Genomic DNA, 61,331 nt, shown 5'->3' on the forward strand with positions numbered 1-61,331 from the left:
ACCGTGCCGGTTTGACACAATTTTGCGATTAAGCCAATGTAACTTTCATAACAGTCCGGATCGAAACGATAACGTACGTCGGATAGAAAGTCTTGCCAAGTAACAAAATCATTATTAGAGCAATAATGTTTTATCCATTCGGAGGCCGGCGGGTCGAATAATGGGACGACATAGTGCAACCTGTTTGTATCCGGCATCATCAGATGATCAAAATAATATTGGATTTTGAAAATCCAATTTGCTGTGTCAGTACCGTCAAAACGGGGAGGATCCAGACGAACACCTCTGTGTTGATCATGACTTCCGCGAGGCTGTCGATCTGCCGAGGGATACCAACAAGAAGTAGGCCGAGGGCCGACCATTGGTGAAGAAAACGGGCGGTCGACGATCGTCGTTGGGCCGTACTGCGAATGCACCTGATTAGTTGGTAGCGTGTGTGGATGATAAGGTCGAGCATGAGCATATGGATCAGAGCCGTACATTAGAGGAGAGTTGTATTGGAGAGGCCGTTGTGGTAGTACGAATCCAGTATGTGGAGGTTGTGAAGATGTAGTTACTTGTTGGTAGTGGGAAAGAGGAGTTGTGGACGGTTGTGGAGGAAATTGAAACCCACTAACTGCTGAATTGGGCGGTTGCTGAATCGGATGAGGGTGGAGAACCGCTGCGGAGAATGGAATAGCATATGGTGGATCAGGATCGGGCCGGGGAGGAACACGATGGTCTATTGGCCGGTGTTCAGATGCAGCCAATCGTGACTCCAATCTTGCAAACGAGGACATAATCCACTCCCACTGACCGGTGGACATGACCTCCGAGGCAGGAGCGGCCACCGTCGGCATGTTCGGATCAGGCCGAACAACATCAGTTTGCGGCAACCCGAGCTGTTCCCGGCTGGGAATAATAGGTATGTCATTGGGATTGGTAGCCATGAGAACGTCAATGAAAGCACCAGATGATACGATGTTGATCGTATCGAGACAAGGATCGACGGCGAGAGAGCTCGGCGATCAAATTCAGGCTGCACGCGGAGGTCTCCTCCGTCGGACAGTTCGTCAGTTTGTTGAGAGAAAAATAAAGAGAACGCAAATTGGGAAAATTTCTTATCATTCATTCATTAATTAAAATGTGTTGACAAGTTCCCTTTTTATATCTAGGACCTAGGGTGGTTCAACCTACCTATCTCTCGGGAAAGAACCACAAAGAAAACCCGAGATAGAGCTTATAAGTACGCTCGACACTTTGTTCATATTACATTATATTTGTACTAAATAACTAAAGAAAACCATAACTAACCATAATCATCTAATGAACAGCAAAGTCGTGAAAATGAGTTGACGGCCTCCGTGTGCTACGAGCTCTGTTGTGACTATCAATCTGGTCGACGGCTGCATGAAGATGGGTTGCTGCTATGGAACTCTTATCACGATGCTTGGACTAAAAAATCGGAAACCAGAAACAGCGCGGGCCTCAACGCGCCTCCATGTTCCTGTTCCGAGGGTGTACACATATTGAGACTCGGTGTCCGCATTTCGGTAGACCACCTTATATTGCCCACTTATTTCGCTCACATCGAATCCGAATTTCAACAAATTGCTCGGGGCGTAGGCCTCGGGGCAATAGAGCTTGGTATATTCACGAGTCATCAGATTGCATATGTGAACGTGAATACCTTTTGGAAACGGTGAGTAGAGGAGAATCAATCCGCTAGCAGTGATAGCGTCGATAAATGCTCTGTTTCCGTGACGGATCTCCAAATCCGTGAGCGGAATGTAGTGAAGATCGTGGCTCTTCTCCGCATCTTCGACTTCGTCTTCGTCTTCAATTTCAAAAATCGTGCACTGAGTGGAGTTCCTCTCCTTCGGCGTCAGGAAACCTAGGGCGGCTGGGGTTTTGATTTCGGATGTGTGGAAATTGTCGGAATCGATCAGATTGAGCCATGGTTTATAGACAGACTTGCTAATTGCGAGGCTGCGGATGGAGAGGCGTGAGAGGATGTTGGTGGTGAGTTCTGATGGTAGATAACCGAAGAAATCAAGTTCCATTGAAGGACTCGAATTTGGACTGAATCACTGTTCAATCACAATTCACACGGAAGAAGAAGAGAGATGCGATTTGAGGCTTTTGTTATTAAGAGCATCTACAACGGTGGACGGACGTCGTCCGTCCGTCCGTGCCGCTGGCAAGGACGAGCTCCACCGCCGCTGCGCTCGCGCCGCTGGCACGGCACTGCTCGATGCATCGAGCACGTCCGTGCCAGCGAGCAGCTGACGTGGCAGTACGCAATTGGGCAACGGCAAAGCCGTTGCCTTTGAATTATTTTTTTTTAAAACCGGTTTTTAATTTAAAAAACCGATTAAAAATAAAAAAATTCCACTTCCCAAAAAAATTATATCCGTTTTTACCGTTTTCCATCATTTTTTTAATTTTTTTTTATTTTTTCCCCCAAAAATACACATTTTCATCTATAAATACCCCACTTTCACACCCAAAAATTCACCCCACACTACACAATTCTCATCTACACTCTCTAATTTCCATTCCCATTCTCATTCTCATCTTCATTCTCTCATATCCATTCTCAATCTTTCTTCTACTCCTACATCATAACAATGTCCGGCCAAGGCGATGGCCCTCCGCCCTCTCACGGTTGGAACCCCGAATGGTTCGGTTCACAACCATTTCCTAGTCCGGAAACGGAATATTCGACCCCTCCTCGAACCCAAAGTTCGGGCGTTCCGGGTGGCTACCGGCCATACCCAATCGACGACCAAGGTGCCCCCGAAGGGCGATACGGGTGGACACCGGAGCCTAGACCGACCGCCCCCTCCCAAACTCCGACTCCTCCTACTCGCGGTGTCCGCACACCGTACACTCCGACGGAGATGGATAAATTGTTCACGGCGTATTTGGAAATCTCCGAAGATCCGGTGGTTGGCACGAACCAATCCGGCGATCACTTTTGGTGGCGCATCGCTCGCCGGTACAATGAAAACCGGTCGCCGGGAACAATCGAGCGCAACGAGAGTATGGTGCGCAACGCCATCTACCGAGCCAACGATGAAATTGGCAAGTTCAATCGCTATCTCCTCCAGGAAGAGCGGAATGTGGGGAGCGGCCGGAGCGAGGTCGACATCATCACTGCCACGCTGAGCACCTACCAATTCATGAACTATAAGTCATTCAAGTACCTCAACGTTTGGCAGGAGACGCAGACGCACCCGAAGTATATGGGAGGCGTAACATCCTCCTCTAGCGGCTCCTCCAAACGGTCAAGGTCAGTATCCCTATCCGACGTCGGCTCCGAAGAAGTGGCTAGCCAACTTGCCGGAGCTAACTTGGGTAGCCCCGACGCCGGCCCGAGCGGTTCCCAACGCCGACCGCAAGGAAGGAAGAAGGCGGCGGCCAACCGCCGTCGAGCCGCGACTGCAACCGCCGATGCTCTAGTTCCCGCTCCCGTTCCCGTTCCATATGCCCCACCTCCACCCCCACCAACTCGTTGTGGCAGCTTTTGGTCCAACTCAATATGGCCGATAGGTCAACTATGACCCCTCCCAACTTCGATCGCACGAGGCCATGATATTGGGCCTCCAAAGACAATTGGGGGTAGTGTCGCCGGATGAGTAGTTGTCAACGGAGGTATTTTTAGCTTTTAATTATGTAATTTTTAATTTTTAGGAGTTTAATTATGTAATTTTTAATATTTAATATTTTAATTATGTAAATTTTAATTTTTAAGATTTTAATTATGTCTTTTTTATTTTATTTGTAATTTGTAATTTGTAATTTGTAATATTTATTGTGGTTTTTTAATGAATTTTAATATTATGGAAATGTTTTTGCGTAATTGAATTTTAAATTGAATTGTGCTCGTCCTTGCGGAAGAGCACAGCTGTGGGTGTTGTGCTCTTGCCAAAGAGCAGATAGAAAAAGTGGGGTCGGACCCCAAGAGCATGGTTGTGGGTGCTCTAATGCCCAAAATTCATTTGTAAAATGGGAAATGATAGTATTTGACACTATAGCATTACCTAATTTACATTATATTTTATTTGTTATTAAATTTATATTTAGGATATGTACATTTTAAGTGCTATATAAACATGTTTATTTATTTTAGTTAAGACTTACGGGATGTACATAATTTATGATTCTGATTAACAAAGTTTGTCTTTTTATTTTGGCTAGTTATGATTTTTTAATCATTTACGTAATTTTGATCACATATATATTAGTACAATTCACATTTGGTAAGTTCTCTCTGCTTTTTTTTCAAATTTTAATTCTCTATTCAAATTACAATACTAATCTAATCAATTCACTATGTATCATATCACCTATTGCAGTTTTTAATAAGTTATTATGCTTAACTTATAGTAATATATAGATTCTTAATTCTATGCAATAAGTTATTACACCGCTTTTTAGTTCCAACTGTAGAGAACCGCATCGACGGAACAGCAGATAAAAGCGGTCCCCACCCAGCTCCGGCCTCTTATATATACATGCCAGGAAACCCTTGCAAATCAGATGACAATATATAAACAATGACGCCGGCGAAATCCTCCGGCACGACGGCGATCGGCCAGCCCCTCCTTCCCCAGCCACCTCAATACGTCATCGTCGCACCTCCCTACCCCATCCCCTACCGCAGCCACCACCGGCGCCGCCGCGACTCGTGCAGTTCGTGCCGCCTCATCTGCATCGCCTCCACGCTCTTCGTCCTCGCCGCCGCTGTCTACCTTCTCTGGCCGTCGGATCCGGAGCTCTCCGTCGTCCGCCTTAACCTCGATCGCCTCCACTTCCGCACCTCTCCAGCGCTCTCGCTCGACATAACCCTAGATCTGACGGTCAAAGTGCGGAACAGGGATTTCTACTCCCTCGATTACGACTCCCTGCGCGTTGCCATCGGATACAGAGGGGAGAGGCTAGGGTCTGTGAAATCAGCTGGGGGGCACATCAACGCACGAGGCTCGTCGTACGTCAACGCCACGCTCCGGCTTGACGCCGTGGAGGTTTTGACTAGTGCCATATTTTTACTGGAGGATTTGGTTCGAGGCTCGATTACGTTTGACACGGATACTGAGATTAGTGGAGAGCTCGGCCTTTTCTTCGTTGACCTTCCTCTCAAGGTAACTGTAATTTATTTATGTTTAACTGCAATTGCATAGAACAGCACTTTAGTTTGAATCTAGGCATTGGATTGACAGATAGTAGTATTATACAAGTATTCTGCTGATTGATGATTATGTTGCGATAGAGATTAGCGTTTCTAATAACAAATTGAATTTTATGATAGGAAGGATACTGTTTTCGAGTGGGCTAAAAGCAATGATTTATCAAATTAATTGAGTTAATCATACATTGTTGGATGAATTAATTGGCCAACTTGATTAGGTTCAACCTTTTGGAATGAATGAAACTCTCTCCCTACTCTTGGATTGTCTTTCAATTCATATTCTCGACCAAAGTAGCTCATCGCTTGAAATTATGCTCGTCTCTTTGTTGCTGGGCTGTGATTTTTGAAGGAAAAGCTCAGTTTTCTGGTGACCTAGTCTGAGATGGATAATGGAGGAGCCTCTTGTAGATGAGGAAGACCATAAGATTTATGATTTTTAAAGTTTTTTCTTTTAAGCTTTATCAGTTGAGCTTCAAGACTAGGACCTAGGAAGAATACTATTCGAACTAGAATCAGTAAGATTGCAGGATTGGAACGAAAATGATTGAAGAAGATCCTTGGACCATTCATGTATGAGTTAGGTTTCCGAATTTTATTAGGGTCATACTGTCTCATGTGAAGAATATAATTCTTTTTGAGTTACTTTGAACTATGTATGAACTTAGTAATCAGATAGAGGGCAGGACAAAGAATATGACTCTTTTACAAAATGATGATTTTACCAGTAGTATTTGGTGGTTCACATTCGTTAGAGAGGAAATAAGCAATGAGGGTGTTTCTGTTTTGTGTATTCGTGTTGTGATTGCAGATCAGGTGTTTGCATATTCATAAATGCACAAATAGGTGTTAGGGGAATTGCAGTAATGAAAATAATATTCTCTTTCTCTGAAGGCCACAGCTTTACCGTATTCGTAACAATGATCAGAAGATAATTCTCCCCTTCAACATCAGGCAAATATGTATAGCCTAACAACGAAAGCTGAATATTAAAAGATAGTAAAATGCTATTAATATTGTAACTCCAGAAGGACAACTCTTCTTCTCCCTTCTTCAATTCTTTATTTCTTCTTTCATGTCCTTTCCCATCCCACCTTTACTACTCTTTTATTATGATAGGGCAGCCTCTCCAATCAGTGCCATATTGTGATAATGTGATGTGTATCAGCAGTGCCCATAGCTGAATTTATCTAATGTTTTAACTTCATTTATTATTTAAGTGCATTACCTGTTAATGACCCTTAGATAGAAAGTATGTTTATGGTTTTATCAAGGAATGCTGATTATAATATTATCCTTCTTATTTTTATGTCTACAGACAAAAGTATCATGTGAAATCATCGTTAACACAAGCAATCATACAGTTACTCACCAAAATTGCTACCCAGAGGTAAGGTTCTAATATAGTATTTTTTTCGCATTTCACCTGCATGCTTATTGATCCTCATACATGGTGCAATTCAGAGATAATTATAAAAGGGTGCTTGGTATGAGTGTTTGAACTTTGGAACCACAATGTTTCTACCTGAACCCAACAACCTCAGCCGTTTCCTACCTTTTTTCCTTACCATTCCCTTCATATGAAATAAAGGTGAACCATATGGTGCAACTCGTGAATATAGTGAAAACTTTTTAACAAGCATTTTTTTCACTATTTTCTATGCTATGAATAATTTCTTTACTGAACAGTGATGAATGGATTGGTTCTGCACGGATGCAAGGAAACCGAGATGAAGGCAATTTCTCCAGCATCTATGATAACCAAAATAGAAAGAAATTATGTAAATATTCCAACTATATCTTCATGTAAGTATCTGATCCCATCATAATGCATAGATCAGCATTCATATCCCTGTCGATTTCCTTTGGATTAAAGAAACTAATCTGACTCATCCACGAGCTAATTTATATGTACAGAGCTACTATTGTTGCAAGATCTATTAAATCATATTGTCCCTTTCTTCTTGGACAATGTTTCATTGCTTACTTTTCGTAGAAATTGAAAAATAAATACATATGTACTGACCTGACCTTAGGGAAATTTGCATAGATATTGCTCATTACACTAACTAGGCTTAGATCCAAGCCTATTAACCCACTGATAGTCACCATGGTGTTTCCGGCACCTGAACGAACCGGGATGACTGGTGGGCGAGCACAGACACACCTTCACAACCTGACCACCTTCCCCAGCCGGTCGTCCGCCCAGCGGTGGTGGCTGCACGGCTGCCACCAATGTAACCAGGTGGCCCTGGGGGCTTGCAGACTTCACCTGATAAGGGTAGCACATCTTCTTCACCTGAGAATTTGCCTTGAGCTTGTGTGTGAAAGAGAAACAGTGGTGTGAAAGAACAAAGAATCATGGGATTATATAGGAAAGAAAGCAATGAAAAGTGAGGAGGAGAATAAAAGAGGGGAATAATGAAATGGTTTAGGTATATTGTGTGTTTGTGTAAAAAGATTGCATTGATTCCACACAGAAAGGGGTTGAGTTAGGCTTTAGCTTTTCTATGAAGTTTGGTGTTTCTTTTCCATTCAATGCTTATCCACGTAAGAAAATGAAAACTTTGGCTGAATTAATTGATTAATTTTGAGTGGGGTTCGGTTCGGTTTTGTTCTTTATTTTTTGTGGTGATAAGTCAGTTGACGGCTCGAGGCAGCTGTCAGATTGGGAGGGGGAACATGTGTTTTTTTGGGGTTTATTTGAGTCACAAGCCGCCACCGAACAATAAATAAGAATGCAATCGAACTAAATTTTTCACTCATTTCTCTCTAAGTTTCCTAAAATAAATTAAACTGAGGCTATGAACAGAAACAGAATGGATTTAAACTTCTTAAATAAGACATTTATTTGGTTAAACATAGCAAATTTTACTATATATTAGGAGTTTCTTTCGACACGTTATTTAAGGAAATGAGTTAAATGGATAGAATAAAGTATGAGATAGGAAAAAGTTGAAAAAATAAAGAGATAATAAAATATGAAATATAGAATAAGATAATAGAGATAGAAGTGTTGTTTTTTTAGCAAAAAAAAAATAAAAGAAAATTATTTATGGTGTAATAATTCAAAATTGAAAGTTGATCCTTTATAATGGGATATAGGGAGTATATAATTAATTATTTATTTCCTTTTAAAAGGGAAATGTTCATTTATATATTTGAAATTGTCTAGACATGATCAATTTTGGGCGTGATTCTGCGTAAACTAGGAAAATAGAAAATGGGTTTATAGAATTTTTAAAGAATTTTTGCTTATGTCTTTAATTTCAACATGCTTTACGTATAGTCCCATTTTTGAGAAATTGTAAAATTATGTAGTTAAGAAAAACAAGAATATAAAGTGTTGAGGCTAATTTATGATCATTTTATAACAAGACTCATTTGATTGATGAATGAGTTTTGTCGGTTATATTAATATCAAGATTTTGGTATATTACTCGATAAATTTGGTTGAGTATGAAGACGACATCTCCGAATAAAGAGGTTAGAACACCAACTTTTACACCCCCAACGAAATTCCTTCTCATTACTAAACCAAAATAGTCGAGTAATCTCTCAATATGTTTGTCTTGACGTTTCCCCAAAGCTCATGCATCAAATCAAACAAATCTTGTAAAAAATGATCGAAAATTAGCAGTAGACTTTGACAGAAAACAAATTGTAAGTAAAAATTCACTCACAACAATGCTGCTACTTTTGGTATTTGGGTGCAACAAATCTCATTATATTTTATCATTTTCAGAAACTTGGAAAGTTCAGTAAAATGTAGCAATTGCTGAGAGATAATAAATCAACCTCACTGTTTTAGAATATCAGAATCCAGAAATTGCAGCAAATCTTTAAAGAAATGCTTCAAATCTCAACAGCCAATAATACATCAAGAGCTTGCAAATCAATCCATCTGATCATAATGAAGTTCAAGCAAAACTGTTTCTAAATTGTGGAACTAATCTCTATACCAAACTAAAGCTTAAAATCTAAATCCAAGTTTATGCAACAGCCTTTTCACATTTACATTCCCCTGAATCATCCAATCCCCTTCAGTCGAAAACCCTAGTCTGTTTCTGCAATTTTCCGTGATCCTTACATTTCCAAACACTTGATATTGCTACATTACACCAGAGAAAGGCCAAGTATGACAACCACCAAGTAGAAACTGCAGTCTACGAAGATAGCATAGATCATCTGGTGCAAAACCAACCCCAATTCCAGCAGCTTCACAGCTCCGTCCAAGCTACCATCATCCTCATCCTCGTACTTACCCTCTTCCTCCTTGTTCGATCGTGCCTGACTCACCACGACTATGACAAAGTCAGTCAGTGCCACCACCAAAAGAGGGCTAAACATGACGAGGCTCTCTGGCTTAACTACCGCGTAGTGATGGATGATTTGGAACACAACCACGGCAAGGCCTAGCAGCGCGGAACAGATTGCTCGTGCATCCTCCGAGGACGAGAGGCTAGAATTCACGGCCTGTGCATTGATTAGGCGGAGAAGTTTGAGCAAGTGATTGTGAGGTATTTGTACATTTTTCGATGCCAATGCAGCTGTTAACTCCTTCTGATCGCGCTTGCGCACTTCCAAATCTCTGCTTCTCGAATCCTTTCCTGTAGATGACGCTTCCTCAACAGGATTGCCTTTTACAGTAGGAACCTCGCATCCACCTTCAAATTGAAAAGGTATTTTCAATTGAATGTGCACCTTTTTAGCATTGATAGTCGATTAATATAATAGAATCAAATTCGTCACAGAATTTTGGATGAATACACAAATCAAATCAAATCAAATCAAATCAAATCAAATCAAATCAAATCGAATCAAGGAGCTAGGGATTCATCGTTAAACATAATCCGTCCTCATTTATGAACAATTGAGTATTAGCATAGTGCGAAGTTGATGATTGAGAATTGAAATATACCGGATTGGAAGAAGGTTTGGTCGTTTGCGGAGAGAGGCTCGGATGAGGAGCGGGAATGCTGCGGCGGGGGAAGATCGGAGCGGTTGGCGGAGAAGGTAGAGCACTTTGAAATCGGATCCGGATTGAGTGCGTTGATCCGACCCGTTATCAGCGCCATGCGATCTGTGCCGCGCGCGATTATCTTCCTCCGCCGCTGCTCTTTCTCCATCTCTTTCTCCATTTCTCTCTCTCTCCTTTCGCATGCAATGCAACCCCAATTTTCTTTTTGAGTTTTATCCGAAAAATAAGGTTTTTCCCTCTGTTATTGAAACCTTAGCCCTCTTCGTGTAGATGAATTAAACAAGAAATAAAAATTATTTTGTGCATGCATTGATCAAAAGAAATACTGGTAATTTGATCAATGAAATACTGGTAATTTGGGACTATATATGTAAATATATTAAATATAGAGGTCTACAATATACAATTATCAATATTTTTTGGTTTAAAGAGATTAGAGAAAAATTCACAAAATGAAGAATATGTTCCTTATCATCGCATAATGATATCATCAGCTGTGACTAAAAGATTTAGTGACATAGTTAATATTTCATTTTTTTGAGTAACATAAATTAGTCTCAATAATATTATACTAGTATGAAAATTACAAGGAGAAAAAACACAATCAATAAAATCAATAATTAAACTCACCGACAATAATTGATATTTAAAAGACACATTGCAAAAATAAAAATAAAAAATTCATCTAGTTTAGTTAATCGCGTAACTTCTATGACAAATTATATCATTAAATTTGGTACTTCCTTTCCCCTAGCTGAATTCTATTCTTTTTTGTTATACTCGTATAACTGAGTCATTTTTATTTTTATTAGCTTGTTCTTTTTTATTGCATTGATATAATTGAATCATTTTTATTTTTAATAAAAGTAACACATTTCATTTTTTTCTTACTTTATTCGTTTTTCGTCTCTTTTACTTTATATTTTTTCTACTTTATTATCTCTTCCATTAAATCTAATCCACTTAACACAATTTGTTAAATTCTGTGACCAAAAGAAGTGTCTACTAGTAACAGAGGAAGTATATTTTTAAATTTTCTATGATGAAAATTTGTGTCTGGATTACATTTATGAGTAAGTCAATTTTGGTCCTAAATATATGACCAAAATACGAATTTGGTTCAAAACATTCACATTTTGAAAAACAGGTCCATAACAAATGAAATCTTTGTCGAAGTGGTCATTTTTTTAACGGATCCGTCAAAAAATTAACGGTCAGACCACTGTGCAATTATCGTTGACCATTAGCTTTTTTGGAACATAAAAAAAAAGAACTACTTCAGCATCATTTTCATTTGTTATAGACCTGTTTCTCAAAAAATAAATATTTTAAACTAAATTCGTATTTTGATTATACATGTAATACTAAAATTTTGACCATTACTATAAATGACAATATAATTATAAGATACCTTTGGCCGAATCGGAACGTTGAAGCCCAAAGAGTCGAGCCCACTAAGAGAAGATCTTTCTAGAAGCTACCAAAGATCCGAGACACATCTAGGACCATAGACCAGTTTCCCTTTTTCTTTATTTTCAACCAATAATATTAGTACTTTATTCCGACTGAATATTTCCCAACAAATCATTTTTTGCTCCCTTTATAAACCCCTCTCTCTCTCCACCTTCTCCACTCTAGAGGTTTCCAGCTTCCCCGACCACCCGCTGCATTTGTAGAAACTCGCCGACCTCGCTCTCGCCCTCGATCTGTTGCAGGTATTGCTTGTTTCGAACCTCTGCTGTTAACATTCGCTTTCCACCGTTTTTTAGATCTGATCGTTTTGTTGTGTGTTTTCTATGCTTTTGCATGGTTTGGACTCTTCGTTCTGTTGAATTTCTGTGCTTGATTTTATATTCCGATGCGCTTGATTGATCTCTGCGTGTTTAGATTTCATTGGATTCGGTGTTTTTTCTTCAGTACTAGATTGTGCTTGGATTGAATTGGAGGACCTCAGGCTATTATGTTGTTTATTTCGCGCTTTAGATGTAATTAGTTTAAAGTGATTAAGAGTGTAATTAGCGTGCTTGAGTTGTAATGTGATTTCATGTGGTTTTTTGGCTAGGTTTATGAGTTTGTTTAATCTGAACCACTGAACCAGTGTGTAATGTTGGTCTCTATGTAATTTGACTGTAACTGAGTGATTGGTGGCTGTGTTTGTTTGGATATTTGTGATGAATTTGAGTCATTTGTGCCTCAGGTTGTGAGCTCGTTGTTTTTGTTCGAGTGACTGTGCTGCAAATCTTAACCACCAAGCAAACATGAGTGTGGTTGGTTTTGATTTTGGAAATGAGAGTTCTGTTGTTGCCGTTGCAAGGCAGAGAGGTATTGATGTAGTGCTTAACGATGAATCAAAGAGGGAAACTCCTTCTCTTGTATGCTTTGGAGACAAGCAGCGGTTCCTCGGGACAGCAGGTGCTGCATCAAGTTTGATGAATCCAAAAAATACAATATCTCAAATAAAGAGGCTGATTGGACGCCAGTTTTCTGATCCGGAGCTGCAGCGTGATCTGAAGTCATTGCCTTTCTCGGTGACTGAAGGGCCTGATGGTTATCCCTTAATACATGCTCGGTATTTGGGAGAAAGTAAGGCGTTTACGCCTACTCAGGTATTGGGAATGCTGTTTTCCAATTTGAAGAGCATTGCAGAAAAGAACTTGAATGCAGCGGTTGTAGATTGTTGCATTGGAATACCTGTTTATTTTACTGATCTCCAGAGGAGGGCTGTGATTGATGCAGCCACCATTGCTGGTTTACACCCCCTTCGTCTTATTCATGAGACTACTGCTACTGCTTTGGCTTATGGTATTTATAAGACTGATCTACCAGAAAATGAACCAATGAATGTCGCTTTCGTTGATGCGGGGCATGCCAGTATGCAAGTTTGTATTGCAGCATTCAAGAAAGGCCAGCTTAAAATTTTGGCTCACTCATTTGATCGTTCCTTGGGTGGAAGAGATTTTGATGAAGCTCTTTTCCAGCATTTTGCTGCAAAATTCAAGGATGAATACAAGATTGATGTTTACCAGAATGCAAAGGCTTGTCTAAGGCTTCGTGCAGGTTGTGAAAAATTGAAGAAGGTTCTTAGTGCTAACCCTGAAGCACCTCTCAGCATTGAATGCTTGATGGATGATAAAGATGTAAGAGGCCATATTAAGAGAGATGAGTTTGAGCAAATTAGTATCCCAATTTTGGAGCGTGTGAAGAAGCCGCTGGAGAAGGCTCTAGCAGATGCTGGACTGACTGTTGAGAATATACATTCAGTTGAAGTTGTGGGATCAGGCTCTCGAGTCCCTGCTATGATTAAGATTTTGACCGAGTTCTTCGGGATGGAGCCGAGGCGAACAATGAATGCAAGTGAATGTGTTGCCAAAGGCTGTGCTTTACAATGTGCTATCCTTAGTCCTACATTTAAAGTTCGGGAATTCCAGGTGCATTTTCGTTCCTATCTTGGTTTTGTCTTCTAAGGTTTTCAGAGTTATATCTTATGGTTTTTATAATCAACTTCTACCCTTTTGAGCATGCAACTTCAGAAAGCACTCACATGACCAAGATAAAAGCTACTAGTTTGCATATAAATTACTTGGTTTATAACTTTTTATCTTCTATGTTAATTGTTCATGTATATCCTTGTCTACAAAAATATTATGCCTTTGAAGCAGTCCACTAGCAGTGGCTGTGGCAATAAATCTGAAATATGCTTTTTCTTTATGTGTGCAGGTCACTGAGAGCTTCCCATTCCCCATTTCTCTGTCATGGAAAGCTCCTGCCGGAGATACGCAAAATGGAGCGGGTGATAATCTGCAGAGCACCATTGTATTTCCGAAGGGAAACCCAATACCCAGCATGAAAGCCTTGACTTTCTACAGGTCTGAGACCTTCACATTAGATGTACAATATGCTGATGTTAGTGAGTTGCAAGCTCCAGCAAAGATCAGCCAGTACACGGTAACTTTGCTCTGCAAATTTGTTTTAATTCATCAGTTAATACTATCTGTAGCCTCGTCATTTACACAACATATGTTTTCCTTGTGTATTGTCATGTTGACTCAGATTGGACCATTTCAGTCCAAAAATGGTGAGAAGGCAAAATTGAAAGTCAAAGTTCGTCTTAATCTTCATGGTATTGTGTCTGTTGAATCTGCAACGGTGAGCTCTCATCTCTCATGATGAATTTACTTAGGATGCAAGTCATCAGTTGTCAAAATATTGAGATAATGCACATACGTCTGAGAATTATTTTAATGAGACCTGAACGATTTTTGGGACCTTTCTGCAATTTGAGTTGTGTCAAAATATAATGTGTATAAAAGGGTAGAGAGGATAATGGGGGGTTTATCCGAATTTTCATTTAGTGAAGACGGTTTGGTCAATAAACTTTGGGTTGTATAAGATAATGGTTTGGTCTTTATGGGGATACAACATATATCTGAACAAATATTGCTAAAATTTTATTTTTTTTGGTATTAAAACAAGTTGTCACTGGGTGCTAAAACTTAGTAGTACGAGATTGCTGAGCTCTGTTTTATCTAGCTTGCAGAGTTGTATCTTTTATGTGCTATTTACAATATATTTGGTGAAAATTGAATTTTCCCAAAAACATGACTTCACTCTTGAAACAGCTGCTTGAAGAAGAAGAAGAAGTACAAGTTCCAGTTGCTAAAGAGTCTAACAAAGAGCCCGCTAAAATGGAGACTGATGAACTTCCTGCTGACCCTTCTCCTCCATGTGCGACTGATGTAAACATGGATGATTCTAAAACTGAAGTTCCTGCTGCTGAAAATGGTGTCCCGGAGTCGGGCGTTCAGATGGAGACAGATGTCAAGGTAACTCGAATGCTTATTTTGAAATGTGCTATTTATAGTAATTTTTTGGGTAGGTTCATATAAATTATTTTTCTTGTTCTGTAGAGTATTTGCCCTACTAATGACTTTTAAAAGTCTGCTTCTGCTTCTTTCTCTTGGTGTTTCACCTATTTGTTCAATATTTTCTTATATACAGAGTAGAATTTTATATACCTTTGTCTTGTTTCTCATCATCTCATGTTCTCTGTAATGAAGCTACATGCATGTGCAGCAGTGCAGTTATTGTTATTATAATAATTATTATTGTTGTTATTGTTGTTATTATTATCATCATCATCATCATCATCATCATCATTATTATATTTATCAATACTCTCCTCTTCAGTATACAATAGCTACTTATTTCGGGCTTCCAAACTGGTAGATTTGCATTTGAGTTGAGTTAATGTATGTATCACTATAACATGGTTCTAATATTTTAGGAGGTTGTGTTTTGAAAGTTCCTTATTAATTTCCTATCTGTGCTTGTGTTCGTCTTGGACTACTAGTAATATAACTGTTTAAACGCTGCTCATCAGGTGGAGGCTCCAAAGAAGAAGGTTAACAAGAAAACTGTGCCTGTGTCAGAAGTTGTATTGGGAGCTCTTACTGCTCCGGATGTGCAAAAGGCTGTGGAGAAGGAATTTGAGATGGCTTTGCAGGATCGTGTCATGGAGGAAACCAAAGACAAGAAGAACGCAGTCGAGTCATATGTTTATGATATGAGGAATAAAGTATGTACAAGGTCCTGATTGTTATTCCAATTAACCTTAAGTTATATATATCTGAACTGTTTATTTTTGTCTCTGCAGCTTCACGACAAGTATCATGATTTTGTAACGGATTCAGAGCGAGACCAATTGATAATCAGACTCCAGGAGGTAGAAGACTGGTTATATGAGGACGGTGAAGATGAAACCAAAGGTGTATATGTTGCCAAGCTGGAGGAGCTCAAGAAGGTAAAAAACTGAAGCTCGTTACGTCTTGGTTATTGTTTTTCTTATTACTTTACCGGATTGTTTTTTAACTAGTACTCCGAAACCCTGTAGCAAGGTGATCCTATAGAGGAGCGCTTCAAGGAGCACACCGAGAGGGGATCTGTGATAGACCAACTTGCTCATTGCATCAATAGTTACAAGGAGGCAGCAATATCCACTGACCCCAAGTTCGAGCATATTGATGTGACGGAGAAGCAAAAGGTATATTCTCAGACTCATGAGACCATTACATAATTTTAACTGTCATGTTTTGAACTGTCAGGTTTTGAACCAATGCGTGGATGCTGAAGCTTGGTTGAGAGAGAAACAACAGCAACAAGATTCACTTCCAAAGCACGCAAACCCAGTTTTACTGAATTCTGAAGTGAAGAAAAAGGCTGAAGCCATCGATAGGTACTGTAAAAATTCCGTAGAACTCCCACCCTGTCCTTCCTAACAGTTCAACTTCTGTCGTTGGTGCTTTTTCAATTTCTCGTCCAATATATTTGGGCATGTCGATGGAAACATGGGGAGTACATTTTTTGCCTACAAACTGCAAGATGTTTGATTTTCCCTCGATGTGGCAGCTCCTAGTCTTACCAAAATCTCTACAATTATCTGATACGATCCTTCTTTCTCACAGGTTTTGCCGGCCAATAATGACGAAGCCGAAGCAGAAGCCAAAGCCAAAGCCAGCAAAATCAGCCACTCCGGAGCCAACCTCTCCAGCTTCATCCCAAGGCAGCGAGTCTCAGTCTCAGTCTCAAGGGGATAACAATGCTGGTTCCAGCCCCGGCCAAAACACGGAAGCAGGGGCCGGACAAGAAGCTTCCACAGAGCCCATGGAAATGGACAAACCCGAGGGTTCTCAAAACGTGTGATGGTAGTTTTATCTATATAGTTGAGCCCTTTTTGCACGACAAGCAGAATCTGGATTAGGGACTTGTGATCACTCTCGAATGTCTGACGATGTCGATGATTTCTCCATATATTTTGGCAGGTGACCAAGGGTGTTTTATAGATATAGCTGGTTCTTTATGATCCTGTTTTAGAGAAAGGGGGATTGTAAGAAGCGACTGTCGATCCTGTTTGTTTCAGCTTTGCCATTGGAAACAGTCGAGGGCGTGTTCGAGTTTTTAAACGTTCCCCAAATTTCTATTGGTCTTCGTGTGTGCAAATTTTGCCTTGTTTTTAAGAAGTGCAGATATATTCGATACGCTCAAATCAATGTGTACCTACGAACTTCCGAAGTTACATAGCTCACCCATGAATTGACATGAGATAAAGACCAACATGATTTAAAAACACATGGACTGTATATACTTTCAATTTTGAAATTCATCCTATCAAAATCAAAAGCTACTATGCTTATCAGATACTATTCAAAAGCCATTCAATTTTGAAAGAAGAGTTAATGTGGAATGGAGCGCTCAAATTTGTCGCTCATAAGAAACGCTCAGCATATCAATTCTATGTTAAATTAATACCCCTTCCGTCTCAATAAATATGAAACATTTACATATCAATTCTATGTTAAATTAATACTCCCCCGTCTCAATAAATATGAAACATTTAATTTTCAATACGAACTTTTATGCAATGTTGTTTTGTGAGTTAATGTAGAGAGAGTAAATAAGAGAGAGAGAGAAAGAGAGAGAGAGGGCGTTGTTTTCATTCTATAAAACGTTTTATTTTTAGTGAGTACTAACTAAAAATGGTTGAGATTAAATATGAGGATACAAAGACATGGAGATGATCAAAGTATAATTAATATTAAGTGTATAACCAGAAAACAAATCTCAGCCATTAGATCAAAATGATCTAGTTCACTATATGAGTGATTTAGTTCACTACAGGAAGGAGAAAACCAAAACACCATTATAGTGAAGTATTTACTTCGTGAAGGATTTAGTTCACTGTAAAGGCGTTTTGGTTCACTCCTTCCTATAGTGAACTAAATCGCTCTTTTTTTTTCTGTAAAAAAAAAAAAACTAAATCGCTCTTATAGTGGTCTAAATTCGTGTCCTCTAGTTATGCATTTAAGTAGAGGTTTCTCTAGATTACTATTCTATGAAGACATCTCCTTGTATCTTAAAAAAGGTATAATTAGTTATGCTTCTTTATCCAATAATACAAATTTAAAGATCCTTGATAAGACTCGTGAGGTAAGATTGAGGTTTGTGGCCGTTAACGTCAATCAATTTATTTATTATTTTATTTATATTTCCAACACGAGATCCATTTATGATTGGAAAAGGGGAGAGATAACGAAAAATTACATTATGAAAATATTTGATACGAAAAATATGATAAGATATTTAATTTTTAGTGGGCCGAAATGATAAGGTGGCACGACTCTCTTGGACAAGAATATATTTATTATTTAATATATTCATCAATCCTTCCTTAATGTTCTATTTAGATATGAATTGTATTCACCAACAAAGTGTTTCATCTCAAATTTATATGCTAAAATGATGTCAAACTTCCACTTTGCTTTTTATAATTAGAACATCTCTAACCATACGCCAAAAATGAATTTTGATGTAGAAATCTTCTCCTACCATACACCAACCTTAAACTCATTTTTGATATTTTTTGTGAAACAACATCAAATATGGTGTTACTGTAAAAATTTTGTGAGACAAAAACTCAAAAATGGTGTAAATTTTGAATTTGGTATACATGGTTGGAGTAAAACTATTTTTTGGTGTGACGTATACTCAAAAATGGGTTTGAGTTTGATGTAAATAGTTGGAGATGGTCTGAAACAATACCAAATATGTTGTTACTGAAAAAATTTTGTGAGCCAAAAACTCAAAAATGGTGTAATTTTGAATTTGCTGTAAATAGTTGAAGTAAAATTATTTTTTAGCGTGACGTATACTCAAAAATGGGTTTGAGTTTGGGGTAAATGGTTAAAGATAGTCTTAGTACAAATTTTCATGCTTTTGACTTTTCACACACTAGTAATTAACAAGTAGTGAGTAAAATCATTCATTTTTTATTGGTAAATTAATAAATATTTAAAAAAAAATTATTCTATAAATTTTGTCATACTTTATTTTACCAAAGACAAGTTTTACCAAAGACAAGTTTTGAGAAATGTGAAATACAAAAAGTTAATGCAATGTGAATCCTACTTTTATATATAGACTATTAATTTTATAGTATTAATAAAATATGAGTGTTAACAAGTTACTGGAATATAGGGTTTAGGACATGAAATATGAAAAATGTGAAAAAGTGAAATGTAAAAATTTTTATAGGGCGGATAAAAATGAAAAAATTCTAGGAAGAAAAAAATAATTATATTTTGATTCAAATCTGAGACTTTAGTTTCCGACATTAATAATTCTACCATTATATCAAGACATGTAAATTCGTCCATTAATTTTATATGCATGTTATGAGTGTTGAAGAGTATGGAAAATGAATTGAGTACTATTAACTTTGATAACTAATACACATGGTATGGTTAGACAATAAATTCATTTCCAATATGAACCGACAACGGTGACAATAAAATGAATTCAGTTTAAAAAATGTTAAATTTTGGAAAAGGAAGTTTTTGCACAACCACAAATCTGTTTAAAAATGAATAAATTCTAAGCATTTAATATAAATATATACAGTGGAGTACATCAAATTGATGAATATTCCAAAAGTAGATTTATCAATGTAGCTAATTCCTAAAAGTAAATCCTAATTTTGGGATAATTCCAAAACTCGACTGCCATGAGTCATAAGCCAGTGGCTCACGTCTCAGTGATCCAACTAAATCAATCCCTGTTTAGATAACTGAAAAAAACTCCCAAAATTAGAATTACGAGGTCTGTTGATGCTTGCCTATATGTTTCTATGCTAGTAGTTCATTATTTCTAATTTTCTGCCACACAAAATCACTAAAATAAAATACATTCTTACTCTCTTAGTATCACTTGATATTTCCTTTTTTAGTTTATTTCAAATAAAGTAATATATTTTTATTTTTATTAACTATCTTTTTTCAATTAATTCATCCAACTATTTTTATTCTTTAAAACTAAATATTAAACCCTTTTTCTTTTTCCATTTACTACTCACACTAATCTTTCTTTCTCCAATCAAACATGTTAACCAATAATTTTTAAAATCTCGTGCCGATCAAGATATGTCTCATCTTAGTCCATTCGTTCACCAAATGTTAACCATCAAATGTCTCATCTTATTATTACTTTCTAGAGACGAACTAAAAAGGAAATAGCTCATGCTTTTCAGAGACGAAGGAAGTATAGAAAAGTGAGATTCACTATTCACTGACTTTTTCAATTATCTTTTCTTCGTATTTTCATAAATCTGTGGCGAGTTAAATTGAATAACATTTGGTGGAGAGAGTGGGTAGAAGACAGAAAAGCCCATATCAAAAAAATAACCCGTGAGCTTCGTACTCCAAAAGGTGGTATATTCACTTCCATTTTCTGCCTTATATTGACTGCTTCAATATCACAAGTTATTCGTATATTTCTTGTATCTAAATTGAGATTCAAGAAAAAAAAAGAGTTCTTCACATCTAAGATAGCAGTTTGTGTATAGGTTTGGTAACTGGTCGGTGATAAAAAAAATTTCCTTATATGTTTATAGAATCTAGGAAATTCATGGTTTTCCTTTCGCAGATTCATTCAATTCAAGATTACAAATTGTTGATCAAAGAAGGCAGCTTTATAAGTTGAGATTGCATTAGTCTGTAGAAAAATTATATATATATATATTGAGAGAGAGAGAGAGAGAGTGTGTGTGTGGAAATTGGAATGAGAGTGAAATGGATTTCTGGCCGGAATTTCTTGCAAACAGTTGGGGGAGAGAATTTGTGGCCGGTGGATTCGGTGGCACCGCCGGAATCATCGCCGGCTATCCGCTCGATACGCTCAGAATCCGGCAGCAGAGCTCCAGCAAAGGGACGGCGGCTCAAATATTCCGGCGCCTGGTGGCTGCGGAGGGCCCCTTTTCCCTCTACCGCGGCATGGCCGCTCCTTTGGCTTCTGTAACTTTCCAGGTTCTTATTTATTGCTTCTTCTTTTTTTGGGGGAATTTTGTTTCTTGTTAAGAATTGTAATACTATTTATTTACTCCCCAAATTTAAACAGTTTAAGGGGAAGGGGGTGAGTGAACTATTTGTATTGTCTTAAAGTTTGTTGACATTGTATAGAAATGCTAAAATAAATATTTTACATGAGACAGAAGAATGATGGTGTGAACCTGGCTCTTTGTGTGTTTTGAATATTAAAAAAGAAACTAGATTTTAGTCATAGCAAAATGTTTGATACTAAATTAAAATTTTGGTATATATGTTTCCGTTTCTAACTTTGCTATGCTAATTGAATTTTGAAATCCTGTATTTATTTAATCAGCAAGTTTAAAAAGGTGTAATGAATGGCACAATATGCATGTAGAAATGTTGCAATTTAAACCAGATGGAAGAATGATAGATGCAAATTAAATGGCTGTTTTGATTGATTTTGCAGAATGCTATAGCTTTCCAAACATATGCAATCCTTTCAAGAGCAGTAGATGGGCACTGTAGTACCTCCAATGATCCACCCTCATACAGAGGAGTCGCTCTCGGCGGCTTCGGCACGGGCACCATCCAGAGCCTCGTCCTCAGCCCGGTCGAGCTGGTCAAGATCCGTCTCCAGCTGCTCCGCAGCCCCACCGGCCCACGGGACGTGGCCCGGGGCATACTCCGAGCGGAAGGCTTCCGGGGCCTGTACCGGGGCCTGACCATCACGGTACTGAGGGACGCCCCGGCCCACGGGGTCTACTTCTCGACGTACGAGTACACGAGGGAGTGGCTCCACCCGGGCTGCAGGAAGGGCGGGTGCGAGTCGTTTGGGACAATGCTGCTCGCGGGAGGGCTGGCGGGCGTGGCTAGCTGGATCTGCTGCTACCCGTTGGACGTGGTGAAGACGCGGCTGCAGGCACAGTCGAGATCGACGGAGAGATATGGTGGGATAGTGGATTGCTTCAGGCAGAGTGTGAGGGAGGAAGGGTATCATGTGTTGTGGAGAGGTTTGGGGACTGCGGTTTTGAGGGCCTTTATTGTGAATGGGGCTATCTTTACTGCTTATGAGACGGCGCTAAGGTGCTTTTTCCGGGCCAACGATAGTCCGGCCACCATTTAGGCCGGAGACGCCCGGCCCTTAGGTGCTTTTTCAGGGCAACGCCGGTGGTGCTGCTTGTGGTAGAAAGGGGAAATTCTTGGAATTGGATTTAGTTTACTCTGGTTTTTAATCTATTGCTATTATCAAATGTACTTATATATCTTGTGAAGTTAGTTTCTTTTGTGTGTTTGAATACTGATGTAACTGAAAAAATGAGTTCCCAACTGTTAAACTAGTTCACAGCAAATTGTCTATTAACAAGGCTATGTTTATACTTTTGAAATTCAGATCCCTTTTACAAATGATTAAGAAGTTCAAATCAGACAATTTACTTATTAAAAACTCATCTAGACATTTAGATTGAGATGGTTGTTTTAAAAATACTACACCCCCATTCCCATATGAGTACTCATTTTTCATTCATCCCCGTCCCTGCAAAAGTATGCTACCATCTGTCTCAATTAAGATGACAAGTTTCTTTTTCGCACTTGTTTTGAAAAAATGAGAATAAATAGTTAACGTAAAGAGAAAGTAAGTAAAGTAAGAGAGAGATTAATTTAGAAGAGACTCTCATATGAATTTTTCTCTCTCTTACTTTTCTTTCTCTCTACTTTAACTACAATTTATTAGTATCATTTTTCCAAACACATGCAAAAATGACCCAAATCCTTGCAACAGGTGTGACTCTACCATCAATATTTTCACTCAAAGTCACAATCGAAAAGTGCTGAGTGTAAATTATTTTATACAGGAATGAGATACGATATACAGCAAGACCTTGATTATCAAGTTCAGATTTTATTTTGGAAGTTGAAAACATATAAATTAGAGTAGAAACAAAAAAGTGAGACAACGATTTGAGAAAGTATATATGCTGAAAGCCTTCAAGCACAAGAATTGGCTCTCTTTTTTTTTTTTTTATATCGAGGAGACATTATCAAATTGTAAGGGAGTTGCAGAAATCTTTACAATGCAGCCTCTTAAACAAATCAATGATTGTAGAATGGATATAAACGGGGCAGATATCTGCCCCAATCGGGCACAAGGCTCAGACGAGGCTTGTAAAACATTACAAGACACTGCTTGCCGCCGCACAGGCCTTTTCAGCACCAACAGCTCTGTAGTAGGTGGTGATTTTCTGACTACAAGAGTGACGGCAGTAGTGTCTATTTCCCCAAGCAAGCAGAAGCACAACAGTCTATGTAGCATCGTAACATACCTTCGGGTCTAGTAGCCAGAAGAGACTAGGACATTGTGCTCCTTCAAGTGCTTCTGGAATTGAGCCAAGCGGTTTTGTAATCGGAGGATGCCAGCAGCCTTCTGAGATAGGATTGAGTTCAATCGTGAGATGTAATCATCTAGCTGGTTGCCAGCTTGATCAGTCTCGACCAACAGATTCATCTCCTGCAAAGTGCAAATAGACGAAATCAAGCACGTGCTAAGAGGGAGAAGAATTAGACATTAAAAGAAAATTTCAGAAACCTCTCTAACAATCTCCATAGTCTCCTCCACCTGTTTCCTGTGATCATGAACAAGATCTTCCTCTTCCTAAACACGGACAACAGAAATTAATACCATAATTACCATTATAGCAATATATATGCCTTATTCATATCTTCTAATATGGTAATTCTGCTATTCTCTTACCTTCAATAAAGAAGCTAAATCATCATCTGAATTTGAATATTTTTTTTCTGATTTAGGAGGCTCCTTCCACTTGGGTTGGATATTGTTTATCTTCATTTCGTCGTCAGGAATCAGGAGGCTATGAAATTCAACTCTTGAGTTTTTCTTCCAAGACGGCTTCTCTTGCTCATAGAAATCTGCATCATAATCTTCCCTATCAGTTTGTTCGGGCCATGAATCACCTGTATCATCTTCAAAAGTCGTAGCAGGAGGAAGGACTGACAACAAAGGTTGTGCAATTGATTCTTTCAGGTTTGCGGTCGAGGATAGCACATCTTTTTTTATGTTGCCTCTTGAAAGGCTCTTTACCCTACACAGCGACATAATGCTTAAGACTTTGTTTGCTGAAAGAATAATTACTCATTAAAATATAAGATTTACCTATCAGCATATCTTAAAGTATTCAAGGTGTGCTCACAGGATCCTGAGTTTGGTGAAATACATGATATCATAACAGTCCGAGAATTCCCAACGAAGGAATCTCGTAAAACTTCAGTTAATTTACTTCCTCTAAACGGAATGTGTCCTTGGTCATTGTCAAGTGCTCTAATACATTCCTTGAGTGCAAGCAAACTTTTGTTGATCTCAGCTCCTTCCATTCTGCATAGTCAGAAAATTGGACAAGTGCGACAATTTTTTGTAATAATTATATTTTCTTCTCTCAAACAACAGGTAAATCAAACGAGCAATAATTTGCATCGGCAAGTGCGAGCATACCTTGTGTATAATGTAGTTGTAATTAAACATTAGTAAGAAATCTATTATGTCAATTTACTAAGCCATATACCTGGTTTGCTTGTCATTGTCTGTAGTATCTGCCCCACGTTCGCTTCCAGCAAGGTCTATGAAGGAGAGCTTACCAACAAGTCGTGCAGGTTTAGATTCACTTCCATCCACAGACCTCTTAACAGAAAGCTGAAGAATCGCATGTGACCGAGATGATTCCTCATTCGCACCTGTGGTTCCAGTACTTCTTGTCGCATTTCCTCTCTCAATGAGCTCCTTAACTATCTCCACATCCACTACTCGATACTCTTGCAAGCCCACAATACAAACTTGCTGCTTCCCATCCTCTCTCATACAAAGTTTCCTGCAAGTATACAGGTTAAAAATTTTGTTGGCAATACAATGGAGGGTGAAAAGCAATAAAAGAACCCAGGGAAAAAGCTTACTTCCTATCACTGAGCAGATCAAAGAGCTTCCCTCCATATATCTCAAAGAAGCTGAAAAACAATTGAAACCCTTGGTTCCTGTAGGTGTGATGAATGAGCCTCAAGATATCTCTCACTGCTCTGAGAGGCAGTGGTTTCATGGTATATGTTTTGCCACTTCCTGATGAATTTGAGATTGTGAAATTCTGAGAAAGCGAACAGAACATGAAAAGGGATATAGAAAGTAGTGATGACACCAAAGAAAAGGAATAAGGTTTTTATCAAGAGTTTTCTTCTTTTGAAACATTAAAAAAGGCGAGTTAAGATGCTAAAACCATTTCAAGATTGATACTGTAACTGTACAGAGAGAAATTAAAACTATCCAGAAAAAATAAGAAGAATTATACAACACGAAATTCCATCTGATTATAGGATAGCATGTTATTACCTGTTTGCCCATAAGCAAAGCAAGTAGCTTTTGTACGTTGGAAAATTATGGGAATGATAGGCTCTACAGTTTCACGATATACCTAGAAAATTGATATATGAACCAGAATTAAGCAAACACCGAGATAAATTAAAAGATCCTCTTCAGATTAATATAGATTCATTCATGGGAATTGGGATATAATTACCTCATCATTTGACACTTCTTCATTTAGTACGGCATCAAAAACAAATTCATGTTTCTCCTGATATTCTGTCAGGTCAACCTGGAGCACATTCAGACTCAAAATATATGAAAAATGGATATGCGGATAATACCAGATGAATAGGCATTACCAAGTCTAATTAACGTTTGCTTGGAGAAACAGTCATTTAAAGGAGTTCCCCATATAGTTAAGAAAGGAAGACACGGTTTCAACCATAATAACAAGCTCAATTTTTATCTTATAAGCTTAAAAAGTTCTGAGCCAAGTACATTGCATTGCATTGCAAATGTTACTTGACAGGTCTTGATGGGGAAGTGATTTATAGATCAAGAAGCAGAGATTACATATTAAATTTTGAAGGTGGTTTCAGAATACACACTTGAAGGCAAAATTTGAAAATTTACAAGAAAATAGTTCTATAAGAGAGCAAAACCTAACTTAATTTTGGTAACAATTCTATTACTCCCTCCGTTCCACAAGAATATGCACTCTTTCCTTTTTAGTCCGTCCCACTAGAATATGCACTTTCTAATTTTGGAAAGTCTTTTCTCTCTAATAAGGTGGGGCCCATTTTCCACTAACAATACTATAATTCCTTTTTTCTCTCTACCTCTCTCTTATTTTACCAATTTTACATTAAAACTCGTGCCGAACCCAAATAGCATATTCTTTGGAGATGGAGGGAGTATAAAGCAAAAATCTCTGGACATTGGACAAAGGGACAGAAAGCACAAAGTACTATATTTTGGTAACAATTCTATTAAATGAATATTGAGAGAAACGAAAGTCATAACAATTTCTACAGACCTTGAGTTTTGTCTCATGAACGACAAGAGAGTTTGAAGATGTTTCTATGATATCTTCATCATTCTTTGCCAGTTCCCTTTTATTTAGTGGTCTTTTCCTTACCTGGAAAAAAAATCATCATGAGTCATACTAGGAAAAAACAGTGTTGAAATTTGACTTATCTGGGAAAAAGCATGCTAAATAAAATATAACTTCTGAAACTGTTAATTGATTAGTTATAATAACGATCATTTACTTAAAAAACATAATATACATACCACTACTTTGATCTTTGCAACGTTACTAGCCTTCACATTGTCAGCAGCGATGCTTTTTAGAACACTGGTATCAGGCAAGCCACGTGCTTTGCTAGTTTGTTTATTGATCCCAAAGTATGGGTCAGAATCATCAAAACTTCTTCCTCTAGAAAAATTGTTCACTGGAGGGGCATCATACAGACAAGGAACTGACATCTATTCTCAACAATCACACCCAAAATAGCCGAAAGAGAAAAGAATACAGAAAACAGAGTTAGGCAATATCAAAAAAAGTAACTTGATATCTTAAATATAACAATGATGGAGCATAATGAAATTCAAGAGACATAACTAGTAACCCCATATATACATGAATCTTTTTGCCTCATCCAAATTTCAAATGTATGTTATCAGGCCTACTCCAAATTGCATTTAAATGATTGCTAAAACACAGTAGTACGTTATTTCTTAACATTACCTAAACCAATTCCCATACACATAAGAAACCAAACAAGTCACTCAAAATTAATGTAACCAATGTAGACACACCACCTCATCAAATGCACAAACATACACAGGGTTCAATTGCATATTACTGCAAAGCCACACAGTGCAGTAGTCTTACTGACAACAACCCCTATTTCCATCAAAATCATCCATATGGCGATGTCTAAAGCTTCTAATTTAATCCACGATGCACGATAGATTTCATTTCCTACCACATACACTACTGATTAACGAAAAATGATTGCTTCACTTCTCATGTCAAAAACTCTACCTCCGGAAGTAGCTCAGTATCAAAGGAATGCAGATCCAAAAGCCCGGGGCTACTCTCGTTCGGCGAAACCAGCTCCTCGCCATTCTTCTGCCTCATAGGCGACAATGGCTCCGCAAACAAATCGCCTCCACTGTACGTCCTCTGTGCCTGTATACTCCTGTACATTCTAGAACCCTGACCGCCTCCGTTATAATATCCAAAATACTAGTTTTAATCGAGAAAAAAAAATAAATCAATCAAATTTCTGAGTTCCAGCTCGTGAAATCAGATCAGCGCAAGTTCAAATCCACCAAAATTGAAAATTATCCCCAAATTTACCTGAACTGTAGGAGCCGCGTTGTTCGACGACTGTAGATGCTGCAGGCCAGCTGATTGCAGCCATCGGCCGTCTGATGAAGCTTCCACGAATTGGTCGGAGTACTGCCGCTGATGGTATGCCGCCGCGCCGGATCTCTGCCTTCCCACCGCATTCATCTTCTCTCACCAAAAAAAAGAGGAAATTCAATCCAACAGCGCTCACTCAACCGTCTCCATTCAAATACTAGCAAAAATACCTCCAATCCAACACAAGGTGTGGAATTTTATAGAGAGAGAAACTGTGATTGAAGAGATGCAGACAAGGGTGAAGAACGAATTTGTCTTCACTTTGTTTTCCTTTTTTCAAAATAAAGGTTTAAAAGGAAATTAATTAGCTAATTATACTGATCAGTCTTTGATTAGAGGAAATGAGGAGTGGGAATTTGAATTTTGAAGTGGCACGTATGAGGGATGTGCACACGTACGAGGCATATGATTGGTTGAACATGTGGGACGCTGGTGCGCCTCTTTATTTTTGAATTTGTTTCGGCGACCATTGTCGTTTCACGTGGTGGGACAGTGTCGTTTCAGCGTTATATGAGATGCCTACGTGGATGAATCATTGGCACAGATGTTAATAAACTATCCATCGTTATGGAATAGTTAGTAAGTGATTGATAATTTGATACTGATTGAAGAGAGTAATTAACTGTGTAGGAGTAAGAAGATTAAAGCTTAACCTCCACTAATCTCTGCTTCTGAATTTCGATTCCACCTCCATCGCGTCGGCCATTTCGTGGAGGCGCAGGTTCTGGAGCAGATTGGGGTCGATTACATCGACGAGAGCGAGGAATTGGGGATCGCCGACGAGAATCACTTCATCAACAAGCACAATTTCGGGGTGGCGTTTGTGTGCGGCTGCCGCGATTTGGGGGAGGCGCTGCGGAGGGTGAGAGAGGGCTCCGCCATGATCCGGACGCAGGGGGAAATTGAGGGTTTGGGGAATGTGGTGGAGACGGTGGGGAGTGTGAGGAAAATTATGGGGGAATTTAGGGTTTTGAGTAACATGGATGAAGACGAGGTTTTCGCCTTTGCGAAGCGAATTGGGGCGCCCTACGACATTGTGGTGCAGGCGAAGCAAATGGGGCGGCTGCCGGTGGTGCAATTTGCTGCTGGGGGGATTGCGACGCTGGCTGATGCGGCATTGGTGATGCAGTTGGGGTGTGATGGGGTGTTTTTGGGGCAGGAGGTTTTTGATTGTGACGATCCATATAAGAGGATTCGAGCCATTGTGCAGGCAGTTAGGAATTATAATGATCCGGTGGAGGTGGCACAGGCGAGCAGCGGTTTGAATCTCGATGATAACAGGTTCCGGATGTTTGGACCTGGAGATGCTTACTGATTATCTTTTCGTGTGAGTTCTCGTGGCCTAGCTTTCTTGATTTTAAGAGTTAGTGTGGTATATAATTAGGGATGTCAATGTAGCCCGCAACCCGTGGGCTGACCCGAATAGCCCGCCAAATTTATAGGGTTAGGGTTGGAAATTTCTAGCCCGATAAAATTAAAACCCGATTAGCCCGCACCCGATTAACCCGCGACCCGTTAGGGCTAGACCCGAAAACCCGATGGGCTGGCCCGAAAACCCGATAAAATTTCTATTATTCTATTTTTTACTCATAATTCGACATTTTATTGATTAATTTTATAATATAGATAACTAAAAAAATAACTTTCAATTTTATATTAAATATACAAATTATATATTGAATTTTTATTAATATAATAATTGATAAATAAATTAAAAACTTCAAATTCACTTAAAAAAATATTTAAATTTCTACAACATGCATTAAAATTTATCGAAATATCTCAAATATTAGTATTTGATCATGTTTATGATTGAGTTTGACCATATATCTCAAATGTATCATAATTAAATATTTTTCATTTTATGAATATAACTAATTTTCATCGTTATTTATTGGATTGATTGCATGTAAATCTTATCAGTAGCAACCCGATTAACCCGCTGGACTAGCCCGAAACCCGAGCTTTTAGGGTTAGGGTTGAACTTTTACAACCCGAAAAAATTCACAACCCGATTAGCCCGCACCCGATTGACCCGCAACCCGAGTAGGGCCGGCCCGAAACCCGATGGGCCGACCCGATTGACATCCCTATATATAATGTTTGTGGTTAGAAAGCTTGTTTTTTTTGCATAATCAAAGAATAAGAGCTAATGACCCTGTTAAGAAATGAAGTGCATTTTGTTATTTACAAGTTAATTTGTTGAACTCTGTCATTGAGCTAACTACTGACTATCATCTCCATGATTTACTAATTGGATTTATACCTTAATTGGATAGTACTGACTTAAACACTTAGCTTGTTTAGAATAGTGAAATTTTCTTGCATAATCAAATGCTCTCATTGTTGTAGCTCCTGTTAATATCTATATCGGTGCAAAAGAGCAGATAATGAAATAAAAATAACATGTTATAGTACAAGTACATGCAGTCTCAACCTGAAATGGCTCATAGCATGAGGTCCCAATAACTAGGAACTGTTACTGCAATTAACACTCTCTCACACTGCTAAATAAAAACAAAACCATGAGCCCTCTAAGCATTTTGGAATATTATGTACATAACTCAGCTGCATATAGCTTAAGACGGCAGACACCTCAATGAACTGCGAATGCCATCTGATCTCAGTTTCCTCATGGAACCATGAATGCTATGACTATTTGAACCTAGTTTCGTCATAGATCCGGGAATGCTGTCTGAAGCCTCATAGACCCATGTATGCAGTCTGATCTCAGTTTCCTCATTGATCCGTGAATGCTGTCTGAATCTAATTTCCTCATTGACCCATGAACACTTTTTAAACCCAATCTCTTCATTGAACTGTGAATGCTGTTGGAACCCAGTTTCCTCATCGAACCATGAATGCTGTCTGAACTCAATCTCCTCACCGAGTCATGAATGCTGTCCGAACTCAATCTCCTCATCGAGTCATGAATGCTGTCCGAACTCAATCTCCCCATTGAGTTGTGAACATTGGTTAAACATAGTTTCCTTGTTGATCCGTGAATGCTGTCTGAATCTAATTTCCTCACTGACCAATGAACACTTTTTGAACCCAATCTCCTTGTTGAACTGTGCAGGCTGTCGGAACCCAGTTTCCTCATTGAACCATGAATGCTGTCGGAACTCAATCTCCTCATTGAGTCATGAATGCTCTCTGAACCCAATTTTCTCTTTGAGTTGTGAACTTCGGATGAACTTAGTTTCCTCATTGAACCGGCATTGTCTGAGCCTACTTTCCCCATTGAAGTGTGAACACTGGTTGAGCATCCCAGTCTTCTCATCGAACTGTGAACACTGGCTGAACCCAATTTCCTCATCAGACCATGAATGCTTGCTGCTGAATCCAGTTCTCCCGGTGAGTTGTTGACATTTCTCGGTGGCTGGGGAAGATTTAGTTCCTGGTAGACATCTTTGGAGAATTTGTCAACAATTTCTAGATAAGTGGGGCTGGTGAGGAGGGAGTAGCAATGAACAACTTCATCTATGTCAAGCACATGATTCCCATCACTCTCATCCATCATTTCCAATTCTTCCATCTTCTTTGCAAAATCCTCCGTAGCCAAGAAACTAGACTTCCCTTGAAGGCTTGTTTTTGCCTTCTGGTCCTCTGGTCGACGAACATTCATGATGCCATGTTCTCCATTTGTTTGCCCCTTCAGTGCAAGTAGGCCATCTTTCTTACCCCCTACCCATCGCTGGGAGGAACTTTTGCTCGAACTGTCGGTCTCTTGCATCTTGGGACCAACCTTGCTGCTGCCAGAGAAGATGGGACTGGTTGGTAGCTTCTCATACCCTCTTAGAAGTAAGGATCTCACATTTCTAAAAGCTTTGCGAAAGAAGATCTTGGTATCGTGAACGCTTACTTTAGCCCACGTCTGTTTTGTTCTGCTAGCCTCGCCACTCATCTTTATACCCTCAAGTCTTTTGCAGACTGCAGCTACATGAATTTTGGATTCAGGTTAACAAGCCTTACTATTGATATGAGATGCTAGGAAGATTGGTATAAGAGTTTAGTGGGGTTAGATATTCAAACTCAGGGCATTGAATGAAAATAAATGGTAGTAGCATTTAGTAATTCCTCTGCGGAAGGTCCTGAGTTTGTCCTGCCATTTATGCAGCAAATGGAGCCCCTTTGGGGTCAGTATCATGATCCAATTTTATCCTTACATTAATAAATAAGCAGACCTAATCTATAACTTGTCTGAATTTATAATTGCCAATGAATTTGAATTTTAAGTGCAGCATTTATATTGGGAGGGAAAAAGTGACCGAAACTTGAAATGAAAGCAATTTTTATTGTACGCTTTCACATAGTTGATTTCAATAGAAATTGAGGTCGTCTGTGTTGTTTTTTTAAGAGGATCAACGATGGTTCCCCATCTACCCCCAAAGTGACTCGGACCCCCGACCAATAGGTCGGAGGTGAAGCGCGTCTTATTAGTCGGGGGGGGTGAAGCGTCTTACCACCGAGACGCGCTTCGTTGTCTGGTTGGATACAAACAAGTAAACTGCCACCCCCAAACATGGGTACAAGCAAGTAAACTGTCACCCCCAAGGGAAATTAATCCCCAAGTTGGGCCTCCCAGGAGTCGAACTCGTGACCTCCAGGATGGACGCGGTATCTAAGCGCCCTTTATCGCTAGGCCAAGGGGCTTGGATAATTGAGGTCGTCTATGTTGATTTTTATGTGTGTTGCATTGCCAAACCTCACTCCTCTTTCTATCTAACAATATACTCCCTCCGTCCCATAAAAATATGGGCAGATGAGATGGCACGAGAATTAAGAAAAAATGGTAAAGTAAGAGAGGTGAGGAGAATGGTATGGTAAAGTAAGAGAGATGAAGAGAATTGTAGTTAAAGTAGAGTTAATGGATAGTGAGACTTATATTATTAAATTGGTATAACTTTTCAAAAATAGAATGCACATATTTTTATGGGACGAACGAAAGTGGAAAGAGCACATATTTTTATGGGACAGATGGAGTATCATTTTATAAACTAGCTAGGGATGAAATTACATTACATAAAAAGAAATTCTCATGATTGCAAAAATTTGAATTATGATTTAGCTTTTCAAAATATATACTCCATCCAGTCCCATAAAAATATGGACAATTGATATGGCACGAGGATTTAAAAAAATTTGATAAAGTATGAAAGATGAGGAGAATGATAATTAAAGTAGTGCTAGTGGATAATCAGAACCACATTATTAGTAGTGTTTAGTAATGGTATAAATTGTAAATAAGTTAATGTATAAAGATAATAAATTGAGATTACTTTTCTAAAATGGAATGCACATATATTTATGGAATGTATAAAAATAAAAATTGCATATATTTTTATGGGACGGAGGGGCTAAAATCCACCCCACGTTTCATAAAAGAGTTTGGGGTGTAAAATGGAAATTGGTTTGTGACAGACTGAATAGATGAATGAATATAAGCAGAGGGAGATAACAAAGTGATAGTATAAAGCAAATCAAGTGAAGTGGCTTATCTCGTATTGTATCTCACTATAACTATAACGAAGCCAATGACACCAAATTATACTCAATTCCTACAACTAATGAACACAAAACCCACTCAAGTAATACATAAAGGGAAGGTCATCGCTAATCTAAGGTCATTACTAATATTTTCTCTTGATAGGTTGCGATTGTGATTTTTTCGAATGCTTGGCCTGTGACAAACAATGTATTTTCTCATGTCCATAATGCCAAGATTAGATTGTACCGCATATCATTATTAACCATCTCAACAACTAATTTAATCTAATATTGTGGCTTATCCATATTGTATTTCACTATTATTTTATCTAACTATACGAATGCCACCAAATTATACTCAATTCCTACTGCTAATGAGTACAAAACCATGGATGTGGGCCCGAACCCACATTTATTAATTTTTTACTCCCTGCTCCCACATCTGTGCTCTTGCGCAAGAGCACAACACCCACATCCATGCTCTTCCGCAAGAGCATGCTCAAGGGTTCCACCATTCATTATTCAATTTAAATACTTCAATTACTAAAAACATTTCCACAATATTAAAATGCATTAAAAATACCCCGATACCATTACAAATTACTAAAAAATTAAAAATTATATAATTAAAATCCTAAAAATTAAAAATTACATAATCAAAATCCAAAAAATTGAGATTGAGAAAGTTGTTTGGTATAATGTCATTTTTTTGTGTTTGAAGTGGGAGTATTTATAGATGAAAGTATGAATTTTAGGGTAAAAATAATGAAAAATAAATTAAAAGTGTGGAAAAATAGATATATTTTATTAGGAAGTGGGAATTTTTTTTTTTATTAAATCTGAATTTTTCAGACTTTTTTAAATTTTTCAAAAAAAATAATTAAAAAAATGATAAACCAATGGCCAACCAGAGCATGCCACGTCGACTGCTCGTCCTCTTGCCGTTGGCACAGACGTGCTCTATGCATCGAGTAGGGCAGTGCCGTCGGCAAGAGCACAGCAGTGGACACCTGCATGCTGCGCCGACGGCACGGACGCCGTCCTTACTGACGAGCACCGATGGGGATGCTCTTACCGCTAATATAAAATATACCGCTAATCACAATTTGGGAGAACACATGTACTACTAAGGACATAAATTTCTTTTTAATCATTATCTTAAATTTTATCTTAATGCACCAAACTCATATGTTAAAATCATTATCTTAGTTTTTATCATGACATGTATCTTAAGCCCATCATAATTAATTATCTTAGATTTATTATTATTCCTACCAAACAAGTACTAAGTATTCCCGAAAGATTAACTAGATTTTTGTAAATGTTTGGTGAGTGTGTAAACGATTATAAAAATGATTTTACATTTATTATGGAGAGGAATGATATGCTACATACTTTATGTGAGCTTCATATATGAACACCTATCCCGTTTGGCGTACGTTTAGCGTTGTTCGTTTCAATTTATATATTTGGTTTGATTCTAATACATTAAAAAATGTTATTGAAATTTTTAATTTTACAAAAATTATAAAAACCAAAGCTCGATTTGCTTGTTTTTTCTATAATTTCAAATAAATTAATAAAATAACAAATCAAGCTTTGATTTTTATGAATTTTATGAAATTAAAATCTTCTATAACAGTTTTTAGTGTATTAGCATCAAACTAAATATATAAATCGAAACGAACAATGCTAAATGTGTGTCAAACGGGATCGGTGCTCACACAAGGAGCTCACATAAGGTATGTAGTATATCATTCCTCTGCTATAGAAGTGTTGAAACAATTGTAGGAAGATGCATTTGTATAGTTCATTGATAATAATTTATGTCATTAACTTTAAATTCATAACATGTCTAAATTGATCTTTATTTAGTGTGTGGGAGTGAGAGAGAATTTGTTGGCTCTAATGAATCTTGAAAACACCATTAATTTTAGAAGCATGGTAAAACCAGACAATGAATGGAGAAAGCATGCACCCCACATTCCTACATTGATAAACTGGGATGAAAAATAAAGGAAGAAAGTTTGGTAATAATCACATTCCCTCGAAAATAAAATCCTTGCTCCCTCTCCCTAGCTAATCCAAGAGGAAGCCACAAAAATAAAAAAAAATAACGAAGTTGGGTCAGCTTCGAGGTTGGATCATAAAGGTAAAAACGCAAAAATGGTGCGCGGGTTAGAGGAGGAGAAGGAGCATTTGAGAGCCAAGTTGGGGCAGTTTAAGGGGATGTTTGATGGGATCAGGCACAGTAAGAGTTTGGTCATCGACACTAATGGTGCTGACGATGATAGCCTCTCCAAGAGCCAGGCTACCAGCCCCCTGCCCGAGCCCAATGACCAACAGCCGGCTCCCCCTGTTGAACCACGGACCGAGGCTGTTAAGCCTAACGATGCCCCCCCTCCTCAGCCGAGAGGGCCGCCTTCAGGTATAAATACATGTCTTGATGAATTTTAAACATGTTTTGTGTGTTTATTAAATGGTGTTTGGTGTGATGTAGATTTGGATATGATGAAGGAAAAGTTTGCAAAGTTGCTTCTAGGAGAGGATATGTCCGGTGGTGGAAAAGGCGTCCCTTCTGCTTTGGCTTTGTCGAATGCTATTACAAACTTAGCAGGTTGCTGCCTCAATCATATTGATTATTACAGAACACAAAACTAAAACACCGAGGGAGGTCATTATTACTTCGTTTTTAGTTCATTTTTGAAAGTCATATTGGCTTCTAATAAATTGAAAGTTTCCAAGAATTTATTTTTTCCCACAAACTTTGAACTTAGCATATAATATCTCGAACTTAAGTTGTTGTTGAGTTTTTCCGACCAATGATAAAATCTGGCTACATTTCATTTGTTATTATATCACATAAGATATGATTATCACTTAAAAATGATAAAAAAAATGATAATAATGTGATTACAAAGTCCTTAGAAGCCAGATATGATTAACCGTCTGGTTCTAATGTAGTTGAATTTTGTCGTCGTTGGGAAAAATTCAATAACTAAGTTCGTGATAGTATATGCATAAGTTTAAAGTTCATAAAAAAACAAATTTTTGAAAAGTTTTGTAGGGTTAGGTGCCAATATCCTTTTAGAAGCTGTGATCTAAAACTGACCTTCATGTTCTCTCAGTTTTTCATTTTGCAAGTGGTTCAATTTTATATATGTCCTTGCTCACATCTCTCTCTGTCTATGATTTTGTTTATGTTGATTGATTGAGTTTAGCTTCTGCATTTGGAGAGCAAAAGAAATTGGAGCCAATGGCACCAGAAACAAAGGCGAGGTGGAAAAAGGAGATTGATTGGCTCTTATCTGTCACAGACCATATTGTTGAATTTGTTCCTTCTAAACAAAAGGCCAAAGATGGTAGCAACATGGAGGTCTCACTTTTTCTCTTTTACTCTTTCCTTCTCTCTCATATTCGAAACCTAAATACTTGCCTCGACTCCACAACAGATCATGATAACAAGACAGAGAACTGACCTTCACATGAATATTCCTGCCTTGAAGAAGCTCGATGGCATGCTCCTTGTAAGTAAGACCCATAATATCATCTTCAATTCCTCAATTTTCTACGATATTGATTCTTGTGGCGGTGAGATAGGATTGCCTGGACAACTTCAAGGACCAGAACGAGTTCTACTACGAGAAAGGGCCTAGCAACAACGAAAAATGGTGGATCCCGACGCCTAAGGTCCCTCCAAACGGTCTGTCTGAGGTCACACGAAAATGGCTGCAGTATCAGAAGGATTCTGTCAACCAAGTTCTCAAAGCAGCGATGGCCATAAACGCACAGGTTTTGACCGAGATGGAGATCCCCGAGAGCTACATAGAAGCTCTCCCTAAGGTAATCAAAATTGGTAGTTTAAGACATTACTCCCTCTGTCCACCATTGCTGTCCACATTTGACTTGAGTCAGTTTTATAAAGAGTTGAAAAAGTTAGTTTTATAATAGAATGTGAGTGTAATGAGTCAGTGGAAAGTGGGTCCACCTACCAAAAATGGAAAGAAAAAAAAAAGAAGCAAAGTGGACAATATTTTGTGGACAGACCGAAATGACAAAAGTGGACAACATTTGGTGGATGGATGAGGTATTTAGATTCGTTGCAAGATTTATTAAGAGGGTGTGGTGTGGTGTGGTGTGGTGTGGCGTGGGCAGAACGGGAGAGCGAGCCTGGGGGATGCAATGTATAAGAGCATCACAGACGAATTCTTTGACCCGGACGTGTTCCTCCAGTCGGTGGACCTGTCATCGGAGCACAAGATCCTCGACCTAAAGAACAAGATCGAGGCGTCGGTGGTGATCTGGGAGAGGAAGATGATTGCCAAGGACAGCAAGCCGGCTTGGGGGTCGGCCGTGAGCATGGAGAAGAGAGAGATCTTCGAAGATAGAGCAGAGACAATCCTGCTCATTCTCAAGCATAGATTCCCAGGAGTCCCTCAATCTGATCTAGACATAAACAAGATCCAATACAACAGAAACGTGGGGCACGCCATCCTCGAGAGCTACTCGAGAATCATCGAGAGCCTGGCCTTCACCGTGCTCTCGAGAATAGACCATGTCATGCTCATCGACTCCCAGGCTTCCGGGGACCAAGTGAAGAAGCCCTTCACCCCGCCCAAGTCGGACGCAGACAGTCCTACATCGAAGCCCACGCTGCTCGATTTCATGGACTGGGAGAACGGGGAGCCCGACCCCAACAAGGATGAACCTCCTCCTCCGATCAAGCCAACCATCATTGCTACAAACAAGAGATTCCTAGAGAAGCTTGAGAACTTGAGTGGCCTAAAAAGTCCATCCTTGCGCCATTAGTACTCACAAATGCCAACATTATTTATGTATGTATATATAAAGTGATCATAACTAATCAAAATTCTAGTTTTTCACCTTTTTAGGACAACACAAAATTCATACTTCAACTCTGGATTTTGATGTAGTAGTATTAGAAATGCAAGCAACTCGCTCTACACAAGAATGTAACTGTTTTACTAAGTTGATCTTTCTGGATTAGAGGAGACTTATTGTTTTATATGATTGATGTAAAGAGAAAAAAAATGTTCCTAGTTATTTAGATATGTGTTTATGTCCGCATGTTTTCAATTTCAAACTGTTCAAAATGTGGAAATGTGAGAGGCTTTTAGCTTTTCATATCCAAGATCCTTGGCCTTTCACTCGGACCATGTTTGTTTGACATGGAATGCTTGCTAGGAAAGTAATCTAATTCCCAATTACTCCATAAATTCATCTATTCGGTGAAAGTGTTGAAAGTAATATGATTACAAATTACTTCTCCGTCCCTGAAAATTTATCACCTATTTCCTTTTTCGCCCGTCCCTAAAAATTTGTCATCTTTCATTTTATCATTTTTGGTAGCGGTTCAAACTCACATTTTATTATAAAATTAATATATAAAAGTAGGACTCACGTGCCACCAACTTTTTAAATACACTTTCTATTACATTTCTTAAAACCCGTGGGTCAAATGTTGACGAATTATTAGAGACAGAGGGAGTATTAAATTCCGTGTTTGGTGAAATTATAAGAAAAAATAAATTAATTCCTAAAATCAAGGAAAATTAATTGTTATTTAAGGATTCTTTTTCCTCTAATAAATCTAGGTATTCTTTTTCCCACAAAGCAGCTCTCTTCTATTACTCCTTAAATATCTCATTTCTCATTGTCTCAAACATGTTTTAATCCCTTCCATCTCACTCTTCACTCTCCCATTATGAGGTGCCTTGATTGCAAGACCTTTCACTTGATTTTTCCTAGCCTATAAATAGGTGAGGAGTTTGGAGTAGGAGAACACACCACAACTCAAAGCAGACTCTTTCTCTCTAGCTCTCTAGCATTTTAGTTTGCATTTAAGAGATTGCATTGCTTGGTTCTTGCCTCCAATTCAAGTTCGCCGGCTTTCACTTGGTTTTTCCTAGCATATAAGAGGAAAGTCGTTTCATCTTTGGGGATGTTACGCCAATTTGTGAGCAGTAGTCGTGGTGTATCTCGTCTTACGGAGAGAGGGATACCTCAACTTGACTTGAAGAAGAAAATAGTTTGCATCTTGTTACTTTCATTGTATTTATATTTTTATATTTATCTTCTAGTTTTTGGTTCTTTTGTAATAGCAAGAGTTTGCCCGTGTAATAACTACAACAACATTTACAAGAAGCAATATTTTACTCTTACCAAAATCATGTAAACTGAAACTAGAGGGAATGGAAAAAACATCATTGAATCATTTCTGCCGCCGCTAACACCTCAATGTTGGCACCTGTTTCGATCTCAAGGGTCATGGCTCAAGCTGAGACTTTAAAAATTTAAGGGCTTGAAATTCAAATATTGGTAACAAAAGATGTTGTTTTACTTAACTACGTTGAGTGTTGCCAACTTCCTCAAGGAGGATGCTCCAACAGTACTCGAGAGGAGGAGAGGAGACAGACTTTAATGTCCGGGCTGCTTATGATGTTTGGCATCAAGGAGATTTCCTGTGCAAGAACTATATCTTGAACGACTTAGGAGATGGTCTCTATTCTATCTTTATCGGGGCTAAAACCCCCAAAGTTTTGTGGGAGGCTCTTGGTACAAAGAAATATGTAGTCGCAAAGTTTTTGCACTACGAGATGTGGACTCTCACTAAGTGGTAGCACAAGCCGAAGAATTGCAAATCATAATCCATGATCCATGCTGAAGGGATGGTTCTACCAGACTAGTTCGTTGTTGAGTCAATAATTGAGAAGCTTCCCCCGTGCTGGACGGATTTCAAGAACCAGCTAAAGCACAAGAGAAATGAGATGAAGTTAGAAGACCTGATTTTTCGTCTTTGTGTTGAAGAGGAGAATAAGCAGAGGACCAGAAGAGAGAAAGAGGTAGAAACAAAAAATAATCAAAGTATTGTTAATGGAAAATGAGTTCCAACTCATTAGAGATAAAGAGCTCTAAAATTAAAAAGTGCATACTTTGTGAGACGAACTAAAAAAGAAAGAGTGCATACTCTTAGAGCATCCACAATAGGAAGGACTTCCCCACGGACTAGCACTAGGACTTCCCAAAAACACTTTATGCCACGTCATTAGGACTTCCCACCCTACTGCCACATCACTTGGACATCCCACTACACAATAGTGGACAAGCACTAGGACATCCCGGCGGACAAGTACAATAATAAAAATTCACAAATTCACAAATATGCAATTACAAAATTAAAATTTCGACACGAATACGGGCTGAGAAAGTGCAATAATAATTTTATTAAATAAAAAAATTAAAATAATACAATGCAACAAAAAAACAACAATTTAAACAAAGTTTATTATGCCTTAAATCTTTATAGTTTGCTGCTAGCCGAGCGAGGGTCACGCTGCCCGACGATATGATATGTTTATGTTTTAGGCCTTCATTTTCGACGATCGTTGTGCATGATATGAAGTGCAAATGAAATGAAGTATAACGAGCCGGATATATAGAGTTGAAATAAAAAATAAATAAAAAGTCAAAAAAAAAATTCAAAAAATGCTCTCGTCCGTCGGCTCATCCGTCGAGGACCCACAATAGCGGACGAGTGGACGGACGAGACGACGGGTGACCGAGAAATCCGACGGACGAGAGGTCGTCCGTCTGGCTCGTCCTTCGCGTGCTCGTCCGCCCCAATAGTGGACGTCCCGAACGGAAGACCCGCTCGCCGATCGGACGTCCGCCGGGACGTCCGCTATTGTGGATGCTCTTATGGAACAGAGGGAAGATAAAAGTTTCATTTGAATTTTATTGTAATACATTTCGTGATGTATGTTAGACATTGTTAACCTTTTGCCTAAGTAAGTACTACTCCCTCCATCTCAACTAAGTTGAGTCAAAACTTTTGATCTCAGAGATTAAGAAATTATGCTAGATGAATAAAGTAAAAAAGATAAAGAGAGAGTAAAGTAGGTGATGAAATAAAATAAGAATGATTTGATTTTTAGTTTTTGGTAAAAAAAAAAAGATACTCCATAATTTAACTTAGTTGGGACATCCTAAAAAGAAATATTCAACTTAGTTAGGACGGAATGAATACTATATAAAACATAAAATAACGATGAAACTTTTTGTACCAACATGACATAATGATAAAACTTTTGTAACAATATTAAATATTGTTGAAACATTTTATCTCATGTAAGTAAAAAGATGACGCTGTCTAAATTATAATAGACGGATGTGGAGTGATCAATTGCTAACTCACTCTCTAGTTGCTAACTACAATTAATTTAAGAACATAGGATTTTAGAAATCTAGTGGTCTAAAATTTATCACGTGTAAATTTTATTTTTATTAATTAAATAAAAAAATATAAAAAAAACTACCAAATTTGGGTTTTGAATGAAAATGTCAATATAGTGTTTTGAAAATATCAACACAATGCTTTAAGAATGTCAACACATTGCTTTATGAATGACATTATACACGTATTATATTGACATATTTTATATACTATGTTGACATTTGTTGCTGTACGAAAAAATTAAAAAATTTTGATTTTTTTTTAAATTTTGACATCGGAACATATGCAAGTGAGATCTCGTTAGAATCCTTACGAAATTATCTTTAATTTGATATATGTTGTGCGAAAAAATAATTTAAATCAAAAAAATTATATGTGTTTTAAAGTTATGTGATATTTTTCAAAAAGTTAGTTACAACTAATTTGTTGTAAATTGACTTTACGTTTTTTTATCGTATCGAAATTTCGGGGCTAATGATATAAGCCCTTGATTTAAATATCTAAGGGCTATAATTTAATTGTAGTTAGCGATTAAGTATTGAGTTAACAATATAACAATCCCAACGGATGGTATTAAAATCAAATGTAAATAAAACTTTTTATAATATTATTATGTAAATTTCAAACCTTTTATACTAATAAAAATAATAAAATATTTTGTAAAAATAATATTTTATTCATTCCGGAAAAGTATGAGTATTTGGTTTGATATAGATTTTAATGTATAACCGGTAAGTAAGAGAGGAAGATAAATGATAGTGCAAGTAATATCGTAGAGAGTGAGCTCCACATTATTAACAGTGTAGTGTAATAATATTAAGTCATAAATAAAATGATATGTAAAGGTAATGTATTGATTATGGGTGCGATCACATAAAAATGTCAACATAAATTTGTGTTTGACAATTTAATACATTGTGTTAACATTTTAAATATAAATGTCAACATAGTGTATTAAAATACTCCGTCAATCCCTCAAAGTTTGTCTTATTTTACCATTTTCGTTCGTCCCACAAAGTTTGTCCCACTTGGAATTTTACAAAAAAATAAACATTAATACACCCTCAATCTCCTCAATGTGGGACCCTTCACTACACACCTTTATTTAATACAAAGTTAAACAATTAATTAAAACCCGGGCCAAGTCAAATTGGGACAAACTTTGAGCGATAAAGGGAGTATCAACTAAGTTTATGTTGACATTTCAATAACATAGTATTGACATTTTGTATGACTATATAGATGAGTTAGCAAACTTAAGAAAATTAGGAATATATCACCCATATTATTAACTATTCTAAATTTAAAAAATTAATATTTTTTATGGGCATATTAACTAGAAAATAGTTCTAGTAGTTTATCTTATCAATTCTCACTGTAAAAGTTTCAATCGAATCGCCAAAATAACAAATGTGTAAAATTAGGCTCCGTATTAACGATCCCTACCTTCCAAATCCCCAATTCCCAAATTTCCGATTTGATTCTGAAATCACTCTCACATAAAATCGTTTAAGCTATTTCCGAAACTGATTACCGATAGAAACAACATCCGATCTTCATTTTCCGCTTTGTTTTCCTTTTTGAATGATGTAGAGATTTACTCAATTTCGCCAAATCTCTCCTACTTTTCGTCTCCTTTTTTGTGGGGGGAGGTTGTAACTCCTGATTTGATTGGTTTGTCAGCTTGGATGATGTGAATGCGATATTTGGTAGAGTGGATCAAGCGGCCTGATTGAAGAAGATATGGCGTGGTTCAGTGGGAAAGTTTCGTTGGGGAACTTGGATTTTGCCGGGGCGGTGAATAAGCTGAGTGAAAGTGTGAAGAACATCGAGAAGAACTTCGATAGTGCGCTTGGACTCGAGGAGAAATCGGATGCTGATGCTGCCGCTGCAGCTGCAGCTGCTCCTAGTGACAGTGAGGGTAAGTTATTTTACGAATTTTTGATCGTTAACTGCGTTTTGTAATGAGTGTGCTGCGGTCACGATTAATGAGATCTACTGGTTTGTCATGCCGATTTAGAATTGATAGGAAAGTTAACTTTTGAAATAGCTTTCGATCTGCAAATATATTGGGAGGTTAGATTTGTTGGTGCCTTATATTTTTACATTTGTGTGTCAACCATTGTGAAGCTTGAATTTTTGCTTATTTGCTGATGAATGTATCTGTGTCTGTAGTTTGCTAATTTAGACCATCTCGAATGGTACTCCAAAAACCAAAATAGAGTAAGAAAATTGCTTCAATGGTGCCTCAAAACTCATCCCAATTTGGGGGTTTGACAAATAAATACCTGTTTTGTGTTTACATTATAACATGCCCAAATCACTTTTTGGTATTTTTGGAAGTATAAAAAGTGAATGGATAGAAATATTCTTTTAAGTTTGAGTTTTGGGGTAAATGATTGGAGTAAAATTACTATGATACGTGACATTTCCACTAGAATGAGTTTGGTTTGGTGTAAATGGTTAGGGATGCTATTAGGGCCTTGAGGTTCTGCAAGGGCATAATGCTACTAGTCCATTTATAATTTTATTGCGTATTCATAGATGTATATGTACAAGATTTTATAAAGTTTTCAGTTAGTTACATACTGACATGCTTCCAATCTGGTTTTGTAAGTCTAATTGGAGTAGTTCTTTAACTACAGTCTAATGGTTGATTGTGAGATTGACAATCACTTATACTCATAGTTTCTAAATAACAGCATCAGGACTATGGCCTTCAGCTACTGACAGGAAGGCATTGTTCGAACCTATTATTGGGTTGATGGGTCAGAGAAGTGATGAAGATACTGTCGAGTCATCAGATATGTCTGACACTTTAGATCCTACATCCTCTGTCAAGGAAAAACAAGTTGAGGATGACAACTCAGTTAATCAAGTGAGTGAAGTAATTACTGGAGGAGAAGAAGTAAAGGAAGAATTGAGAAATGCAGAAGTGGAAACAGGACCTGAAGAGGAAATAAAGGATACCAGTGGTGAGGCAAAAGAGAATACTGCTTCTGACCACAGTGAAGATGAAGTGGTTTCACCTCCGATTCTTGTTGAAGCTTCTGAACAAAAATCTGAAGAGGAGCATACAGAATCTACAAGCAACCTTCAAGAGGAGGAGAGGTTAGAAGTACTTCCTACGTCGTCAGAGACTCTGCAACCTGGATCCACTGACAATCTTCAGGAGGAGAAGGGGTCAGAAGACATATCTTATACATTGTCGGAGTCACTACAACCAGAAGCTGTAAGTCCTGGAGATACTGTAGGAGCCAGTGCTTCCCTTTCTATTAATGATGCTACTAGTTTTTCTAAGAGCATAGATGATGAAAATGCCAAAAGTCAAGACGTTGAAGATGTTTTTCCAGCCCAAACACTTGATGGTTCTCCTCAAGGCCCAGATGAAAGCAGAGAAACACATGTCACAGATGTTCCTGTTAGCACCATAGAAACAGAAGATAGTTCTACTGACAATCTTCCTGGTTTACAATATAATGAGGTGGAGGCTTCAAAAGCAGCCTCAGATTTGGTCACACCTCTCAATGATGCAATCTCTGATTCAGTTGAGCTAGAGCAGGTCTTGGAAAAAGATACAGATGTAAAGGAACGGATGAGTTCTGCAAGCAACTCATCTAATAATGCGGATTCTGTGGCTGAACACGATAAAGTGATGAAGGAAATGAAAATGATGGAAGCTGCATTGCATGGAGCTGCTAGACAAGCTCAGGTACTGAAGTTGTAGTACTTATTTTTGGATTTTGGCGTGCTTAATAGACTCATATGGTAAAAATATGTACTTGCATACTTTGTTCAAACAACAAAAGGGCTTATTTCTTTAGCTATGGAAAACTTTATTGACGACTAGAGAATCAATCAATTGATGTGTTAAAAAAGGTGTTTCTCCCACAAATTGGCTCTAATGCTGTTTTTTTAATCAAGAAACCTGAACAAATTTATTTTATTCCTCCAAATATTCCTCACCTATGACATTTCATTTGTCATACCTCTCTTTAAATTTGAGGTATAGCGAGAATCCATTAAAAAACTCTCTTGTAATTTGTGATCTTGTTACTCTCTTTTCTTAAAGCATACAGATACCTTCTTGTAATTTTTCTTAAAGAAAGAAATTAGAGCCCTTTTCCGTCTCCTCTTTACTTCACAGGCCAAGGCTGATGAAATTGCAAGGTTGATGAATGAAAACGAGCAGCTTAAAACTGTAATTGATGAATTGAAGGTAATGTTGCTCTTTCCTTTCTAGTTTTTTACTTCACCCACATTGTTGTTCATTTTTTTTATCACTTTTTGGTTTTAGGTCAAAACTGAAATAAGCAATAACATTCATTTGCTAACCATGAAACCTCACTTTTGACATGATACAATGTGAATTCTTGATAGTCGATAGCTGATTTTAGTGTTATTTAATACTTCCTCTGACCTCGATTAGGAGTCCCGGTTGAGTTCGGCACGGGTTTTAAGATACATATAGGAAAATGGGTGGAAAAGATAGTGGAATGTGGGTCCCACTTTTATATATTAGTTCTATTATAAAATGTGAGTGAAATGAGTTATGTAATGTGGGACCTATGTACCATTTATATTTTATAGTAAAAGTGAATGCCTCAATCAAGTATAACAACTGGAAATTAGACCAAGGGAAATGCTAGGGTGAGATTTTAAAATGTCTTCTCAGAAATAGAAAATAGTGGCAGATGCAAGTCAAGTAAAAAGGAAAGCTTTATTGCAAATAACGGGCTTTTAACTTTCAAGTTTAATTGGGTGTTCTCTATTTACTGCATATGGACACTGTAAATCTATCTAACATATCATATGATATCTTCTGGGTTCTTTCATGTGGTCTCACTGGCACATAACCATTCAGCTGTCTTTGTACTATGCTGAGTTTGTGTTCTGAGGTATCCATGTACATCCACATTCTTGTACATGTTACACCGATAAAGCTTTCTAACACACTTACACACAAACATATTTTTACAGATCTATGAACAAATTATTAACTGGCTAAAGTGATTTCCAGAGAAAAACAAATGAAGCTGAAATTGAATCTCTACGAGAGGAGTATCATCAAAGGGTGGCAGTACTTGAGAGAAAGGTATACTTTTGCATGTTTTATTTCATCTTTACTTACATGTTACATTGAACAATTGGAAAGCTGAACGTTGATGTAGCCCCTGAAGTTCTTGTAGCTGAAATTTTGATGAACCCTTAGAAATACTTATGAACTATTACATAGAAGTAGAATTAAGCCTTCCGTATCTCTTCCCTGGTTAACTGACCGTATGTGATACCATCCAGCATGTTGATAAACTGAGTATTATTTGTCTGTTTCTTGTTCAATGCTCAGACTGCCATCACAAAGAATGATGTGCTGTATGATCTTAATGGAAATTGCACAATTAAAAAGAACATTTCGAACATCAAAGTTATGAAGACTGGTCATGCTTCTTTTTTTTTTTGATTGATTTATAGAACAAGTTATCTAACTGCTTATTTTTTATGTTTTGCTACAAGTTCTCTTAGTAGGGATACCTTTTCCATCATTTTCTTGACTTTTTATTTCATAATTTATCTACCTGAAGCATTAAATTAAGAAGGTAAAGTTTTTTTTTTCTTTAAAAGAGGATAACCCCATCTAACCCCCATGGTGTCTCGAACCCCCGATCTATTGGTTGGAGAAGAACCGTCTTACCAACTGAGTTGCGCTTCATTGTCAATTAAGAAGATAAAGTTCATTTTAATCATTTTATATTTTCCATTCCCACCCCCGACTTATTGGTTGGAGAACGTCTTACCAACTGATTTGCGCTTCGTCGTCAATTAAGAAGATAAAGTTCATTTTAATCAATTTATATTTTCTAAAGTCCATTTTCTAGATATTTAGTCTATATTAGCATAATGTCCTTGTTAACTCCCACAAATAAATATCCTATGTGTTATTTATCTTGTTAAGATTTGGTGTAGTTAAGACTTCCTTTATTTCAGGTTTATGCTCTCACTAGGGAAAGGGATACACTGCGCAGAGAACAAAATAAGAAAAGTGATGCTGCAGCTCTTCTGAAAGAAAAGGATGAAATAATCAACCAAGTGATGGCCGAAGGTTTGATTTTATATTTGAAGCAGCAGAATTACGTCAAACAATCAGTGATTTTAAACAGCTTAAACAACATCACACGTCACATAACTGAATCATCCTGATGTGAAACAGCACATTATTTTATGCTCCCTCCTTCCGAAGGAAGATGACCCCTTCCTTGGGCGGCACGAGATTTAATGTAGCTTTATTTTGTGTGTAAATGGAGAGGGTAAAGTAAGAGAGAGGGAATAAAGTAGAGATAAAGTGGTTCCATTTTTAGTAATGGTTCATCTTAGTTGGGACAAACTAAAAAGGAAAGTGGGTCATCTTCAATGGGACGGAGGGAGTACTTCATATGGGCCATAAAAACATACACACTTTCCTTCTTTGTCTGTCCCATAATAATTTCCCATTTTTCCCCCTTTTTTTGTACAACCAGAAATTGTTACAATAAAACCCTTACTATCACAATTTGTTTACAATCACTTTACATAACAATACCCTTAAGTGGGGCTCTTTCACCACTCACAATACGAAGAACGCTAAACTGGTACCCTTTCTCGACTCATGATACAATCAACATTAGATATCTTAAAACCTGTGCTTTGTGCATTTTTTATTGGATGGAGGGAGTATTAACTAGGATATATATAAATCTTGATATAGAAGAAACATAAAATGAAGTCCTTAAGAGAGGAAAGAATCAAACTATTTGCTTTTGAAACTTCAATTGCATTTGCGACAATTTGTATTAGTTTGACACGACTGGTTCTCAGAGGATAATTTTACTCTACATATTTGTAAAAACATCAAGGAGCTTTTCCTCATAAAAAGAAAGAAGTAGCAGAAAGGAAAATCAAGGAATTTTTCTGTGAATTTTGCTTGATGAACTGGTCCTTTTTTCAAATGTCTATTCTTATTTTTTCCTGTGGTTACACAATTTTACTCACACTAAGAGATTAAAGTTATTAAAAATCATCTTCCTAGTTCCACTAATTTGAGATCATTCGTGTGCATGCTTAGTAATTTTAGATTACACCCGGCATTGAGAGTTTGATGCCACATAAATCTCCAGGTGAACAGCTCTCAAAAAAGCAAGCTGCTCAGGAAGGTCATATCAGAAAGTTGAGGGCACAGGTGCGCATATTTGGATCATTTTCTCTTTCTGTGAACTCTTTCAGTCTGACACGGATTGGCTCTTTAATTTATCTGTCAAATTTTATTGAATACTAGATCAGAGAGCTTGAGGAAGAGAAGAAAGGATTCCTTACGAAGATACAGGTAGGTTTTCTTCAATGTTATCTATAAGTATGTGCATCTTTTTTCTTATATATGCTCATCCTTCCACCAATTGTATGCTTCTTGCTAATGTGAAAGGTAGGCCTGTAATTTCTGTGGTTCATATATGTATTTCGATACTTTTAAGGTTTGTCAATTCTATTTATTATGATCACATCCGCAGAAGTTGAAAATTTTCTGACTATTGCAATATCTAGCCTATTTACTATCTATACAATTCAGTTTGAGAAGTGGTTGAATTATTACCTTCTTTCATGTCCTATTATATTAGCCAGTATATTTATTACTCAGTTTAAATACATTTTAGTTGGTTCTCTATTCTCTATTTTCATGTGCTTCTTGAATCACTTGTTTTTTGTTGCTTGCTGCAACATTGTAAAACAAATGAAAAAGGAATGCGGTTCTTTCTTTGTTATGATGTATTCATGAATCACTTTCTTTATAGGTTTTGTATGCAGTTCTTTCCTGTGGCACTCACTAAACTTTGAATACAATGGCTGTGTTTTTATTCTGCCATTTAGCATCAAGTTCTTTCCATTTTTAATTACTTTCTGCTATCTCTACCACCAAATTTTTCTTTGACATGTATCTGTACATCTTTATATCTAATTCTTAATGGAGTTGATGTGAATATTCACTAATAGGTTGAAGAGAATACAGTAGAGAGCTTGAAAAGAGACAAGGCAGAAACTGAAAATTTGCTTCAAGAAACTGTAGAAAAACATCAAGCTGAACTTGCAGCTCAAAAAGACTACTACACTAATGCTCTTACTGGAGCAAAAGAAGCTGTAACTTTAGCAGAGGCACGTGCAAATACTGAAGCGAGAACTGAACTAGAAAGTCATCTAAGAGAGGCTGAGGAGCGTGAAAGTATGTTAGTTCAAACTCTTGAAGGATTAAGGCAAACACTGACCAGAACGGAGCAGCAGGTTAGTTTCCCAGAGGAAGATTGTTGTTACTTATTCACCCTCCAGTACTAAACTGACAGTTAGCTTTCACTCTCTTGCAGGCAGTTTTTAGAGAAGATATGCTTCGTAAGGATATTGAAGATCTTCAAAAGCGATATCAAGTAAGTTTGGCCTTTTTGATGATAGATGATCTTATTGTTAAAAAATGTTTATCAATTTGTGTCATCTAATGTGGAGTTATTTGTCTAGGCTAGTGAACGTAGGTGCGAGGAGTTAATAACTCAAGTTCCCGACTCTACCAGACCTCTTTTAAGGCAGATTGAAGCAATGCAGGTTTTACTGTGTGCTCAGTATCTTTTTAGATGACTAGACTTGCTTTCCTTTGTTTATAATTTTGTCTAATGATTGATCTCAGGAAACAGCCTCCAGAAGGGCTGAAGCATGGGCTGCTGTAGAGAGATCTCTAAACTCACGACTTCAGGTTTCTACAGGATTTACCCCTTAAACGTTATTACACTTTTGATGCACCTGAATTTGTTGTTGATAATTGATATAAATACAGGAAGCAGAGGCAAATGCTGCTGCTGCAGAGGAAAAGGAGCGTTCTATCAGTGAACGTTTAACTCAGACTTTATCTCGAATAAACGTACTTGAAGCTCAGGTATTTTTACTCCAATACTTGATTTGAGTCACCTGGATAGTGACCTTGAAGATCAGCTTATGGTAGAGGAGTTTTGTAGATATCATGCCTTAGAGCTGAGCAGACACAGCTGACAAGATCTCTTGAAAAGGAGAGACATAAAGCAGCTGAACATAGGCAGGAATATCTTGCTTTGAAGGAGGAAGCTGACACCAATGAAAGTCGTGCGAATCAGCTCGAAGAAGAACTGAAAGAACTGAGGAGAAAACATAAGGAGGAGTTGCATGATGCACTGATGCATCAAGAGCTTCTTCAACAGGTAGCACTTTTAGTTTTAGCCAGAAATTACTTGTATTATCTTAACGTTGTGTTTGTGATGCTATCTGATAGAGAAGATTGTGGTTGCTGCTGGAATAGAACAGAAAACATGAAAAAAGAGAAAAGATAGAATGATTGAAATAAAAGAACAAAGAAAGTAAAAGATATCTCTCTTCCTAAGCGGCTACTCCTCTAAAAAGGCCACAACAAAATGAACTTAACTATATTTTGAACAATTAAAACATAGGAACACAAGCCCTATTTATAACAATCTACTGACATACTCCCAACTGAAAAAAAACTTTATCTTGACTCTAACTTGAAAAGATAAAACACTAAACAACTGAATTAATTACTAACTAAACTGCTTAAAACATTAAATAACTAAATTAATTACTTAACAACTAAAGACAAAAAAAATGCAGTGCAGGGAACGATCTGGAGTCCTGCACGAACAACCACTATCAATATCTTTCTGGACTGTATATCACAAATAGTGCTAGGAGAATGTGATAAATGAATGCTTGAATATTAGTTCAAGTTTTGGTTCCACACACTAGCTTATTGATAAGGTTATTTTCCTTAAACAGGAACTGGACCGGGAAAAGGCTGCTCGTTTGGATCAGGAAAGGGCTGCCCGAGTTCAGTCTTCTACTGTACCTGATCAAATTCCCATAACTAGGCAGAAGTCAGCTGCATTTGATAGTGGTATTTCCCATCAACTACACACAAAAGACTTAATGTTTCATCTGCTGATGATTTTTGACGTTCTACTTCAGCAGGTAACTTGACTCGTAAGATTTCGAGTGCAAGCAGCTTGGGCAGTATGGAAGAAGGTTTTTTCTTGCAGACAACTTTGGGCTCATCAGAAACTTTTTCTGAAAATAGAAGTGTTGGGGATGGTGCTGTGAGTCCATATTATATGAAGAGTGTGACATCTAACACATTTGAAGCTGCCCTTCGTCAAAAGGAGGGAGAACTTGCATCTTATGCTTCAAGATTGGTATGAAGTGATATCTCAGCTAATTACACTCAGTGATCATTATGCAAGAGTGTCTCATAAATTATCCATGTATTAAGGCATTCTGTAAATATTTTTAGAATCTTTCTAGTAACTGGAGCTTTTTTTTATCCATCAGGCTTCTTTGGAATCCATTCGTGACTCGCTTGCAGAAGAATTAGTCAAACTGACAGCAGAGGTGAGGTCCCCTCCTTTGTTTCTGGGTGATTTATGAGCACAGATTTCCTTTTTATCTAGCAAGCTAGTTGGGTTGCTTTTAATTATCTATGGATTGCACACTGCAGTGTGAAAAGTTACGGACAGAAGCTGCTACACTACCAGGAATACGAGCAGAATTAGAAGCACTTAGAAGGAGACACTCAGCTGCTCTGGAGTTGATGGGAGAACGCGATGAGGAGGTACACTTTTATCACTTCACAGCTTGCCAAAAGTAACCATTTTATTCCACCTTGATGCATTTGCTTTGAGCATGTGCTTCAAGTCGTTCACCTACCAAAAAAACCTATCGTGAAGCCAAATAAAAACATCTTTCATGTTAGCTTTCACTCATAAAATTCCAATTTACATCTTATCTGATATCGAAATGGGCAATCTGTGTAGTTGGAAGAACTCCGTGCCGATATTGTTGATCTAAAGGAGATGTACAGAGAGCAAGTAAACATGCTAGTGAATAAGGTAAAATGATGATTATCCTTACAATTTCATTCATCTATTTGTATTAATCCTTTTTTCTGACATCTGTTTGCAGATTCACATACTAAGTTCATCAATGGCTGCTCCATGATAGCAATATTGATTTCAGGACTTGCATTTTGGTGCATTTTCACGACAAATTACTGTATACTGCTTGGTTTTTTTACTTCTAACCATGTTTATTCATCGTTATTTTTATGGCAATTACGTAGACTAGGTTTATTTGTGTTGAAACATCATGGATCAAAACAATGATCTCGTTTTCTATTATGTTGGCGTTACTAGAGATGGACATGATGGACCATTTATTGAAAAATATGTTTTTATTGTTTAAATTTATTCATATGTCTATAATGAATCGACCGTGGTATTTTTGGGGTATCGTATCCATTGACAAAATGAATCATGGCTTTCAAAATTTTCTTATAGAAGTACTACTTTTCAAGAGTGAGTTTTCTGAAATATATACGATTCGGGATTATTGGCAAAAACTAAACAATTATAGAACCAACATGGAGGCAATTATTAAATAATATGGATTTCATAATTAAATCATTTTCATTTCATTTTATCATAGAGATCATAGAAGTCATTTTTAGATAACACAGGTCAATTTTTTTTATCGTTTTTGGTTTATTTTATAAACTATACTCAATAGAATGATCCTCGTGTTTTTCTAATTTGAATTTTCAAAATGAACTAAAACGATCTAAAAAATGACCTTCTATGTAATATAATGATTTACCACCATTTTTATGTTTTGGTTATGCAATTCTACATTAGAAATTAGTTTTATTTTTGTCACAAACTCTCAGTGCATATATACTCAATGGCCAAAACAAGAACTTGGATATAATCATTGAAGAAGTGCAAAACATAATTGAGTTTATCCTATTGAATTGAACTATTTATTTTAGGCACATGTTTTATTTTAGGTAGTACTAGCTAAGTGTGTAGTGGTTAAATAAAGATAGAATAAAGAAATGAGAAAAATATAGAGAGAAAAAAAATAGAAGAGAGGATAAATTAAGAGAGTGATAGAATGTTGTTTTTTTATCATAAAAGAAAATGTCTCACTTATAAGGAGTACTAAAAATGATTTACTAATAGCATATAAGCACAAAAAATTATATACTAATAGCCAACATCATAGTTTTTCTTATACCATTTGACTGTAATGGTAGTTCTCTTTGGCTGTAATTGTAATGAGAAAAATGAGAGATCAGAAGATTTTGTCCGTATATAAAGCGTTGAAAAATATGAAAAATCTGTAGTAAAGAATATAGATAGATAACAACGAAAAATAAAAAATCCTTATCCCTTATTTCTTTCATGATAATTTAGTACAGACTCTGGATCTTTCTTCATTACACAATACTTAAGTTGTTAAGATAGATAACTAACGCTACTAAAAGTGAAGTTAAAATCACAAGAACACTCAAAGACATTTAATTCTAGCCAATTACCCTTAATCCAAAGTTCGAATATTGCATGTAAAATTCTACACTACAAATTTTCAAAATTTCGAAAATCATAAAAAATGTTCATAACTGAAAACAAAAAGAGAAATCGACAAGTTAATCATAGAGCATAGAAGGTTAATTTCCCTATTAGGGGAGATTGATTGAAATGACCATTTCATGGACATAAGAGCAACACTCTTTGTATCAAGTAAGTGAGCCATTTAAATTTCAATATGTACTACTACATGTTGTTGTCATGTGATCACCATCACAAATATTCACAAGACAACATTGTTTTCAAAAGAACCTTTAATTTTCATCTAAAGTTCTTATTAAGTGTAAAAAAGGTTTTCAATACGTAAGATTTAGTTAGCACATTTGTTAATCCAACTAATATATTGCTCTAACCTTCAGTAGGATTTATAAGTATTACAACTCATCCAAGTACAACTGATCACAAGTAAAAACGTCAAAACTCAATGGACAAAAAAATAAATTTTCTCTCCTAGTATATTCGTCCCATAATTAGTACTCCCTCCGTTCCTTGTTAACAGATGCGCTTCTTTTCGGCACGGAGTTTAAGAATAGTGTGTTAGTGGGTATTGAATAAAGTAAGAGAGAATAAAGTAAGAGAGAATGTTACTTTTTACCAAAAATAGAAATGACTCAATTAACTTGGAACTTAGATCTAGAGTCAAGACATCGATGTCGGTTAAGTCAGGCGTTAGCACACATGGTTCGGTGGAAAATAGAGACGAGGATCAAGTGTCATGCGCTGATGGGGTTGGTGACACTCCCGATTTGCGCACCCCAGGCAAGTGGCCTTCTAAGCAAAACAAAAATATGTTTATTTGAACACGATATAAAAGTCCATCCCAAGCTTAAGTTCATGAAAGTCCTTTTTAATCTTATGTTCGCATTCACATGTTTGATTTTGAGCAAGCTTATGGTAAACATTACATGTTGCTCGATTTGAGTGGAGCCTACATACACTTGAGAGTGAGAGAAGAATGAAAAATTACACTTCATAAACTTACTTGCGAGGGCATTGTTTTGTAACCAAGTGATGCATGACAAGTAACTTAAACTGATGTTTAATTAATCTTGAATGTTTATGCAGAAGCAACAATAACAGTCTCACCTCTTTGCTTGAGTTTATTTTCTTGATGTTCGTCTTCTTAGTTGTGGACACGGAAGAGTTTAAATTTTGGGAAGTTGATAAACTCGTATTTAAGTCCGTTTGATTAGCTTGTTGATGTAAATCAAATTATAGTTTTGTATAGTATTGTTTTAATATGCTTGTTAAGTTACTGACTCATTTTGCGTTGTAGGGCGAGTATAGCTTTGAAACAATGAAGATCATAATGTAAACAGTAATCGTCCAATAAAGATGATTCCCAAACAATCTCAAATACCCACCATTGGCTTCATTTTTTAAAGAACTTCGTGTGGTTACCTTGCATGACTCAATCGGAGAGAACAAAGATTGGAAGTCACGTTTTGAAAAGAAGGAGCTTGAAGCTATTCCATCCCTAATCTTATTCACTATGATAGCATTTACTTGTTTTAGAGGTTACTCTTAGTTTAGTTAGGAACACTTGTAAATATGAATCTTTGAATGTGTATCTATGTGCTTATTTTAATCCGGGTTTGGTTTTGCTAGAGAACTTAATCTGATAATGAACTTAACTTCAATGTCTCGTTAGGTTGGAGTGAGGAGCTAGCATAGATAAGAAACTCTAGGGCTAAGACCGGTATGGGGTAGTTCGGGGTGGATCTTGTGTGTTGAATGTTCATGGAAGCCAGCTTTGGGCTTACTATGCATCTTCTAGGGAGGTTGATGACTAAAGCGTAGGACCTGATTAGCTTATTCTAAGTGTAAAATTTCACGATAAGTGATCAGCTGCGTGTGAGCGTAAAATTAATATATTAAATATTGGAAATGGACTTCTATCCTAACATCTAATCTATAGATTTTTTACCTGGGGAGATGGGGTTTTAATCTATTAAAGTGACCAACCTAAAGACACTTCAGACACTAAGGCACTAAGGCATGGTGTTTTGGTTGAGTATAAACATAAGGTTGTGCATTTGATCCTAGAGTTTCTACATTCATTTCACACCATTTTTCATATCTTGTTTATTTTCTTAAGTTTTAATTTGAATTTGTTGAAGTAGTAAAATTAGGACAATGATTTATCATTGTCTATATTGTACACCCTCCGTCCCGCTTTAATTAGCAGTCCCAGTTACTTTTGAGCACTCGTTTTGTAAAAATGATAATAAATAGTTAAAGCGGAGAAATGGTAAAGTAAGAGAGAGAATAGTGTAGATAAGAGTAAGAGAGAGAATAATGTAGATAAGACTCTTATTTACACTATTCTCTCTTACTTTACCATTTCTCCGCTTTAACTATTTATTTTCATTTTTATAAAACGAGTGCTCAAAAGCAGGGGCGTAGCCACTTGAGGAGGGTAGGGTGCAAATGCCCCCCCTCAAACTCTAGAAATTTCTTTGTAAATATATTTTTGCCCATTCTGAATTGAATTCTTGGCTCCACCCATGCTCAAAAGTAACTAGAACTGCTAAAGCGGGACGGAGGGAGTAGTTGATATAAGTTCGTGATAGTTAAGTTAACGTCATCGTTTATTGGGACACGGTACTATTTTTTATATTTAATGTATAGAAGTTTCTTTATATTATTTTTTCTTATTTTATTTATTTATTTTATTTTTTAAAAATGCGTAAAAAAGTGGTGATTCAATTAAAAAGATGGAAGAAGCAATTAAGAAGATAGAAGAAGGCAAAGTGTATATTAGATGACGTGGATTGCTTTGAAAGCAAAACTAGGAAATCGAATCTGATTTTTGTTTGTTTAATATAATAATGAACTGATGATTGTGTTGACCTTAGTATTAATCACATATTCACCCCTAAAGTCCTTGTGCATTGCCTCACCTACAACACGTTTTAAAAATATACTTATTTCGCACATATATTGAAAATAATGTTTTTTCATCGAAATAAAACCCTTTCGGTAGTGGAAAATGAATGGATTATTTTATACAAGAAAAAAAATAAACAGTTGCACCAAAAAGCATGGCCTATAATAAATTAAATTAGGTTATGGGTATGACGTATTTAGAACATCACTATTGCGAAACCACTAGAGTATAGCCTGTAATGATTATATATGTAAATAATGAGTGGATGGAAATAAAATTAAATAAAGTTATTAGTACGTTTTCGTCAATCACCTGGCAAAGTACTTTATGTAGACCCAAAAAAAAGAGCTAACAAACAGACGCAACATACATTATATACATATTGAAGAGAGATGAGTTAATACTAGTTGAGTCAACCATAGCTGGTTGCAAAGAGAAGAATGTTGGGTTGGACACATTAAAGCATTACGTCTTCATTTTTAATGATATCTTTGTTACTTATCTACAACAACAAAAAAATGTTTTTCTCTAATGTTATTCTTTGTGTGTCATATAATCCCTCCGTCATATCGAAGATGATTCACTTTTCCTCTTTAGTTTATCGCGCATCGAAGATGATACATTATTAAATAGAAAATTCTTTTTCTCTACTTTATTCACTCTCTTTTATTTTATTCTTTTCCCCTAACACATAAAATAAACTGCGTAAAATTTTGTGCCATCCAAGGAAAGGGCCATACTTACGTGTTAGCTATAGAGATTTTTGCAATTATTCCATCTGCATCTTTTCTAGCGAAATATATGATGAAGTGTCAGTCAATTTTAAATATGTCACCCACCATATAAATATATACTCACTTTGTTCTACATTTGTAGAGTCATTTATTTTCAGCACGGATATTAAGAAAGAGATATACTCCCTCTGTCCGTGAATAGGAGTCCTGTTTTTTCATTTTGGTACGTCCGCAAATAGGAGTCCCGGTTCATAATTACCATGAATAGCAAAAAGACCCCACATTCCACTAACTCATTCTACTCACACATCATTTATAACTATTATATACAAGTACGACCCATATTCCACTAACTTTCTTCTACCCACTTTTCTTAACATTTCTTAAAACTCGTGCCAGAAACAAATGTGACTCTATTCGCAGATGGATGGAGTATAATATTACTAAATAAATAGTTTATAAAGTAGGAGAGAGAGAGAGAAGTAAAGAGAATATAATACGAGTGTGAATATGTTACTTTTGTTAAAAGTGAAAATGATTCAACTATGATAGAACATCCCAAAATAAAAAAAAATGACTCAATATATATGCAACAGAGGGATTATTATTCCACATATTTAAAACCGTTTGTCACATTATTATTGAATATTTCACTGAAAATAAAAATAATTGCGAAATTTATTTAGCAATTAGCACTTCTGAAAAAATATAGTGGCAATTTCCTTGTTTTTGACCATTTTTAATTGGTTTTAACTTCACACATGCTACATTCTCAATAAAATAACCTAAAAAACTAGATAATGGTTATGTTTTACTTTTAAAGTCTAACAATTTTAGTGCTTCAACATTTTGTTTGTGTCAAAACTTGTGTTTATATTAGAAAATTAAAAAAAAAGTTTGGGAAGGTTTAAATTAATCAAGAATATTCCAAATCAAAACCCGAACCTTATATTACATAAATATTTTTAGTTAGCATTAGTTTAAACCATCTTAGGTGAAGGTAAAATTTGAATAATGGCAGTATATATATTATCCAATTCAATAAATTCAATCCAATAATGTGGCCAAAAACGGATAAGATGGTATTTTCTTTTGACTTTTTACAACATAATTAAAAAATATATATAAACTTTCTGTTATGAAAAAAATCCAAAAACCAGATGGAAATTAATTGTCATAATGGAAAAGGTTGAACAATAATTTTTTAAAAATTGAAATGCTTAGATAATGCAATATAGCTACTATAAAGCGCCTTAAACAGCATGTCCTCATCAACAACCCCTAGTCATCTTATATTCCATCCGTTTTCTAAAAATAGGATCACAACTTTTAAAACGTCAAGTATTTTAATACAAAATTGATAAAGTAAGAGAAAAATAGAAAGAAAAAAAATTGTTAATTAAAAATGGGTCTAATTTCATTAAAGAGAAAAAGTTTCCTAAAATAAAAAGGTTTTATTTTTAAGAAACAACCTAAGAATGAAAGAATTTCTATTTTTAAGAAACGGAGGTTGTATTAACATAGGAAAACATTTATGTTCATAAAATTGTAGACACTGAACTATCAAATATAAAATTGTGGAAAAATATGCAATATACTCCATTCGTCCGAAATTACTTGAGTTGTTTCTCTAGACTCAAGATTTAAGAAAAAGGTAGTTAATGGTTGGTGGAAGATGAGAAAGAGTGGTATTCACGCAGATTTGGATCAAGTTATATGGAAAATAACCGTGCGGGTGGATCAGTTAGCAAATGTCGTTGCCATTTGATCAGGGCGTTCTCTCTCGCTTCACCGAAATATATTTATAACTCCTAGACGTGCACTACTTTAACAATAAAGCGGCAAGTACAGAGTCGATCCCACAGAGAAGCCGGTGCGTTGAGTGTGTGAATAGTGAATAGGGGTCGGCTGCTGCCACACTTTAAATTGGGAGTTTTAACTATTGAATTAAGCTAGGCGAAATGTAAACTAACTACTGGATCAAGTAACTCATCATGCTAGAAAACAATTGATGGATCAAGTAAACGATAATCTCAAATAAAGACCTAACTACCTAAATATGCTTCGGAACTACAAATCACTTTGTCATTCAACATAGTTAAACACAGGATCGAAAATTTTAAAGTTCAATTTAAACTGAAACAGTAGACAAGATGCCGAAAATAAAATAACTACGGTTTTTATACTCAGAACTCATAACAGTACTGTGAACATGCGGAATACAAAAAAAGATCGATTCTTTAATTACGGAACAACACGGAATTAAACTTAAACAACCAAAACTGAAAAGTAGGAAAGCGAATAAAGCCGAGAAGCTCTCGGTCGGAACTCGAGACAAAGCCGAACAGATATTGATTTTTCTGTCACGCTCCCTTCGGTCGCTCTCTTCTAACTAACCATTGCTATTATCTAACTAAGCTATCTTTGGAACTGGGGAAAACTTGGAACAGGAAACTAAACTAAAAAGAAAAGCTAAACTAGAAGCAGGAGGAAGACCTTTTTAATGGCGCCGCATCCTCTATTTATAAGCTCCTCGCAGCAATCTCCAGCTAGGATAACAACTTTGGCAGTGAATATTAGTCCTTGCTGGGATTGAGTGCCTCATCGATTGATACGTGCCCTTCTTCTAGAATGCAGCGGTTCTTCAATAACGGAATGGGAATTCGGCTTCGTCATTGCGTTCTTACGCATCAACACGTGCCCCCTTCTAGAATGCAGTGGTCCTCCGTCTAACTGCTTGATCACTGCCTTGATCAACTCACCCGATCTTTGGCCTTTTCACTTTCTGCGACAGCCTGATCAGTTTGGCCTTGTTGCCCTTGGTCAAGCGGCATTCCTGCACAATTAACACTTGCTTTGCACGATAAACTGATCAAGTAGTCTACATTTTACCCCCCAAACCGATGCATGAAATAGGCCTTATCAATGGTTAAGAACATCTCCAACCATTTACACCAAAGTCAGACTTATTTTAGTATTTATGTCATACTCCCTCTGTCCCCTAATAATTGTCCTCCGTCACCTAATAATTGTCCACTTTTGTTCCAACACGGATTTTAAGAAATGTAAAGGAAAGCGGATTTAAAAAGTTAGTGGAATATGAGTCCCACTTTTTTATTAGTATTAGTTTTTAGTGGGAAAGATCTGAATCTGAGTTTGTCTCGGTGATGGGGGTCTCCAGTTGCGCCAGGCGTCGCTGGAGATCTCGCACCTGTTGTCTCAGCTCGTCGTTCTCAACGTCACGCAAATTGCATTCCCGTGCAGCCCCTTCGGGTTGAGGAATCTCCCCACGTCCTCCACCATGACCGCCACCACGAGCACCGCCACGTCTACGTTCAGCCATTGATAATCAACTGGATCGTGATACCAATTGATGCAAAACGTATAGAGAAACAAGATTGAACGGAGAAGTAATCAAGAAACCCTAGTTTCTGTGAAAACAAAAGCAACGCTATTTATAAGCGTCTAAAAACCCTAGAAATTCAAAAGGAAATAAAATGCAAAATAGAAAATTAAAAATAAACCCGAAAAAATAGTAAATTGCAGTTTTCACCCCCTAAACGATGTCAGATGGACAAAATCCATCGTACGTCTCGACGACTAGGTCTTGATGAGTTTGATTCCAAATCGCGTTTTGCATGCACCGTGCGAATTTCAAATCACTCTGACACCGCAGGTTTTTGCCC

General features: G+C 37.1%; 9 protein-coding genes across 24 annotated transcripts; 6 read left to right on the forward strand and 3 right to left on the reverse strand.

The window, feature by feature from the left end:
* Positions 1–1,406: 1,406 nt before the first annotated feature.
* LOC121782703 lies at positions 1,407–2,042 on the reverse strand. Its single transcript, XM_042180654.1, has one exon. The coding sequence runs from the start codon at positions 2,040–2,042 to the stop codon at positions 1,407–1,409; it is 636 nt and encodes a 211-aa protein (XP_042036588.1).
* Positions 2,043–4,435: 2,393 nt separating this feature from the next.
* On the forward strand, positions 4,436–7,142 carry LOC121780592. Of its 2 annotated transcripts, XR_006046056.1 has the most exons (4): positions 4,436–5,126; positions 6,489–6,560; positions 6,635–6,761; positions 6,860–7,142. XR_006046056.1 is itself a non-coding variant. In XM_042178200.1 (3 exons), the coding sequence occupies exons 1-3, from the start codon at positions 4,542–4,544 to the stop codon at positions 6,860–6,862; spliced, it is 660 nt and encodes a 219-aa protein (XP_042034134.1). In that variant the 5' UTR covers positions 4,441–4,541; the 3' UTR covers positions 6,863–7,142. The 2 variants fall into 2 exon arrangements, 1 of the variants encoding a protein (XP_042034134.1); XM_042178200.1 differs by lacking the exon at positions 6,635–6,761 and having other exon boundaries at positions 4,441–5,126.
* A 1,807-nt stretch (positions 7,143–8,949) lies between these two features.
* Positions 8,950–10,348, reverse strand: LOC121781861. Its single transcript, XM_042179564.1, has 2 exons — positions 10,092–10,348; positions 8,950–9,837 (listed from the first exon to the last, which is right to left on the reverse strand). The coding sequence occupies exons 1-2, from the start codon at positions 10,309–10,311 to the stop codon at positions 9,287–9,289; spliced, it is 771 nt and encodes a 256-aa protein (XP_042035498.1). The 5' UTR covers positions 10,312–10,348; the 3' UTR covers positions 8,950–9,286.
* Positions 10,349–11,711: 1,363 nt separating this feature from the next.
* LOC121782427 (heat shock 70 kDa protein 15-like) lies at positions 11,712–17,147 on the forward strand. 2 transcript variants are annotated; one of them, XM_042180274.1, is made up of 11 exons: positions 11,712–11,866; positions 12,349–13,579; positions 13,869–14,096; positions 14,202–14,297; positions 14,771–14,974; positions 15,532–15,726; positions 15,805–15,951; positions 16,042–16,191; positions 16,253–16,383; positions 16,613–16,852; positions 16,970–17,147. In XM_042180274.1, the coding sequence occupies exons 2-10, from the start codon at positions 12,410–12,412 to the stop codon at positions 16,848–16,850; spliced, it is 2,559 nt and encodes an 852-aa protein (XP_042036208.1). In that variant the 5' UTR covers positions 11,712–11,866; positions 12,349–12,409; the 3' UTR covers positions 16,851–16,852; positions 16,970–17,147. The 2 variants fall into 2 exon arrangements, with proteins under 2 accessions (XP_042036208.1, XP_042036207.1); XM_042180273.1 differs by having other exon boundaries at positions 16,613–17,147.
* Positions 17,148–20,353: 3,206 nt separating this feature from the next.
* Positions 20,354–22,390, forward strand: LOC121780721 (mitochondrial arginine transporter BAC2-like). Its single transcript, XM_042178353.1, has 2 exons — positions 20,354–21,004; positions 21,474–22,390. Exons 1-2 carry the CDS (start codon positions 20,771–20,773, stop codon positions 22,128–22,130), a joined length of 891 nt encoding a protein of 296 aa, XP_042034287.1. The 5' UTR covers positions 20,354–20,770; the 3' UTR covers positions 22,131–22,390.
* Positions 22,391–22,891: 501 nt separating this feature from the next.
* LOC121782000 (kinesin-like protein KIN-13B) lies at positions 22,892–28,598 on the reverse strand. Of its 9 annotated transcripts, none has more exons than XM_042179701.1 (14): positions 28,458–28,598; positions 28,203–28,323; positions 27,739–27,894; positions 27,421–27,594; positions 26,664–26,858; positions 26,407–26,508; positions 25,582–25,659; positions 25,395–25,476; positions 24,968–25,127; positions 24,583–24,885; positions 24,177–24,395; positions 23,757–24,105; positions 23,592–23,657; positions 22,892–23,513 (listed from the first exon to the last, which is right to left on the reverse strand). In XM_042179701.1, the coding sequence occupies exons 2-14, from the start codon at positions 28,272–28,274 to the stop codon at positions 23,337–23,339; spliced, it is 2,133 nt and encodes a 710-aa protein (XP_042035635.1). In that variant the 5' UTR covers positions 28,275–28,323; positions 28,458–28,598; the 3' UTR covers positions 22,892–23,336. The 9 variants fall into 9 exon arrangements, with proteins under 9 accessions (XP_042035635.1, XP_042035632.1, XP_042035633.1 ...); XM_042179698.1 differs by having other exon boundaries at positions 27,421–27,624; XM_042179699.1 differs by having other exon boundaries at positions 27,421–27,624; positions 28,428–28,546.
* Positions 28,457–29,306, forward strand: LOC121782705 (pyridoxal 5'-phosphate synthase-like subunit PDX1.2; the record flags this gene model as incomplete). The annotated part of the gene is made up of 1 exon (XM_042180655.1): positions 28,457–29,306. A coding segment is annotated over one exon (663 nt), but the record flags the coding sequence as incomplete, so codon positions are not given.
* A 4,788-nt stretch (positions 29,307–34,094) lies between these two features.
* Positions 34,095–38,362, forward strand: LOC121780570 (rop guanine nucleotide exchange factor 12-like). Its single transcript, XM_042178165.1, has 6 exons — positions 34,095–35,722; positions 35,795–35,911; positions 36,516–36,670; positions 36,747–36,821; positions 36,895–37,137; positions 37,450–38,362. Exons 1-6 carry the CDS (start codon positions 35,461–35,463, stop codon positions 38,101–38,103), a joined length of 1,506 nt encoding a protein of 501 aa, XP_042034099.1. The 5' UTR covers positions 34,095–35,460; the 3' UTR covers positions 38,104–38,362.
* Positions 38,363–42,933: 4,571 nt separating this feature from the next.
* On the forward strand, positions 42,934–52,842 carry LOC121782290 (golgin candidate 5-like). Of its 6 annotated transcripts, XM_042180059.1 has the most exons (20): positions 42,934–43,137; positions 43,232–43,469; positions 44,251–45,260; positions 45,696–45,767; positions 46,569–46,643; positions 47,534–47,648; positions 48,700–48,761; positions 48,858–48,905; positions 49,568–49,852; positions 49,933–49,992; positions 50,081–50,164; positions 50,247–50,312; positions 50,394–50,492; positions 50,572–50,790; positions 51,380–51,497; positions 51,569–51,792; positions 51,929–51,988; positions 52,095–52,208; positions 52,411–52,485; positions 52,559–52,842. In XM_042180059.1, exons 2-20 carry the CDS (start codon positions 43,292–43,294, stop codon positions 52,592–52,594), a joined length of 3,000 nt encoding a protein of 999 aa, XP_042035993.1. In that variant the 5' UTR covers positions 42,934–43,137; positions 43,232–43,291; the 3' UTR covers positions 52,595–52,842. The 6 variants fall into 6 exon arrangements, with proteins under 6 accessions (XP_042035993.1, XP_042035992.1, XP_042035994.1 ...); XM_042180058.1 differs by having other exon boundaries at positions 42,934–43,469; XM_042180060.1 differs by having other exon boundaries at positions 42,934–43,469; positions 51,572–51,792.
* The last annotated feature ends 8,489 nt before the right edge of the window (positions 52,843–61,331 follow it).

This window comes from Salvia splendens, chromosome 20, assembly GCF_004379255.2.
Source record: "Salvia splendens isolate huo1 chromosome 20, SspV2, whole genome shotgun sequence".
Lineage (NCBI taxonomy): Eukaryota > Viridiplantae > Streptophyta > Magnoliopsida > Lamiales > Lamiaceae > Salvia > Salvia splendens.

Bases quoted from the DNA above. Each gene is read 5' to 3' on its own strand.
- LOC121780592 (XM_042178200.1), top strand. From the start codon at position 4,542: ATGACGCCGGCGAAATCCTCCGGCACGACGGCGATCGGCCAGCCCCTC. The intron at 5,127-6,488 runs GTAACTGTAATT...TTATGTCTACAG, and splicing joins TCGTTGACCTTCCTCTCAAG to ACAAAAGTATCATGTGAAAT.
- LOC121781861 (XM_042179564.1), bottom strand. From the start codon at position 10,311: ATGGAGAAAGAGATGGAGAAAGAGCAGCGGCGGAGGAAGATAATCGCG. The intron at 9,838-10,091 runs GTATATTTCAAT...TTCAATTTGAAG, and splicing joins CCAAACCTTCTTCCAATCCG to GTGGATGCGAGGTTCCTACT.
- LOC121782000 (XM_042179698.1), bottom strand. From the start codon at position 28,274: ATGGTCGCCGAAACAAATTCAAAAATAAAGAGGCGCACCAGCGTCCCA. The intron at 27,625-27,738 runs GTAAATTTGGGG...GATTAAAACTAG, and splicing joins ACGCGGCTCCTACAGTTCAG to TATTTTGGATATTATAACGG. The intron at 24,396-24,582 runs GTATATGGCTTA...CTGACTATGCAG, and splicing joins GACAATGACAAGCAAACCAG to AATGGAAGGAGCTGAGATCA.
- LOC121782427 (XM_042180273.1), top strand. From the start codon at position 12,410: ATGAGTGTGGTTGGTTTTGATTTTGGAAATGAGAGTTCTGTTGTTGCC. The intron at 15,952-16,041 runs GTAAAAAACTGA...GAAACCCTGTAG, and splicing joins AGCTGGAGGAGCTCAAGAAG to CAAGGTGATCCTATAGAGGA. The intron at 16,192-16,252 runs GTATATTCTCAG...TTGAACTGTCAG, and splicing joins ATGTGACGGAGAAGCAAAAG to GTTTTGAACCAATGCGTGGA.
- LOC121782703 (XM_042180654.1), bottom strand. From the start codon at position 2,042: ATGGAACTTGATTTCTTCGGTTATCTACCATCAGAACTCACCACCAAC.
- LOC121780570 (XM_042178165.1), top strand. From the start codon at position 35,461: ATGGTGCGCGGGTTAGAGGAGGAGAAGGAGCATTTGAGAGCCAAGTTG. The intron at 35,912-36,515 runs GTTGCTGCCTCA...GATTGAGTTTAG, and splicing joins TGCTATTACAAACTTAGCAG to CTTCTGCATTTGGAGAGCAA. The intron at 36,671-36,746 runs GTCTCACTTTTT...ACTCCACAACAG, and splicing joins AAGATGGTAGCAACATGGAG to ATCATGATAACAAGACAGAG.
- LOC121780721 (XM_042178353.1), top strand. From the start codon at position 20,771: ATGGATTTCTGGCCGGAATTTCTTGCAAACAGTTGGGGGAGAGAATTT. The intron at 21,005-21,473 runs GTTCTTATTTAT...TTGATTTTGCAG, and splicing joins TGGCTTCTGTAACTTTCCAG to AATGCTATAGCTTTCCAAAC.
- LOC121782290 (XM_042180058.1), top strand. From the start codon at position 43,292: ATGGCGTGGTTCAGTGGGAAAGTTTCGTTGGGGAACTTGGATTTTGCC. The intron at 49,993-50,080 runs GTAAGTTTGGCC...TTATTTGTCTAG, and splicing joins ATCTTCAAAAGCGATATCAA to GCTAGTGAACGTAGGTGCGA. The intron at 51,793-51,928 runs GTATGAAGTGAT...TTTATCCATCAG, and splicing joins CATCTTATGCTTCAAGATTG to GCTTCTTTGGAATCCATTCG.